At 42.1% G+C, this 72089-nt stretch overlaps 1 long non-coding RNA gene across 2 annotated transcripts; it reads left to right on the top strand.

Annotated features, from left to right (window-relative positions):
- Positions 1-16946: 16946 nt before the first annotated feature.
- Positions 16947-39991, top strand: LOC119002482 (uncharacterized). 2 transcript variants are annotated; one of them, XR_005069745.1, is made up of 3 exons: positions 16947-17087; positions 27080-27291; positions 39854-39991. It is a non-coding gene; the product is annotated as an uncharacterized LOC119002482 (long non-coding RNA). The 2 variants fall into 2 exon arrangements; XR_005069744.1 differs by lacking the exon at positions 16947-17087 and adding an exon at positions 23441-23677.
- Positions 39992-72089: the final 32098 nt, after the last annotated feature.

Here is a 72089-nt window from a genome sequence, read left to right as displayed (position 1 = left end):
AGTTTCATTCTGACTGTCTTCCAGGACTTGGCTTCATCAGCAAGGACTCAGGATGCCTTCCCGGATCTCCCTCACTAATTCGGTTTTGCTAGGACACTTTCCCTTTGAACCTCTTCTCACAGGGCTGTGGGAAGTACAAATAAAACAATGCGCAGCAAGTGCCCATTTAGTGCTGGATGCAAGGGACATGCTCAGCAAATACTAGTCGTTCTTATTTCCGTAGTAGAGGCGCCCCACCCAGATAAAGAATCTGAGCAATAGTGAATTTCACGAACACTGACCTTTGGGCCTAAGAATCCAGGAAAAATTGTAAATACATGAAAGAATTCCAAGGTCACAAGCAGGCCGAGATGGGTACTGTGGATGGTCTGCAATGTAAGTACGGAATAGGGCAGGAGAAGTTGTTCAGAACCGGGTCTGGGAAAGAGGAGAAGAGATTGCTGTGCGTCTGTTGTCATTCAAGGCTACTTGAGTGGCAATTGAAAGCATTTGTGCAAGATCTTCTGTTAATTATTTGATAATTGGGCAAGGTAATGCCTAAACCCCAGTGGCAAACACAAGGCCCGCAGGCCAAATTCAACCCTCCACCTTGTTTTATCTGGCCCGGCACCTTGTTTCTACCTGACGGCAGCACCGAGCTCTTGCTTAACTGTGATGGAGCAGTTACATTTATACAGTCCTAACATTACATTCGGCCCCTTGAAGGCAACTAAAAGGCTGATGTGGCCCCCAGTGAAAATGAGTTTGATACCCCTGACCTAAACCATCGAGACATTTGTCCGTGTTACCTTTTAGTCCTTGTCCATAGACTCAATTAAGCGTTTTACATATTTGGAAGGATATTTTGCTGTGCATTTTATTAACTTGTGTATTTTCACCTTTAACAGTATTTCCCCCTTATTTTCTCATGATCTGTCTTACTTTAAAGTAGCCAAGTTTTGTATGTAGCCCTTCACATCTTCTCTATGCTCTCTCTCTCTCTCTCTCACACACACACACACACATTTACAGTTTTTCGAGTGTTTATTTTTACAAAAATTGTGTTATGCTACATACATTTATTTGCGACTTGCCTTTCACATGTCACCCATATCTGACATCTGCTTGGATTGCTCACAGAACCCCTGAGATCTGTGCTACATATGGTGTCTGCTTTTATTACTGATTTAAAACAAGCCAGTTTTCTGTTTTGGGAAGAAGGGTAGGTAAGAGAGTCTGACCCTCTTAGTAGAACCCTTGAACGCAGGATGAAATTTTTAAAAATCCTAAAATGCATTAATGAGCTGTTCCAAGGAAAGAGAATCAAAGAGGTAAAGAGATGGCTAAAGGTACTTTCCTTTTGAGGACACTTGCCGAAACCCCAAAGAAGCTGAATTTTCATTGTAATGACCTCTTCTATATGGAAAAAGGGGTAAAACTAGATTCCGCACAAAGTGGGGAACATAAGGGAGACCCCGAGTGTGGCTGGGACCCCACAAATCCATACAGGCTGAGGGTGTAGGGGTAAACTAAACCAAGCTGGGAACAGCAATGAAAATGGTCTTCCTCGAACCTCGGTATTAGATAAAGAGAGAAAAACATCAATGGATGGATTTTAATTGTATGTTAGATGTAATAAATGAGAGAATTGATGAATTGAGAGTAGCCCGAAGAAAATATCCAGAATGAAGCACAAATAAACAAAGAAATAAAAACACGTAAGAAAGGATAAGAAACATGAGGCTAGAATGAGATGGGCTAACATTTGGAATTTCAGAAGAAGAGAAGGGATACACGAGGGAGAAGAAATGTTTGAAGACTCGATGGCTAAGTATTTTCTAGGACCAATGGAAAGCACCAGTCCTCATGTTTTGAAACTAATCCATCCCCATCAAGTATTAATAAATAAAAAATACAGACTTTGAAACTTCACAAAGCTTATAATCCTCGAAGAAAGGTATTGTCTTAAAAGGAGGCTGAGAAAAATAGAGACTATCTATAAAAAATGGCAATTGAATAGAACTGACTTCTGAATATCAACGATGTAGGCCAGAATAAAATAGATTTTGTGATTGTGCAGAGAAAATAACTGTCAACCTAGAGTTGCTCAGCAAAAAAAAAAATTCTAATAAGTAAAATAAAGGCATTGTAAGGAAAACTAAACCCCAAGAAAGTATGCTATCGGCAGAATCTTACTACTGAGAATTCTTGGAGGATATACTTGAGTAATAAAAGTGTTTCCAAATGGAATGTTCTTACATGCAAGAAGAAATGATTAGCGAAAACTTGTAAATGTACAGACAGGTCTAAAACAAGCATCGATTGTATAAAACATTTATGATGATAAGACAAAATGCATTACACAGAACAATAACAGCATGAAAACTGACAAATGGCTGATTAAATTAAAGTGTTTTAAGGCCTTTGTATTCCATGGGAAGAGATAAATAAATGATTAATTTTAGACTTTAATAACAAATATGCATGCTAGCATTTATATAGGAATCTAAAGAATAATAAAAATGAGACTATAAATCCTAAATTGATAGAAAAGACAATGGAATAAGAGAAAAAATTCAAAAGAAGGCAATAAAGGAAGAAAAATTAAACACAAAAGGCGATACAAGCCAAAAATACAAACTCAGGCAATAGAAGTAAAGCCAAATGCGTTTGTGGTTGCAAAAAATTACATGGTCAATATTCTTGTTAGAAGATAAAGATTGTTAGAGTGGGTTTTCAAATATATGCCACATGCTATTTAGAAAATACATGTTAAGCCCTGGCTGGTGTAGCTCAGTGGATTGAGCACAAGCCTGCGAACCAGAGGATTGCAGTTCGATTCCCAGTCAGGGCACATGCTTGGGTTGCAGGCTAGGTCCCCGAAGGGGGCACAGGATACATTGTGTGTCCCTGGCAGAGGCAACCATACATTGATATTGCTCTCCCTCTCCCCTTCTCTTCCCCTCTAAAGATAAATAAATAAATAAATAAATAAATAATAAAAATAAAGAAAGCAGTAGGATAGCTTATTTAAAAAAATACATGTTAAAAATATTAGCATATAGAAAAATACAAGTATAAAAAATTAGATAGCAGGAAAATGCTAATCTTAAGTAAGCTTATGTAGTAATATGAATAACTTTAGATTGTAAGGCAAATAGCCCAATGGAAAATAATGAAAGTTACTATTGTGTGTAATGATACAAAGTTTAATTCATGAGAAAGATATAAAAATTCTTACTGTGTACTTGCCTGGAAACATACCCTCAAAATGCATAGAACCAAAATTACCTGCACAGAATAAGTGGCAAATGCAACATCATACCATGGTGATTTTAATATACCTTTCCTGGTGCTTGATAGATCAAGTAGACAAAAGTGTCAGTAATAACATGAAAAAATTAAAAAGTGCAAATAATATGCACAATCTGATGCTTAATAAAGTATGAAGTGACAAACTGAGTCTCAGAAGATTTAGCCTGTCACCTTTTATTAAAATGAATAAAAGTTAACTTTAGTACATATGTACGCAAATGCACCCTAAGAGTATATTTTATAAAGCAAAAGTGTGACGAAGACAAGACTCAGTGTGATGACCGTGTCAGACAGGGAGAGTCAGGGGACAGAGCTGGGGAAGCACAATCACAGATGCACTTGTCAGTGTCCTTGCTGGTATATTGGATGTGGGTAGAGAGGTGATTTGTCCTTATTAAAATAAGACATAAACAAGAACCAAGGATAATGTTAATGCAGTTCTGTGCCGCTGGGTACGACCTACACCCGTATGCGTCTGTGCATCTAGATCTACCTGGAGGTGGACTGCCCAGGTTAAAATTTTGGCTCCGCACTCCACCTCTCTGTACCTCAGCTCCCTCCTTTGTACTACGGAGGCAATGATACCTTTGCTGTATCTTATCACATCGTGGCGACCGATTAAACGAGCTAATACATTTCAAATCTTTAGATCATTGATTTGTAGTAGGGGGGGTCAATAAATGTTAGCCATGATTATTACTATTGCTTCTGAGAGAGAACAAATTTGGGGATGTACTCTAATGTATTCATATTCATCCTTGATTTCCTCTCTTCTGATGGAGTTAGGGAAGGATTCCTTCACCCCTTTAAGGCTCATTTCCTCACTCAAACTCTGAGGCCCCTCCTGATCGCCATCACCTTCGTGTGTAGGGGACCAGTTTGTTTTGGTCTGGCAACTGTGACTCAGCTCTGTATGGAAAACCGATAGATAGGAGCGAAGTGGTGGGTAGAAGCCAGACCCCCAAATTGGGTTTTCCCATGGGAATCAGGCCTAGAAAATGCATCCAGACAGTTACGGCTCACTCTTGCTAAAACTCCCTCACCCTGGTCTGAAACAGTAGATGTTTATTGCCTACCTTCAAGGTCATTTCCAAAGTCTGTGCGAATTTTCCCAAGGACAGAGCTCATCAGCTCACCACCTTTCCCTTCTGCATTTACTATTTTCATTTCTTTGAGTGTACCTAAAATGTAGACAACAGTATTCTATGTGATAGTTAATAAATTCTTCTTTGATGTAAGACCTGAGAAAAACAATAAAAGCCCATCCGGGCAAGGGTTGGGGCGCTCTCTCCTTGAGCGAGTGGCCAAGGTGCTCTCCCCTTGAGCAAAGTGGCCGCAGGACGCTCATCTTAAGAGAGTACTAAAACTTCACTTTCTCCCCCTCCCCAGGACTGCTGTAGTTTGTGCATTTGTTTTCATCTTCAGCCACAACTCTGCTGGCCTGAGTCTGCCACATTCATGTCCTCATCCCACACACTGTCCCGCTCTGTCTTGCTTCTCCCATCTCCCAAACACAAATGTATTTGTGTCTTGCTTTTCCCATCTCCCATCTCCCAAATGTATCAGCACATTTGGGTCAGGAAAACAGAAACCATGTTAGGTATTTCAAGCAATGAAGGATATATTAGAGGGAATTGGAAGCTCACAAAACCATTGAAAAGGCGGAGCATGGGTCCTTAATACATTTTTGTTGATTGAGTCGAAGAATTAAATTCACTGAGTTCCCACTATATGCTCAAGGACAGGACTAAACACTTATACATTTCATTTAATTTGCACAATAACCCTGTGAAATAGGTGCTAGATCAGCCCCATTTTGCTGACAAGGGAACTGACAGAAATGAGGACAGTTTAGAGAAATGAAGGCTTGTCTCTGGCTGCGCTGCTAGTAAGTGCTGGGCTGGCGTCCAGACCTAGGCAGTGACTCCGCACAGAGCAGCTCTCTGCCCATAAGGTGCCAGGTTTCAGGGTTATCATTCGTTGAAAAGGAAGGTGGTGGAATATTAACCTGTGTTCTGCATTATCAGTGGATCAGGATCTGATCCTATGATTTGAAAATCTGTAGCTTGGCAAGGATTGTGTGCTTGAAAATCAAATGGCTGATCTTTGAAACTTTTGGCCCCACAAAATGTCAGTTTCACATTTTCAACCCCAACTATGTGCTGTGTATGAGCCTCAGCTCAGCAACGCTGCTTTCAAAAAGTAGTTTCAGCCCTGGCTGGTGTAGCTTAGTGGATGGAGCACGGGCCTGCGAGCCACACGATTGCGGTTCGATTCCCAGTCAGGGCACATGCCTGGGTGGCAGGCCAGTTCCCAACAGGGGACTCATGAGAAGCAGCCATACATTGATATTTCTCTCTTTCTCTCCTTCCCTTCCCCTCTAAAGATAAATAAAATCTTTATAAAAAAGTAGTTCCAAAGGGTGCACCTTGGCTCCTCGAATTATGCCTGGACCCCAGTTTTACTCTGTGCTTAGGCCCTGAGGTCATCCAACGGATTTCTTCATGGAAGATAGGGAGAGGCAGTTTCTTAACTAAAATCCCTAAGGACCAAAAGCAGAGCGGAAAAGAACAACAAGAAAAGACCACAGCAGCTGCAGAAGACGCTGAACTGGTGAACATCAGATTAGCCAGGGGCCTTCTGGGATATTATGAATATCAAACTTTATACTGTCAGAATAAATTCCTGACTAGAAAGCTGAAGGGACAATTTAAGAAAAGTCAAGTTCCCCAAAATGAATTTGCTGTTTTCAGCAATGACAAATCGCCACAGTATTTAATCAGTCCAGTAATTACTGAGTTAGAGGACATAACCAGCATTGTGGCCCAAAGTTAATCTTCCAGGCTAAATATTCATTTACATCATTATGTTATGAAATGCAGCCAGAAAATATCCAGGAGCTCACTGTGTTGACCGAGTCAGTCTGAAAGGAGTCACATCCTGTCAGGGGCTCAACTGAAGGCCGAGCTTTTGTGTGATTGGCAGTGGTTCCAGTCATGCCGGCAGACACACAATTCCCCGTTGTCCCTGTGATCCGCACTTCACCTTGCCTGTGGGGCAAGAGCGGTTTGATGTGACCTCTTTGAAGACTCGATGCCATGTCTCGCCCGCTGTTAGAGGGGCTGGCAAGCCGAGATACTGCAGTAATGGCTGTGGCAGTGGTCCGCATTTCTCTGCTTCTGTCACAGTTAGTAGGTCACATATCCTAATGATAATTTAATAAGCATATCATTCAAATGGCAGATGACAATGTTTGCTTTTGCCGTGGAGGTCAGAGCTCTATCTGAAAGTCCAGAGCATTCCATGTCGCTGTGTCAGGAGATCGTAGAGAGTTAAATAGAATAAAATAGAGTTGTTTTCCTTTGTTATTACATTTTCTTTCATTTAGAACATTACTTGTCAAAAAGGACTGCCAAGCAAATGTTCTATATTTTTAAGGTCAAAATACTATTTTGCAATTTATTGTATGAAATGTTTTGAATACAAAGGAATCATCGAGAAAGTGAAAATTTCAACATTCTTTGACAATCGCATTGATTATTTTTGTAACTGTTTTTGATCTAGGCATATAAATGAATCCATTTATGACACAAATTATTGTCATGCTATACACACTTTTGGTATTCGGCATTTTCCTACTTCAGACATTGCAAACATTTTCTCATCGTAACTAATATTCTGCTTTTCCCTGTCCTTTCTTGGGGTTGTATGGAATTCCACGATGTAGATGCATGTGAAAATCAGTGGCGCTTTTTATTCACAGAGTGGAACGTCTCCGAATGTCGGATTGGAAGATGCAGCTTTGAACCTTAGCTCTTTTGAGGGCCTCCCTTTCCGCTACTATAAAATGGGAATACTAACATTTGTTTGGCTGCCTTGTTATCATGAAAGTTGAGTTTCTGTGATGCTTAGAATAGGATATACCAGAAAGGAATTCTTTTTAATTTTTAAAAAATGTATGTATTTAAGCCCTGGCTGGTGTAGCTCAGTGGATTGAGCACTGGCCTGCGACTCAGACGATCGCGGTTTGATTCTCAGTCAGGGCACATGCCTGGGTTGCAGGCCAGTTCCCTGCAGGCCAATTCCCAGCAGGGGACGCATGAAAGGCAACCATACATTGTTGTTTCTCTCCCTCTCTCCTTCCCTTCCCCTCTAAAGATAAATAAATAAAATCTTTAAAAAAATGTATGTATTTAAAAATTTTTTCAATTACAGTTGACATACAATATTTTATTAGCTTTAGGTGTACAACAGAGTGATTAGTGATTATACAACTTACAAAGTGATCACCCAATAGGTCCAGCATCCATCTGACTCCTGTTCAAGGTGCGTTAATGAGACATGTGGGTAATGCGTCGCAGATAGGCCATAACACTGGGGTCTGCCCTAATCGTCTTGTCTTAAAAATGGAAAAACCAACCAACCAAACATCACAACCCAAGTTATGGCAAAACTTTAAACCCACAATGCCTCACAATACAGCTCTTCAAGTTGAAGTTAGAACAAAACTTTGAAAGAACCAGCATGATCTTTTAGAGATTCTCCTTTCCACGAAGAAGGGACGGTCCCATTTGCAGATATAGCTAGGGTTTCAATCTTCAAACAAAATTGCCCATCGGCTTTGATATTGGGAGGGAATTCAGGGAAGCCTCTCGGGTTCCAGGAATTGATATTTTGATGAAGGCTAGTTGTCAACAGTCCTCGGGTTAATATTCTTTTACCTAAAATACGAACTTGCCACTCAAGCCACTAAAATCATGAGCTGGGAGAAAATCCAGGGTTCCCACGACTTCCAGTCCTGAAACCTAACTCTTTGCTTTCCTATGACAAGAGAAACCCCAGTTTTGACCAACTGTACCCCTTGGTGAGCAGCCTTTGTCTTATTGTTTCAGGTGGCCCTTGTGGGTTAGTTAGCCTTATGTTCTCAGGACAGGGCAGGGCTGGCAAGAAATGGCGCTGTCCTTCCCACAAGGTGCAAAATTTTAGGTCCTGTGTTGCTCGCAAGCTGGACGAGGCAGGGCTTATTTAAAAAAGAATAGTGATAATCATAATTTAAAACCTTTACATTGCTGTCCAGATTAAAAGTAAGCCAGTGTCCCATTTTCAATGACAGCCAGAAACTCTCTTGTCAGGAATAGGCAGATGTTAATTTTTGTTGCAGGGAAAGACAATTTTAGGAATAGGTTACAAATCTTTCAGCCAGGAGGCGGGGAACCTGAAGGGTTCTGCCTCATTATTGTGACAGTGATTTTTACCCCTTTTCTTTTCGAAATAAGTCCCCTGGCATCGCTCGGCGATGTGGGAAAATATTGTGACAAACACGCCTGTTTACGCTTGCGGTGGGGGCCCCGGTCTTGTGTGCGTAGCTTGCTGCCTCTGCCCCTCCTTTGCATGGTTGGCGGGCCCCCCACGACAGCTCAGATTCCTCCGCTGACATCTGTTATAATGAGAGCCCAGACGGGAATAGATTTGCAAAATGATGGACTCACAATAGGACGGGAACTGTTCCCCAAACTTCCCTTGAGATAAGCAGATGGGGTCTGAAAAATAGAGCATTTGAACTGATTAGGTCGAGGTGAACGCATTTATTCAGCGCACACTGAAGGGCTATTCTGCCCCGACCCGCACCCCACCCCAACTTCTCTCCCTCCCCCTTCACCCCTCACCTCCCCCAGTGCAGAAATAGGAAGGTTTCCGATGGCTTCCTTTGCTGGCCTCCGGAACACTGGCCTGGAGACAGGCCTCCCCAGTTCCTAAAGCAGAAGCATGCTGGGTACTTACCTTGTGCCAACTGTCTGAACAACAGAGAAAAACCACCCCTCATGCTTCATAAAGAGAAGCTGAGGCAACACATGGGGCTTTCCCACTCGTCACAAATGACGGCTGTTTGTGCTAGTTAACCTCTTCCAAGCCTGGGTCAGCGCCTGCTGGGAGGCAGGGCACTCCGCAGAGAGTGAAAGGCCTGCAGGCCGCAGAGTCGCCAGCACGCCGCCGCGGCCCCCCCAACACAGGCCACTGCCTTTGCAGAATACCAAACGACCCCGTCTGCTCCTCAAAAGTCAGCCCGGCTCCATGTGCCGGTGACAGTTCAGATTCCAGAGGAGAAGGGCTTCGGCCTCCAGGAAAACTCCACAAACACACCCCCAAGACTTGGATGTCCTGGGGTGGCTCGCTTGCTCTTTTCAGAGACTTCTTTGAACAAGGATTTAATCGAATTTTTTTCCATTTTGGGATTTATTATTTTCAGCCTCTCCACTGGTTCCATTAGTATAAAGACAAGACATGTTTGTGTTTTTGAGGCCTCGATCAAGTCAGTAAAACATATTTTAATAACTTGTGCCTTAAGCCTGTTGATTGAAGCGACACTGGGGGCAGTTGTACGAAATACATTCCTAAGAGCTGTTCTGTGGCTCTCTGGGGACAGTTTGACAGTGTCAGAGGGGTACTGCTATCTCAGGAGTGGGATGAAGAAGGGTGGCCCCAAAGGGCAAGTTTGAAAACAACTTTTTCAGAGGAGGAAAAACAAGAAGCTTAAAAAAGTTGGGAGTTCAATGCCCAAGTGAAGGGTTGGTTTCGCCTCACCATTGGAATAGCCACACATCATAAAAGGAATTAGATTTCTGCCAATTGCAGACTGAAAAGATCAGTGGAAATGCTTTTATTGCAGCTGCCAGGATTCTGAAGAACAGAACTCACACCCTCTAGTTCGTGCCAGAGAAACCCAATGTCCGTAGGGCTCAGATTCTCAAATCCACTCCTCCCTGGCTATCTCCCGCTGCCAGCCCAGACCTGTGGGTTTTGTGCGAACTCAGCACAGTCTGCTTATGAGGTAGTATTGTTCAAAATTGGGTGTTTGCCTGGCAACCAAGATCCTGAGAATGGAGAAGGCGCTCTGGCACCGTGGAAATAGTTCATGAAGCATGAAAACAGTTAGCAGTGAGGCGCTCCGACCCTGGGCTACCGCAGCATAACATCTCTGCTCTTACGTTCTGAAGAAATCTACCTTGGGGTTATACCCTGGTTTACCAGAAGAAATCACAGGGCATCCACTAGAACTTAACACTTGTGGCTATTAATAGTGGTAAAGAGAAGAGTGACATACTGAGTACAGAGATTGGAATCTCGAGTTACTTTTCATTGGGATTATTGGAATATTTGAACAAGATGTATGTAAGGGACAGGAGTCATCTGTTGAGATGTGTTCTTCATGGAAACTCTTAGGTGCTTGGAGGAGAGACATTTATTTGTCTCTATAAGATCACGGGGCAAAATATTAAATTCAGTTTGCATTGGTGCTCTTTCAAAGGTATTTACTCTCATAATCTTTTGAAAATATTAAATGGTAGAAAAAAGATTTAAGCCTAAAATTTTTGAACTTTGGCTTTACCACTCATTGTCTGTGTAGCTTTGAACACGTTTCCTAGTTACTCTGAGTTTTAGTGCTGTGCACTGAATGTTGTATTCCCATAAAATTCACCTGTTAAAGACCTGACCCCCAGTGTGATGGTACCAGGAGATGGAGCCTTTGGATGGTAACTGGGTCATGGGGTGGAGCCCGTATGAATGGGCTTAGTGCCATTATAAGGAGAGACGTGAGAGAGAGGATCTCTCCTCCCACCGTGTGGAGATACAGCGAGAAGGCGCCTATTGTAGGCCAGGAAGCCAGAGTGGCTTAAATATGTTTTTTTTTAAGCAACCCTGTTTTATTCTGCCTGAAAATTGTGTGTTTTTTTTCTCAAAGGTAGCTTGGTAATTTTGTGGAAGATTAAAAGACATACTACCATGGAAAGTTCTGCATCATTGAGAGACAAAACACACTAGGGTGGCTGGTTTCTTGTAGGTGGCACAGTTGCTTAGGAGAGCAGTGTCTGACACCGGACTCCAGGGCCACACTCCTGTTCTGCCTCTTACTGGCTGTGTAATTTTGAGAAATTATTTAATTACTTCATGTTTGTTTTTCTCATTTGTAAAGTGGTGACACTCACAGCATTTATCTGATAGGGTTGCTGTGAAGTGAAACTGAGTTCATATACACAGAGTCCATAGGCCAGTGCGCTAAGCTTGACCTGTCATCCACATCACCATCGTCATCGTCATTATCACCATCATCACACTGTGTTGAATGACGTTGATCCCAAAATCGTGGCATGCATTAAGGTGAATTCCTAGAGGAGCTGAGTCGCTGAGTTAAAGAGCATTTGCCACACTGCTTATGACTTGAGAATTCCACCTAAAGGGTCTAATAGTTAATTTTGCAGCTGGGCCAGGTGTATTTTGTGATTAGCATCCCTTGGACTCTAGAGAAGGCAATTCTGGTCAAAATCAGATCCAGATCCCATGATGCTGAGCTTCCCTTGAAACCGCGACATCCCAGGTATTCCTGAAAATATTTCCTGGAGATGTCCTGTTGACTGTCTTCACACCGTGTTCACCCACATCCTGTCTTAGATGGATCTGGAAACGGTACTTCTGTTCTTTCTGCCTCTGAACAGCCATTTATCACGAGACACCCTTTCAGGGAAGAGCCAGGGCCATTGTGGCAGATAAAGCTACTTAGCAAATCATACAGTTCAAATAAATCAAAACTGATGCGGTCCAGCCTTTCTCTGTTATTGGGCTGACAGTCATTCTGATAAGTGGCAAGGTGGATGGCTGCCTGGGTTTTCTGGGCTTGTTCACGGGTGGCATTTTAAGGGAGAGGTTGCCCTGGCTTAGCAGTCACTTAGTGGGAATGGGTGATGGAAGCACGCCTCCCCGCTTTTGAAACCAAAAGGGCACATCTGGAAAAGGCAGCTACTTACTTCTTGCTTGACCCCACTTGGTGCCTAGGAAGCATGATGGGGCCCTGGTTTTGATTCTTCCCTGTTGACCTAAGCTCTTCTCCCAGGCGAAAGGAAGGAATTGGGGTGGGAGGAGAGACTCAAGTCACTGGGCTTAGTTCTTCTTTCATCTTTCTTTGTAGCTGTGCAAAAAAAAGGGCAGGAAACAAACAGATGATCAAAGAGCAAGAAATCCTTGAAAAAGGATAGGCAGGATGGGTCTTAGGGGCTGTGAAAAAATAAGTTAAGAGAGAAGGTCAGATTCTGTTACACTTTAAACCTGCTTGAGCTGAACAGAAAGACAGAATAATTGAATTAATTTGGCAGAGGGAAAATGGTTGGAGGAGCAGGGGTTAGGCCAGGACTGTGTTCACCCAAAGTGTACAACACACGCCATGTCCCCAAACATGCCTGTTCAGTGACTGGATGAATGAATGAATGATGGTGACAATAAGGTCTCATAGGCCTGGGTTTCGATCTTAGCTTTGTTACTTATTATTTCTGTGGCCTTCAGCAAGTCCCTGACCCATTCTGAATCTGTTTCCTTACCTTTAAAATGAGACAAATAATACTTTCTTGCAGATTATGAAGAGGTTTAGGATAATACATATAGGCACTCAATGTAGAGAAGTGACTATTTTATATTAACATCACTTAAAACACTGAGTTGTCAAACTCTTGGAATATGGACATCCCTTTAGGATGTTAAAGTAGTTTGTAGATAACCATCCTGGTAGGATATGTATTATTAGCTGAGAAAAATATATACTGGCTGAAATCAGTAACATTCTTGAACAGATTTTTATTACAGTAATCACAACACATCTACATACCCAGGTAGCCATATGAGGCATCTGTTCTCTCTGCAGACAAGGCACAGGGCTTATATAAATTATTATGGGCTCTTGCAAAAGCCACACAGACCTCCAGGTGGTGGGGAGCCACAATCTGAAAGGACTGAGCTCTAACTCTAAGTGGGCCATCTTTAGAAGAGGGGATTCATTTACCTTGCTACGGATGGCCTCCCTGAACAAAGATGGTCTTTCAGGCTAACGTCTTACAAAATTGGTACTGTCGTCCTCTCTGGGACTAATAGGTTTGTGTTTTTCTAGCCACAAGAACCTGCAAGGTGCTGTCTCCTTTCATAATCTTCCTAACAATGAAACTAGTTGGGAGTCCAGGCTGACCTGTTGAAGCTAGAAGAGTAATCTTTATGGACATGTTGTTTCCTTCTGAGCTTTCCATTGAAAACCATTGTGAACTTGAATCTTATCAGAGGCTGAGAAGAGGGCTTGTGTGTTTTGAGAAGTAATTTCAAGGTGTGTATGGTGCAGTGGCTAAACAGAATGGAACTGGGGAGGAGTGAAAGCCAGTTGAAGGGTATATATTAGCTGGTTACTGATTTCAGCAACTGGAATGCAATCCCCTAGGGGACCTTTTAAAATTGGCCCCCTGATACATGAGAGAGTGGTCAAGGGTTGTCCCATGGTGTGTTTACTTCCTTTTCCTTCTGAGTGTGAACCTGTGTTGGGATGGCTGGGTGGGGCTGTGTTGGAGAAATGTGGGAAATGTGAATACAATTGAGGTACAAGATTGCCAGGTAATTCCTGGGCATAGCTGGTGCCATAGCAAGGGTTGGGCCAACAAGGTGAGCCAAGAAAATGGGAAGCGGAAGGCAAGAGGTGCCCAAATAGTGAGATGAAGCACAACCAAGGGGGAAATAGAACCAAGGTCACTGTTGGACACTTCATCAACATTTGGCGAGCCCAGTCTGTGTACCATGCATTGTGTTGGCTGCTGAGCTAGAAGGTTTAGTGGAGCACTGTGCATGTCATAGCCTACAACCTACAGCACCGAGAGAAGCATGACCAGACAAAAGAGGATTTTACTGCCTAGTAGGGAAGACAGGTGAACACTGTAGTAGATGGAAGCACAAAAGCTTCTCACTGGGGAGCGACTTATCCTGTTTGTAGTCCTAGGAGGAAGGATTCACAGAGAAGGCAATCAGTAAGTAAGTTGGGTCTTGAAGGATGACTAGGAATCTAGCAGGTAATGACAGGGATGAAGAGCATGGACACAATACAGAGAAAAGTAGAAAAGTATTTGTGGTTGAGCACACCAATGAAGTCTTGGCATTTCCATTCTTTCTCTCAAGGGTACCTAGCTCAGGTATTTTCCTGAGATTTTTTGGTTTGTTTCGCTTTTGATCATAAGAAATAGAGTTATTCTTGAGAAGGGTTCATTGTATGGTACTATGTAGGAAATCAGGGATGACACATAGCAGGGATCTTTCATAGGCCTGAGATGATGGACTCAGTCCTCTGCACCTGAGGTCCAAAGAGAGTGAAATCTCCTCTGTGTCCCCACATCCCCTACCTGGCACAGCCTGTGCCCAGGATTTGTGGGTATTTTGTTCCTCTTGTAAGGTGATACGGCCCCATCAGACATCAAGGTTTTCCAGTCTCCTGTGGTCCTTCTCCTGGGTCATGCAGCTCATTTATATTCACTGCTCACTCACCACATTGGTCAGATGGAGCTTGTTGCTCGTCGCTTTGAGCAACGTCTGGCCGCTTCAGCAGCCGCCTCATCCCTCCTTACCTTCAGGGTCAGCCTTCTTGGTACCCATCTCCTGCCACCACCAGACCGTCCAGTGCCCTTTGCCTTCTTTGCTCCTCTTCTGTAAATCTGCTCTCAGAATGGGACCTCATAATCATCACTTTTCCCTCATCGTGGGTTGTTCAATCCATGATCCTGTCAGCTTCATTTATTTTAGATGGGTCCTGCCATCTCCTGACTTCAGTCATCAGTGGGCAGGAGTGTGTGTGTGTGTGTGTGTGTGTGTGTGTGTGTGTGTGTGTTCCAGGTTGGCTGAAGGCTGGGAGGGCTTCCTGAGACCTTAGGAATCACACAGCTAGGAAGCCACTTACTCTATTAAAACATAAGGCCTGATCCTATGCTCCTTTCTTTATGTGTGGACCGATATTAATTGTGTGTCTATTCTAGTCCAGGTTTGCACCTCATTTCCAAAAATGCCGTCACATCAACTCTGTGAGATACTCATCATTCCCACTTTGTGGATGAAGAAATAGACTCTTAAGTAAGTAATTTGCCCAATATTACATAAGTTCTAACTGGCTTAACCAAGACCCCATTCGAAGCATTAAAAACATAACTGTTGAGCCCTGGCCAGGTAGCTCAGTTGGTTAGAGCATCATCCCAATATGCCAAGGTTATGGGTTTGATCCAGGGTCAGGGCACATACAAGAAACAACCAATTAATGTATAAATAAATGGAACAACAAATCAACGTTTCTCTCTCTCCCCTCTTCTCTTTCTCTAAAAAAAATCAATTAAAAAACTGTAACTGTTGAAATGAATTAAATGACTATCTTAGTTCATGGTACTAAGTACCTAAAACAGTGAACTTGGTGCTTGGAGACAGGGTGAAAGATAAACTTTAAATCTCCTCTCAACACATGCTTGAGACGTAGATTCTGGATCTCAAGGCAGTGTTGGGTTCAAATTCAGATTTTTTACTTAGTAGTTGTGTGATCTTGAGTAAGCTCCTATACCAGGTCTCATATTGCAGAGTTGGAATATAGGATGTACAGAAAAAATAAAGAGATTGAGCTGCTTAGAATGGAGGGTTTGGGGAAAGGAAATATGGATAAAAGAGGGGGATTGGGGTTCATCTTGGCCTTTTGTCTTTTGTGGCTACTCACCATCTTTGAACATCTTCTCTATTTTGATGGTTTCTCATTGTATAAGTTCTTTTCAAGTTGGAAGGTAAAAACCTCACGTCTCTGGACTCTCCTGCACATGGGATAGCCATGTGTGACAGTTTTTCCAGTGGGACCTGCCCGTATGAGACTTGAGTTAGAAAACAGCACTGGGAGCAGTTGGCCCCACGCAGGGGAGAGTCAGACTTCTGGGTGTGGCGGGACAGTCACGTCCACTCCATCTGGGGCAGCAGTGGCCATTTCTGGTGTCTAGTCCGAAGCAGGGGCTGCTGAGCAGGGGTGCCAGGGACATTTTCCTTTAAAATCCCATGGGGTGGCTAGAATTCCTAGACAGATGCCCTTCAAGTCTAGCTTCTCCTCCCCTTCTAAGATTCTATGAGCTACCTTATTTAATTTTAATAAATTCCTATTCTGCTTGAACTGGGTAAAGTAGATTCTATTATTTGCCACCAAGGACTCTGACTGATACAGCGTCAGCTTGTGGAGGGTCTGTGAGCCAATTTATGGCTTAGAGTTCAAAGTAAAATCTGTGCATCTTTCTCATGATTTACAATTTCTTTAACCCTTATATCCTGACAGAAGTGTTTCCATTTCTTCTGAGCCTTCAATGGCATTAAAGTCTTTCTACTGCCTTTTCAATGCTGCTCAAAAATTTTTCTTGCTTTCTGACTCGTGATAAATAAACAAAGGGAAAAATATAAAGGTATGATCCACAAATATGCCAATAATTTACATCCTCTTTCAGAAGAAACGATCTAAAGTTGTTTTCAATGATTTTTTTTCAAATCTTAAAGATGTCCTCTTTGAATCTATTCTTTCCTGTAAGCAGGGCTTTGCTCAAGTCTGTCTTTAAAAGCTAAATGCCTGGTATAAGAGAAACATAAGAATCATATAATCCAGTTTGAGAGAAAAGACATTCTTATTAAAAATTAATAATCCAAAGCATAGCTCAAGGTGTGCCCAAAGGCCAGCCTCTCTTGTGCCACTGGGCTGTCTTGTGGGTATTTTTAATGAGAAAGTGTCAGAAAAGAAGTTTCAGTTCATGAAACTCTCCAACCACTCAACCGAAATTGTCTATTTGATTTGTGGGTCATCCATCGGCTGGATCACACCACTCTTGAACTTTAAGCGGGCAGAGTACATTTCATGTTTGGCACCTGCAAAAACATCCCAAAGTCCTCCTTCCCACCTGCTCTCAGTGCTATGGCATTGACTACTTCTACCAAAATCTTGGGTGAGCCATCCCTGCTGCAGGCTGCAAACTTCCCAATCCATAGTTTTGTGGGTGGCAGGGTGTTTGCTTGCAGGGAGTGTGGGGCGACGTGGATATGCAATTTCATGATCCGTTACAATGGTTAGACCAGGGCCAGCAGAAAAAGCTTTTTGCTTGTCTCACCCAGAAAGTTCTCAGGCAGATGGACTTCGATGCGTGTACATTTACAATGGAAAAGAGAAATATCTGTCACCAACCGGGCTTGTCCAAATGTTTTCCTTCCATTATTGTGTCATCACTGTGTGGGAAATGGACTGATTAGATGCCTTGGTCTGTGCAGCCTCGTCTGACTGCTGTCTTGGTCTTCCCTGGTGGTCCTTCTAATAGACCTGTGGCTGGCTGGTTTTCTCCCAAGGTGTTACTGCACCATGGACTGTGCCTTCAGTCAAGGCTAAGCAAGAACCTCCCCTCTCTATTAAATCTGCAGCTATCAGTTGGTGTTAAACTGATAAGTATGTTTCCTCGTTGCTTTTGTCATTTGTAGAGCCCTATTTTTCTTCACATGATCAAAGCCTATCTATTTACAAAAATGCTACTGGAACTTGAACAGAACTTTGAGGATCAATTTTGCTCCCCATCAAACTTACCTCCTAAATTCTTTGTACGTGGATTTGCTTTTAGCCCCTCTTTGCGAAAATGCCAATTTCATAGAAACAAAAAAATTTTCATCTCTTCTAACTTTCTGTTTGTTCTTAAACATCAAGAGAAAAACATCAAATGATGATGGCTTCTTTGAATGATTGCCTATTCACAGGCTGGTTAGGTTCTATCTTTTAATTATAATGATAAAATATTAAATAGTCCATCAAGTTATGAATTTATCATGGTTTCTGGTCCTCTATTAAGATTTTGTTGCAGATTTTGAAAAGAATTTCTCCATAGGGGGTGGAGGGGTTGAGCAAAAAAGAAAGAGGACTCGTGGGCATGGACCACTGGGTGGTGATTGCTGGGGGAGGGGATATGAGACTAAATGGTAATGGGAAAAATATAATAAAGATTATATACTAAAAAGAGAATTTTTCCAATTTTTGTTAAAACAAGTTTTCAAGAAGTAACTGTAACATATTGTCGCTCTATAACCAAGCAGAGAGCTCAGTCCAACACACATATACACTGCCACATATTTTCATTATACGTCGTGTTAACTGGAGCACCAATACAACATGCCGTTTACTCTTTCTCTAAATGAAATCATCAGTGAGCTAGAAATCCAGAAAACATTTTTATTTTCCAGATAAAATGAAAATAGCTCTCTTCTTAAAAAAAACAATATCATTCCATTGTGCATAAAATGCTGCATGATAGTTTACTTTCTTGTTCCAAGGGAACATTTCTTTTTATGAAATACAGTTTGCATATACAACTTCGCATATCATTAGAAAGCAGGCAGTTTGAAAACATAATATTTGTAGTTCACACTTTTTTTTGGAACTACCCCTCCTGCAGCAGTGGAGGCCTGGATTTGCACTTCACTGATGAGGGGCCAACGCACTGAGGGATTTAGCTTTTCAAGCTCCGATTCAACGCCAACGTGCTGGAATGGAACACAGAGGGCAGCTCTGCATTCATTATCACTTCATTACGCAAGGAGCTGGGTTTTCAAAGGCATTTTCCTCCCCAAAGCAAGATCCGTGCCAGGTACTTCTGTTTCCCTGGAAGGACATTTTCGTATTTAAAAAAACTGAAGTCTTGTTCTTGTTGCAAATTTAGGAATAGTCTTATGTCACTTTCCCTCTAATGATCTATTAGAGAGCATAGGCCACTTTTGATTTTAATTTTTTCAAGAAGTTGTTTTTAAATGTAAAGAGTAACTCCAGTCTTTGCCTTTCAAATAAGTTAGCCAAAGAGGAAAATAGTCAAACTCAGATTGTACTTCTCGGATTTTGTATTTATTGCAAATTTGAGAGTCACTGACAGAGAAACTGAGAGCAACGAATGTTGACATTCTCTAGACGAGGGTTTCTCGGCCTCGGCACTGTGGATATCTGAGGCTGCATAGCTCTTTGTTGTGGGCTGGCTGTCTTGCGCATTATAGATGTTTCGTAGCCTCCTTGGCCTCCATCCACAGATGTCTGTAGCAGTTTCTTTCCTTTCTCTCCGCCCCTGCCACTTGTGACAATCAAAAAGTTCTCCAGACATTGCCAGATGTGTCTGGGGGCGGGGGGCGCAAAATGGCCATGATTAAGGACCACTGATCTAGAACTATGAGGGTCAAAAAGAATTATTTATGTGCTACGGTTTTGAACTCTTTACTTCTAGGTACCTTTGGGAATTATTTTTCAATACTCAGTTTTTCACTTCAGAGCAATATAGCAGGCTTTTAACAGACCATTTGGATTCAGAGGTTTTACATTATCTGCATCTAAAGGCATGTATATAGCTGCCTAGGGACACTATCTCTCAGCTTCTGTTTGTTGCCCCAATTTCTACCTATTTTCTATGCAGCAACTAGAGCGAACCTTTAAGTGACATTGGATCACATCTCTCTTCTTTTCAAACATCCTTCAGTGGCTGCCCCCTCACTCAGAGTCAATGTAAAGTTCTCAAAGTTCCCAGTGGGCCCTGTATGGTCTAGCCTCCTTTTTAACCCAGACTTTGCCGCACTTTGTCCCAGCTGCACTAGCCTCCTGGCTGTTCCTTGGCCCTGCTCTGCACCTGCCCACCTGGAACATTTGCTCACACAGAGCTTTTGCTCTGTGTTCTGCCGGGAGCACCTTTCCCTCAGAGCTGCTCACCCTGCAGCAGCTCTCACACCCTCTCCTCGTTCCTGCTCAGATAAGAGGTCTCTCCTGTCAACACATCCTCCACTCTCTATGCTCCTCACCCAACTTTGCTTTCCTCCAAAACATATGTCACCATGTAACACAGCACTTGTTGATTTTTGGCTTTCCTCCACGGGGCCGTGAGCATCTGGAGGCAGACAATGCCTCTTGTTCAGAGTGTTGTCCCAGTGCCTGGCACACTGATTTCTCCAGCATGCATTGGTGGTCAATAAATACCTGCTGAAGGATTCAATACTCTTTCTGTTAACAAATTCAGTTCAAAGGGGTCTTAATTTTCTTCCTGATTAGAGTGTTCCAGATCCAGGGATGCACCATAACCATCCTTAGAGAAAGACCCCATTGCCTAATCTCAGAGTAAAATTTTTTTGTTATTGTGATTGAGGGGAAGGCTGATTGTGGAACCTGCTTTCATAAATCTGGACTTTTTCAGTTGCAAAAAGCAGAAAACCCACCTCAGGTGGGCTTAAGCAAAGAGGAAGAGGTGCCTGCGCACGTAACTGAAATTCAGGGGCGTATCTACCTTAGGCATGGCTACACTAAGTTACGAAGTCATGTTCTCAGGAGTCTTTTTTGGCCCTGTCTTCACCCCTGTGGCTCCATTCTCTTCTCACGTGATGGCAAGAAATGGAGCTATAGTTTCCCTTCTACCAGCTTAACAAACCTCATGGAAAAAGACTTCCCTTTTCCTTTGGGTTCATGCAACATCCTGACTCCTGGCCTGGCCATGTCCTTCTCTGAACCAGTTCCTGTGCCAGTTCTGGGACGCATGCCCCGTTGGCCACATGAACTGAGAGCGGAGGATGGGCACTTTCCCAAAGGAATATCAGCAAACTCTCACCTGCAGCAGCAGGAATGAATGCTGGGCAGACAGAGCAACAGGCATCTGCTATGCTGTTTAGATCAGCTCCACTTTTGCCTCCTCCAACAACCCTTTCAGAGTCCTGAGGTCTTATTGGAAGAGGGCAGGCCAACTGGGCTGTTTGCTATAAAGTCCGTGAAAGAAACCAAAACCTTCCTGAAAATAAAACGAGAAGGAGGAAACCAAATATACCAGTGCTTCTCAGGAAAGCACAGAAGGGCTAGGAATGAAAATCGAGCTAATCCACGTGGGAAGGTCCCACACGTACAGGAAGCCAGGGGTGTTCTTCTCCACCCCAACCCCATCCCCCAACCCCAGGGGTGGGGGGAACATGGACATTTAAAATATATATTTATGTATTTAAAACTTACAGTAAATAAGAGTGAGAGAATTTCAAAAACTTAAAGAGTAGCCATTGGAAAAATCATCAACGCATAACTGTACCAGGAGTATGACATTATTGGCCAACTTGGAAGCCAAGGAACATCTCTGCCTGTTCCTGCTTCTTGTTAGACTAAGTTTTTGCAGATGCACTAACATGCCAGTGGCTGTTTCGAGTAACTGGTAACTGAATGCATCTATCTACACCTCTAGAGAGGGTGATGATGAAGTTAGGAGAAAGAAGAAAATGGGATTGATCAATGGAGTGATCAACCCAACTTGGGATTCCTTACACTCCCCACCTGCCATTTGAGGGTTAGAGAGTATTTTTATAGTGTGGCAATCTTTGTTACATCTCAATTATATGTATATATACATAAAATGTAAGTGTATATGAGGTCTGTCCAGAAAAAGTCCAGCCATTTTTAATATAAAAAGAATGGTTTGCACAACATTGATATAACCTGGCAGCCAAGCAGAGTGGACTGAAGTGCACTTGCAAGAACAATGAAGACTTCACTGTACTAGTCAGTGGGGACAGTAGACGCTACTGAGTGAGCATGTGTACTGTGTGGCTGTTGCATTCAAAGTGACTGAGTGAGTAGAGCAATGAATCCGCAACAAATTTTGTGTTAAGCTTGAACGTTCCTCTGTGGAAACTATTCATATGATTCAGAAGGCTGCAGATATGGGCAACTGGTGACTGGCAGCTTCATCATGACAGCACGCCTGCTCATAGATCATGTCTCTTGATGAAACATCAGATCACCCAGGTGACTCAGCCCTCTGACAGCACAGATTTGGTGTCCTGTGACTTCTGGCTTTTTCCAAAACTAAAATCACCTTTGGAAGGAAAGAAATTTCACACCATTAATGAAATTCAGAAGAATATGAGGGGAAGCTGATGGAGATTGGGAGAACGTGTGAGGTCTCAAGGTGCCTCGTTTGAAGGGGACTGAGGTGTCATTGTCCTACATACAATGTTTCTTATATCGTGTATCTTCTTCAATACATGTCTATTTTTCAGATTGCATGGCTGGATACCTTCTGGACAGACCTCATATACATACAAATTATGTAATTAATTTCATTACATGTATTTTATAATACATATACAACATAAATTATATAAATGTATATTAATATATTATACATTATACAAAATATCTCATTAAATATATATAACATTTGTTTGGGTTCATTTTTACTTCTTTTTTTAAAGCTTTTATTTATTGATTTTTAGAGATAGGGAAAGGAGAGAGAAAGAGAGGGAGAGAAACATCAGTATAAGACAGAAACACTTATTGATTGCCTCTAGCATGCAATCAATAAATGTTTGATTTATTGCAGTCCCCCACCTAGGGACTGGGCCCTCAGTGAAGGCAGGTGCCCTGACTGGGAATCCAACTGGTGGCCTTTTGCTTTCAGGGATGACACTCAGCCAAGTGAGCCACACCAGTAAGGCTCTGTCTACTTTTTTTGGCTTTCCAAACATCGCTGGGATCCAATCTAAAATCATAATGAGACCAGAATTTGGGTAAATGGAATTCCATTCTCTTCTCAAAGATGTTTCTATCTTCCCCTTCATTTCTTCCAAGGGGCTTTAAAACATAGAGCGTTCCCTGTGAGCCTTTTGAAAGGTAAGAATCTTAGTCCTGTCCCCGGTCTTCACGGAGGAGAAACTACAAAGTAACTGAATAATGTCTTTCACTGTCTAGCTGGGGGCACCCAACAGCGAGCAGTCTCTTGGTAGAAGAGGGGACTGGGCCTGACTGTGTAAACAGGATACAAGAGAGAACTGCAGTGTGTGCGGGTGGGGTTAAGGATGGGCCAAGAACCAAATTGCAACCATTAAAGAAGCAGCAAAATAAAGTATTATTGATTTTTTGAATATAAAGTATTGAGTCTACAGCATAAAATAAAGGAACCCAGGGTGGGAGTGTCATACTGTAATCTTATCACAAACAAAATGATTACTTCAGGGGGATTTAAGAAAATTATATCTTTATGTCAGAACCCCCGTGTTCAGAGTTGAAGGGTCTAAGACAGAGCGGGAGGTGGAAATCGTTATTATGTGTTTAGGAGAAAAAAGAGAAAGTCTTTCTGGTGGGATTTGTTATATTCCATGTATGGGTGCGACCTCTGAAAGCTAGCTGGGTTGCTCTGCTCGAGAATGAGAATTTACTCATGAGAATGAGAATGGGACTTCATTCGGGTCAGTGTAGCTATATGCCTCATATCCGGTACCTGCTCTGCTGGGAATTGATGCTAAATTTGTTCACGTTTGGAAACTCACTTTGATGTACCATTCTCTCTTTTTTTCTGGCAGCATCCTCAGTATTTAATACAAGGACACTTTTCTGGTTGTGGTTTAAATTACACTCTCAAGGCTGTGTACACGTGTTCAAGTCTGACTCCGGTGCTGAGATGGATTTTCATTTCCTTTGAAGATGGCAGGTTTGGAGCTGTTCCAGGAAAAGAGTTTTTCCTTGAGGCTGTCAGTTGGGTGGTGATTAACTTCGGAAGAAGTAAGATACTTTACAGAGTATGCTTGTTTACCCCCTTCCCAATTTTTCAGGAAAAATGCACTGCGTGATTGGAGCATAGGTAGTTGGGAGTTGAAACTGCCGGATGGCGCAGATGGGAAGACGGCATGAGGACTCCCTGGTATGAAAAGATCGCCGCAGGTGTACAGCTGCTGTGCTGAGTGCTTTGCGGCCATGGTCTCATTCTGACATCAGATGGGCTCCGTTTGAGGGCCATCCCCTGAGAAAGACACTCAATATCCTTATGCCTCCATTTGCCTAATCTATAAAATAGGAGAAATAACAGTAGCCACCTCAAAAGGTTCCTGTGAACGTTGACTAAAATATTTAGAACACTGAGTTCCTACCTGGCATGTAAGCATTTATAAATATTACCTATTATTATTTCTTAAGTGATTACCTTTTCATAGATGGGGAAATTGACTCCTAGAGGGTCAAATAATTTATACAAGGCCATGCAGTTGGCAACTGGCCAAGGCGGGACTTGAACCCAGCTGTCCCTGCCTCCAGTGCTTAGGTTATTGACTCGTCTGAATTGTGTTGCCCTATAAAAATAAAGTGCAGAACGGAAGATACAGATTTTTGTAAGTAATTGTAATTTCCAGTAAAAGATAAGAAAGAAAGGTCCTAGCAGAGGTTCTTTTTAGAGACACGAAGGCCATTTTAGAGGAGAGTGGCATTTATTTCTTCTTGGTGGTGTTGTGGATTATTGTGATATTGCCAGTCTTGTATTGACTGAATTGCACTTCCAGTTATTGGATGTGGGCTTTCAAATTTGACTTGGGACATTTGTTTCCTATTTAAGTATGAAATTTGGAAACATACCATGGAAATGACATGATTTTTGGCTTCAATTTTGTTAAGACAAACTCAAAAGTTTGCAAAGCTGCTGGGAAATAATTTCTTCATGATTCCTATGTTCACCCTGGCAGGAAAACAATCCTTCCACTTACAGAATTTATTCAACTTTGCTGATCTATGGCAACTTTTCCTTTAGTCTTCATTTTACACAAGGATTAAGATTTTATTTAACCTTATAATTCTTTATGACATTAGATATTCCCAATGATTCCTAAATACCCACAGATTTTCCAGCTTTCTTTGTAACTTGTGTCTGTATTTTTTCCATCCTATTAGTTGTTGAGTGCACCTCTGAGTGTCCACCCTTTACTTTATCTTTTCACTGGTATAATTGTAACTGTTCTTCAAAGGCATTGGGGGAGCTTTGGTTTTGTTTCTAACAGGTTTTCTGGAATTTTGTATATTGAGACTTTGGGAATCACTAATAAGCAGGAAAAGGAATAATAGGGAACTTATTGCTGCAAAATTATGCTGAGAATTTATTTATGCAAAATTATACTGATGTGTGATATCCTGCCATCACTGAGATTCTGAACTACAAAAACTCAGAAGGAACAAAACAGTAACCATAAATCACTCCTTAACATGCATGATATTCAATCCTCACCCACTATCTTACACTCTAGGCTTTCCCAAATTAGTACACTTCAGAATCATCAAGGGTAGCTCAACGAAAGGACAGGTTGACCCATCCTGCCACCAGGAATTCCGGGTCGGAGGTCTGGTGGGGTTATCTGGAGTCTTTGATGAAGAGTCACAGGGATGTGACGGAGAGTAGCAGAAGGGAGGCTTGCGGAGGGGATGGCTGTTACTTCATGTAGACGGCCAGGGAGGGGCTCTCTGAGGATGTGCAACTGGTTTGTGCTGAGACCTGAATGATACAAAGATAGGTGCTCTATGAAGAAGACCTGGGAAGAACATTCCAGGTAGAGGATCAGAAAGAGCACAAGTATGGTGAGTTTGTGAAGGAGAAAGGGAGACTGTGACTGAAGAATGAGGAGAGGGTCCCAATCACATAGGCTTTTAAAGGCCACTTTCAGGAGTCTGGGCATCCTTATAATTGTATTGCGCTTCACACTCTGAGCGCTCTATGGTGCATGGCACAGGTAGGGGCAGGTTGAAGGCTATTAGGGAGTCCTGTTGTGAGCTGATGGTGGAGATTGTGTCTAAGTTGGAATAGAAAGATGAGAAGGAGTTGGCCAGATGAAGAGGGTGGAGAGTGGAGTGTTCTAGGGATAAGAATGGCACATGCAAAACCCTGAGGTGGAAAGACAGTTCCAGCAACTGAGAGAAGGTGAGCGAGGAGCTGCCAGGGAAGATAAAGTTCAGATGACATGGATTCCAGGATATCACGATAAAAATGGCAAGTATAAAATATCAAATATCAGCCAGGGTGAGCTGACGGTACTGACATCTTTTGAACGACTGCCTTGTGGTAGGTGTAGACGCTTTCCATATGTGACTAATGCAGCCTGCTCTGATTTTTTCTGAGAGAATCGAGAAATTTGGATTTTGATGTCCTTACTTCTAAATGCTGACAAACTAGTTTTTAAAAAGCAAACACTCTTTTAACCCAGTGTGAGCTGAAGAAAAGATGTCTGTTGGCTGATTTTGGCTTGTGACTTCCTGTATGTGGTCTTGGAGGAGCATGACAAGCAAATGATGCTTTTGCGCACATCTGGGGAAGGTCGCCTTCTCTGTAGACCTCACAGCCGTCTGAGAGAACAGTCATGTGTGCATACCCATGACAACTTTGATGAGTATGCACAACTAGAGTTGTGCAAAGTAGAGTTTGCACAAGTTGGCAGACTTCCTTTGGACAAGAATACAGAGTGGGGAGCAGTGACAGGAAAGTATGAATGAACTAGACAAGGCCAGTGACATTCTGGGGCTAACGTGCTCTGGCTCACTGGAGTAGATCGTGCCCATCTTTTCCCAGCTCTGCACTCACTGCTGTCGTATTGGAAGCGTCAGATCAATCTCACTGGAGTGTTTACACAAGGGAAACGGGCAACTGCTACAAAACACGGGCCTCATTCTCCCAGAGAGCCTGTTGTTAAACATTTACTAGGGCACTGCGGACAAGAACATATCACGGAGGCCTTGAACAATGTCCAATGACCTGGATTTTAGACTGTAGGCAAGAGAGAGGTGAGAGTGTAACCTAATCAGGACTGCTCTACATTTCTGGCCTCTTCGTTCAAAGGTCCCTCCACTTCTGACCTAACTAAAATGCTGCATTTCTTTAAAGAGATAACTTCTTTTGCTCCCTCCTGGAGTGGAAGATGTTAATTCTCTCTCATCCAGCCTAGGCACAGAGGGAAAAAAGGAACAGCATATTTTTGTTTCCCTGTGACTCTTTCCACCATTGCTTCCTTGATTTCCAATAAGCCCCTTTCCTCCGACATTCTCGGTATGTTGCATGAATGAATATCCTTTGCCCAAACATTGAATAGATTTATTGCTGAATTCCCCTAATTAGAGCTTTGGCGCCTCCCTCCCAGCCTTCCTTTTTGTTCCAAGGGTCATCAGCTTCCTGGGAGACTCAGTGCTCACATGGACGACCTGTTAAGCATCCTAATCTCATGACTTTGTAACTTCACCAATGTTGGGCACGTTCTCATCTCTGCTCCACGTCAGACACACCCACAGCCACACCCTGTGCTGCAAAGCCAACTTTGGAACTGCTGCATCTTTGAATGTGGTTATGATGACACTTTTTCCGTAGGTCTGAGGTAAGGAATAAGTGACATGGTGTATGGAAAGTGTTTAGTAAATGCCTGGCATATAATAGGTGTCCAACAAATATTTCGTCTTGTCTTGACTTTTAAAAACAGAAACACAGTTTTGAACCCTGGCATTCATTCCCCCTCATATCGAAGTATCATTTGAATTGGACATACATGGCTGAGGCTTATGTAGTAAACTTTCTGCTGGGTGACATTCTTAAGAACCTTTCCAGCACTCGGGAGCTGCTGGCATCCAATATTATTGGTGGCAATTGTGCTAAAATGCACAACACAATACCTACTCTTTTAATTACAGAACACTCTTGCAGTAAAGTGACACTGATTCTCATCTGATTAATATTTATAGTTTTCCCTTTTGGCTAAATGCCAACTATCTTCATCATGTGAATTTCCTCAGCTTCCCAGCTCGCCTTTGCTGCCTCCATCTATTAGCCTGTCTTGTGTGAGCAGGTATCCGTGTTTTACCCAGTCCAGAAGGGTCGCTGATTTCTTAAATCACAAGCTCTTTACCTATGAGGGGATTTTAGGGGGTAATTGTATCTAAATGTGAGTGAGCAATGATGAATTTTATATGCCTTTTCAGTAAATGCGTGCATCCTTACATTTGAGGAGGTGAGGAGAAGGGTCACTGTTCACCATAATTTTGATTATTGCCCCCGGAATTGGTTCACCTGGGAAGTTAAAGAAGTATTAGATACCTCTCATCTGTGCCCTCCTTTTACTTATCTTTCTAAATCTTTTATTTGCTCATCTTAGGATCCTAAAATCTGCATTTTGACACATGAACCATCTTTTAAAAATACAAAGGAATTTGTATTTTTTGGCAAACTGTGGCAGGTGTGAGAAAGTGTTGGCCATAGTAACAGTTATGATGCACGATTTGTTGTATATTATCATTTTAAAATTTTTTATTAAAAGATTTTATTTATTTATTTATTTTTAGACAGAGGGGTAGGGAGGGAGAAAGAGAAGGAAACATTAATGGGTGGTTGCCTCTCACACGCCCCCTACTGGGGACCTGACCTGCAACCCAGGCATGTGCCCTGACTGGGAATGAAACTAGTGACCCCTTGGTTCACAGGTCAGCACTCAATCCACTGAGCTACACCAGCCAGGGTTATTATCATTTTAAAATACCCAAATTTAGCCCTGGCTGGTGTAGCTCAGTGGATTGAGCATGGGCCTGTGAACAAGAGGATCGAGGTTCGATTTCCAGTCAGGGCACATGCCTGGGTTGCAGGCCAGTTCCCAGCAGGGGACCCATGAGAGGCAACCATACATTGATATTCTCTCCCTCTCTCCTTCCCTTCCGCTCTAAAAATAAATAAATAAAATCTTTAAAAATATCCAAATTTAGATATACCAGAGGGGAAGTTATCTTCTATGAAGCAGAAAGACCATACACATTAAGGATTTCATCTTCAAAATCTATCTTCTGTTTCACTCTCTGATTTCAGTCACTCATCTAGTTTAAGTCCCAATTACTTTGTGCTTGGGCAATTTTGATAGCATTCCAACTGCTCCTGACTTCTTCCCACCCAAACTCAACATTCTCTAATAATATTCAATGATGACCCATTGCCCACGGTTTTCAAGCAGTGTTCCAAGGGACACACCAAGGTTCTCACCCCCGCCCCCCGCCCCCCGTCCTTAGATGGCAAGGCTGTTGCCAGGGGGCAGGGTGTCAGGTCCTATCCCTGTTTTGACTAGGGCAGTCTACTTTGGTCGACTTTGTTACATTTGGATTACTCACAAGATTCTGTCTAAAACAAGTTTTCTGCTGTTAAAAAAATTACTGGTCCTGAAGATGAAGTCTACATTCTTGGCATGGTTTTCAAATCCCTTCTCCACGTGCCTCCACACCAGCCTGCCGTCTTCCTCTTTCTCCTTGTATTGTTTTGCTCACTGTGAATTTCTCACTCATCATTCCTTAAACAATATGTCCTGGAGCCTTGTTTTATACGGCAATATCTTTCTTTACCTGAAATACCTTCCCTTTGTCTACTTGGAAAATACATCACTCATTCCTTTAGCAACTATCTAGAGAGCATCTGTTATGTGCCCCATTGTTGGGGCCGGAGAACCCTACTTTATGGCCCAGTGTATGACGTCTCTACAGCATTATCCAGGCAAAATGATCTGGTGTTTCCTCTACACTTCCGTGATACTTTTCCACACTGATATTATTTTCTAATTAATTACAATATGCTGTGTTTATGTATGTGTTTTCTCTTTTTTTCAGGGATGTACTCATATCTCATTTACATTAATGTTTCCTTCTTACCATAGTAGTTGATTAGGTGCTCAAGAAACATTTGTTGGGCAAATAGTTTTTTTAATCTATATATCTCTATTAAACAGTGAGCTCCAGAGGCGGGAATTTTTGTCTAGCTTGCCTGACAAGTGGTGGGTATTTGATGATTGTTTGTGGAATTGGTGAAGAGTTCTTATTATCCCTGCTGTGAGACCAGTGGCTGTAGGAATAGAGTGGACAAAGGGCATCTCGAGGTGTTCTTATGTGAAAAGCTAGTCCTCTGGCAGGTTAGTGGGGCTGAAAGTGCCCTGCACACCCCCAGCTACTGTCTGTAGCTGGTCACTTATCTTTCTGTTACAATGACCTTGTCTGTAGATGGGATGGTTGGACTCATACTCATCCTTCTTTAAGTGGAAAGGCTGTGGCCAGGGAGCAGGGTGTCAGGTCCTACCCTTCCATCCTTCCTCAAGATACCGTGATTCTATTTGGAAGTACCCTGTGAATCAAACAGCATGCCTTTTTAGAATTCTCACCTTTAACTTATAAAAGTCACAATTGAAAGCAGTTGTAGATGAGTAGAATTTTCTTTATCTTTTGAGCAAGTTTCTACATTACACACTCGCTTTTTCCCCTTCATCTCTTATGTCAAAGCACACAGATATAGTTGACTTCTTCCATTTCCACATAAATGATAGATAAAGCCAACAAATGAGGTAACCGTAAAATTTAAAAAGTTCTCTTTAGTCATAAAATTAATCTAAGTCATGTTTTTATATTTAGAAATCAGGAAAGTATGAGAGAAATTGCATTTAGCAATGAGATTTTAGTTGGAGAAGATACATAGGGTCAATGTCACAAATTTGTATTTGGTGTAACTTTTCAGGAGAATTTTTGAGATGGTTAGCAGACAATTTAATAATACCTTCAACACAAGGGGTTCATTTGAAAGGGGGCCAGTTTCTCTGTTTCTTCAGAAAAGAGAACTGTAGGAAATGGGTATGTTACTAATCAAAGAAAGACTGTTGGTTTCTCAAGAGTCACCAGGCCCTGGAATGAGACCTAATGACAAAGATTTGGAACTTTCTTGACCTAGAGATTTTTTGGAAACAAGCTGGTATTTTACCTGGCTGGGAACATTTTAGATGTTGCTCTGGGGTTGGGAGATCCAGCCTGGGACTCTGTGAATCTGAATTTTCTGCTGCTTCTGTTATTCTATAGAAGAATACAGTAATTAGGCCCTGGCTGGTGTAGCTCAGTGGATTGAGCACAAGCCTGCAAACCAGAGGATCAAGGGTCGATTCCCAGTCAGGGCACATGCCTGGGTTGCAGGCCAGTTCCCAGCAGGGGACGCACAAAAAGCAACCATACATTGATGTTTCTCTCCCTCTCCCCTTCCCCTCTAAAGGTAAGTAAATAAGTAAATTTTTTTTAAAAAGGTCCTTAAAAAGAAGAATACAGTAATTAGCCAGCTCAGAAAGAAAAGAAAAAGACATATTATAAGTTGTGATTAAAGCTTAAGGAGTTAGTTAACTCCTTGGTTCCCTGTAGTCTATGGAAAGCTCTGGCGGGGGAGGGGGGAGGGCGGGGGCACAGGTAACTGGTTCCTCTTTGTTTAGAGCATGGAACCCTCCAGCATATATGACTAACCTTTATTAATGCAACTAGCGTTCTCGACCAGTTGGGGGTGGAGATGGAGAAAGGCAGAGGGCAGAAAATCCTGGAAGTTTCTAAACCAGAGAGCAAGCATGACTTTGGAGCAAATGTTACCACAAAGTAGACCCTGTCCCCATCCACGGCCTGGCTCTGCCCCCTGTTGGCGAGTCACTCATTGCACTTCTCTTGCACGAGGAAGAATTTCAGGATTTCTGGAGAAAATCAACAAGTTTTGATAAACCTCAGGACCCTCCCCGCTCCCAAAAGACAGGTGTCACTCATATTCTGGGGTGGAAGGCCTCCCCCAGTCTGGACATCAGGCGGCAGCCCAGAATGTCAGATGAGCGGTGGTGTGGAAGTTATCTGTGACTCGGGTGGCTGGAGCCAGGCAAGTTCTACCCGAGGTGCCGACTCCATTGTGGTTGCCCGGCGACTGCGGGGTGCTCAGAACCATGCTGCTCCGTGCCCCCAGGGACCAGGCTGGCCTGGCCAGTTCCTCTGGAGGTGGCTGCCAGCGGCGCACCTGGGACGTGGCCCAGGCAGCTGCAGGTAGACAGGGGGTTGCAGTTCTTCCTCTCTGGGTGGGTTCGCAGAGCCACATCTTTTGCTCTCTGCTCCCCCAGCTCTGGACTCCAGCTTCCTCCTGGAGTGGAGGCAGCTCGGGTGCCTTTGCAAAGGTCAGCGGCAAGTGGCGGAGCCTGCGAAGGTGTCCCTGACCCCCTCCGCTGGGCAGGCTAGTCTTCAGGCTCTCGGTGGCGCCCGCCCCGCCGCTGCAGCCCGAGCGGAGACTGGAGATGCACACGCTCCTTAATCCGCACCCCCCCTCGCCGCCCCCCGTTGCCCCGGTGACGGCCCAGACGAGCAGGTGATGCATTGACAGCGAGCAGATGGTCCCCTGCGGAGGCGAGCGCGGCCCACAATGCGCCTGGCGCTTGGATCCCACTGCCTCCCTCCCCCGCCCGGCTGGCCCTCTGCGCCCGCCTGCTAATACCGGGGGTTGGGGGCGGAGGGAGACGGACAGTGCCGCAGGGGCGGGGCCAAGGGGGCGACGGAGGGCACGCCCCGCCTTGCTCTTTGCTGCCTGCTCACCTCGTTTTACTGAATGTCCGCAAATCCTCGCATCCGCAGAGTTCCTCTCTTTAGATACACTGAGACACTTTCCACGCTCCGCCCCTCCCAACCCGCTCCAGCTCTCTCTTAATTCTCCCCAAGTGGTTAATTTCCATTGAGACAAACGCTTAACCCGCTCTGTCTGTGCCTTCACGCTCCCCCCACCCCCGCTCTGCAGCCCCTGCCCACATCTGCTCCCTGCTGGCATTTAATATTCTGTCTTGGAAGAGCAGAAGAATGGATTTACCACTGCCCTCCCACCTGGCTCCCCGACCCCTGCAGACCCGTCCTGGCTTCGAGACTTGGCGCTGACACTTGCTAAATGTGTACGGACATATTTATCTCACATCCCTCCACCCCATGCTCCGGGATCTTTTACGCAGCTTCTCTTGGCCTTTCTTTGGGGAATTTCAAAAATAAATCACTCTTCTCCCCTGACTACCACGCTGCTCCCTCCAGGGAAGCCCTCCCATTCACACACCCTCCTCCTCCCATTCATTTGACATTCTCCCCTCACCCCCCAGCGCCTTACCCTATTCACCGCTGTGTGGCAAATTGAGGTGATCTTATAGTAAGGCCATGAAAACTGCTAGGCACTATTCACAATTTTAATACTAACTTCATAGCTGTCACATAAATTCACTCTCGGGCTTACTCTATAATGGCCAAGAAGGAACTTTGAGGGAAAAAGAAAAAAAAAATCTAAAGGCACTGCTATGGTGTCTTTCTTTGCTTTGCAGGTGTTTTTTGAAACCATTACTACAGTAACTGCAGATAGCTTTTTTCTTTTTTCGCTGCCACATAGAGCGCTTAAAAAAACCCATCCTCTTGCTTTTTATTTTACAGTAGATAAAAAAATGCCAATAAAGGCTTAAAAAAGAGTGGAGAAAGAAAGAGAAAAAGAGACTAGTGAATAAAGTTGAGACAATACAGGGTCACGGAGCTGTCGAAACCCATGTCATAGTGGGCAGGAGTACAGAAAACTTCTTGGTTTTTTTTTTTCTTTATTTTTATGGAGATTTGGTCTAAGGCCTGGAGCACTCTCTGAACAGGTTTAGAACAAGCGGCAAAGAAAGAACTCTTCACAATAAACTCCCTTCTGATGGGCTTTATGCCCACAAACACCTGTGGTTTACAAAGAGGCGTTGCTGAGGGCAAAGGCGGGCGAGAGGGCCAGGCTATTGTGGGGAAATGACGCCTCATGTACCCATGGCTGTAGGAGAGGGTTGTTTCATTTTGACACTTGTCTTGGGTGCTTGCTCTGCAAACTTACAACGAGGGAAAAAAGCATTAGACTCTCCTAGTGGCTCGTAGTGACTTTTTCAAAGGCTCCCAACTCATTTTGAGCCTTTTGGTAAGTTCCCAAACTAGAGGATTACTGTCGTCAGCAGAATTCAAGAAAAACCAACATGCCTAAATTCTGAAAGCAGGAAAGGTAGAAATCATTATATATGACTTAGAAATAAGTGATTAGTATGTTTACTTGAGGGGTATACACCGTTTATTAAAATTTTTTATAAACTTTTTTTCAATAAGTTTAATGATTTCATGCCTTTTTAAAAAGTGCCTTGCCTTTTCTTCCTTTTTCTTATCTTTTGAAGTTTTCCTTTCATCTCTTTTTGGCTTTTGAGTTTTTCCTCTGTTCTTTGTAGTTTCTTTCCTAATAATTCAGGGAGACAAAAATATGAAAGCATGAGGCAATAAAATAAAGAATTATGGGGAATGCTGTTTGGGTAGAATTCTGTTTGGTTAAGAAAAGGCTTTCAGAGAATACTGCACATCTAAAGTGATCGAAGAAACAGAGAGCGGAGAGGAAGCAAGCCACGGTGTGTGCAGGGGCCCTGAGGTAGAGGAGAGCTTCAAGGGTCCCGGGTCACTTGAAAGAAGCCAGTATGGCTAGAATATTGAGTGGGGGAGTGAATTGGGAGAAGAGATGGAGAGAGATTACCCAGGATCAGATCATGGAGAGTCCTGTCAGGCATGGGAAAAGACTGGCTTTTATTCTATGAAAAATAGGGAACTACTGGAGGGATTTTGCATGTGGGAGCTCTATGACCGAGTTTGTATCTTCAGATTATTACTGCTGTTGTGTGGAGTATGGACTGAATGATGAAAGGAACTGGCAGTGCAGCGAGTAGTTAGGAAGCGTTAGGAGACTGTTGTAATGATCCGGTTAAGAAATAACAGTGACCTGGATTAAGGTGAAGTTAATGGAAATGAAGAGAACGGGTGACTTTGGGAAGAATGGAGGAGACTTGATGAGTGGTAGTGTGGGAATGAGGTGATGAGAGAAAGGGAGGAACCAAGAAGAGCACATAGGTCCAAATGACAGGTCAGATTGCCGTGCAGGCTGTGGAGATGGGGAAGAGAACAGAGATGTGAGGAAAGGCTTCCGTTCTGGTTTGACGTGTTAATTTTGAGCTGTTGCTGAGGTGGCCAGAAGGAGATGGTGGGCTTAGGGGCAGACACTTGACCCGCCCTAGGCTGGCCACTCCCTGGGCTGTTTGGGATCTGTGATGTGGCTTAGTGTGAAGGCGTGAGCTGGTGTAGTAAGATTATCTACCTCCTGGATCTGAACTGGAAACACTAAGACAAGCCAGCAGTTAGCATCAGAAGAGGAGCTGATGAGTTATGTGCTGGAGAAAGAACCATTCAGGATCATGGTCAGTGGAGGGCATGAAGAAGCAGAAGCCGTGGAACAGTCGAAAGGGAGGAAACTATTTGTTAGAGGAAAGAAGAGTTGACAGAGAGAAGTTCACGTAAAGAAACTGCCACGTGACCGGAGTACCATCAGCGTGAAGACATTAAAGCTGCGCAGTTGAAGTCTTTGCAGCTGCTTTTGGCCCAGGCTGACTCTCTTGTTTTTGACTGTGAAATGAGGACGAGAGAATTGCCGGAATGTCAGTTTGAAGAAGATAAACCACAAATGCATAACATTGAGAATGAGAAGAGATCTCTAATAAGTTAAGAGCTTGTGTTCAGGAAGTGACTGATTCCTCCTTCCCCTTCAGAGACCTGCTGCATAAAGACCTGTTTTGTATCAGTTTCTCAGCTGTACTGGTTTGGCCAAATGCCTCAACAAGGCAAGGGCTCCCCGAGAACGTGGATTGGGATTGAGGCTGGATCTTTAAGCCAGAGTGAGTCTCCCACTCTCTCCAGTGTGAACTGACCGAAGATAACTCACGAGTCACAGTGGAGGAGCTGAGCTGATGAACACTGACTGGCGGGCCTACCTGCCAAGGTCTGTGAGGTCCACCTGCTAAATAGAAACCAGGAGCTTTGCATGGAGAAACCAGGCCTGCTGCGTCTGGGCACAAGAAAGCAGAGGAGAAAGCAGGATGAAAACACAGAGTGAGAGATACACCCTCATTACTTTTTTAATAGCATAACTCCTGGTGAACTGGGCCCAGTCAATAATATAAGCCTTTCTCCAATCTCACCAATTATCCCTTCAGGGGAGGGGCGTTTGTTTCTATATTTTCTCTTAAGGAGTAGAACAGAAGCGACTATGCCTAGAATTCCAAGGAAATGGAGTAGATGAACCAGTGTCCTCATGCCATAGTAGTTATAGAGACTCAAAGTACAAGAAATCACCATGTAGAATTTTGTGGTGATATATTTTAAAGCCTTGACAAAATTATCATGTTAATGGGCAAACACAATTCAAATGAACTCAAAGAGAGATAGAAGGCCTAATTAGAATAGTAGTCAATGCTTTTGAATTAACCCCAAACACGGCTCTGAGCTGTGATGTTTTTACAAGTGAATTTTGTGTGTGTTTTTATGAAACCCAAGTTCTACATTATAGAAATTATTATAGGACATAAAAACTGGTGAAATTTTTCTAACACATTTGATAGCTAAACTGGACAAAGGTAACATAATTTAAAAGTCAACAAACTATTTTACTCAGAAATATAAATGCAAATGTATTAAAAATCTCATGAACACATTGAAGTCTTTAGTGTACATGGAATATATCATCTTTTATAAACATGCAAATAATGTAAATATGTTATATTTTATGTCCCTAGCAAATATTATTTCAGGATAGTTTAAACTTAGGAATTATAAAAAACAAATATTTCACAATAGTTGGATGAACAGAATAATCATATGAGAATGTAATTAAATGGCAAATATTTTGATAATGTACAATGACTATTTCTTATAATTTTTTAATAAATTAGAAACAGATAGATACTTATTTCATATAATAGAGAATCTATCTTAGTGTAAGAGCCATTATTATATTAATGAAAGGCACTGAATGACTTTCACACTACAAATTAGACAAGGATAAATACAGTGTCACCTTTATTTAGATTATTTTGAAAATTTCAGGAAATTAAATAAGATGATGCAAAGATAAATAGTATAGCCAGGTAAAAAGGAAAGAAGAAAAAGATTACTAATAAAGTCTGAGAAAATCAATTAAAAAATGATCGTGTCGATTAAGCTAACTGGATGCCTACTAAAAGAGCGTGATTTAATAATTAAAAAATATTAGTCTATTTCTAAGGGAGTTGCAGACTAATTATCCCATGTGACTCTCTAAATTGGCAAAATAGATGCTGGATAAAAAATTTTAAAAATGGAGTATCAATCAGTTAAGAACAGCAGAATAAACTCCCAAACTATATAAGAAAATCAATATTTAAAAAAGTAATAAAACTAATAAATAATAAAATAGGCACATAAAGTGATCAACAAAATTAAAAGTTTGTTCTTTGAAATGACTAATAAAATTGATAAGCCCCTGGCAAAATTTATCAAAAAGAGAGAAATGCAATAATATAAATAATATTAACAATTAGAGCCCTGGCTAGTGTAGCTCAGTGGATTGAGCGCGGGCTTGTGAACCACACGATCACAGTTTGATTCCCAGTCAGGGCACATGCCTGGATTGCAGGCCAGTTCCCTGCAGGGGACTCACAAGAGGCAACCATACATTGATATTTCTCTCCCTTTCTCCTTCCCTTCCCTTCTAAGGATAAATAAATAAAATCTTAAAAAAAAACAATTAGAACAGGAATGTATACTCATACAGAATAGATTAAAAACATAAGTGGATACTATATATGCTTTAATGTCAACCTTGTAAACCAGGAAAATAAAATAATAATTCTCTAGAAAAACACAATGTACCAAAAGTGACTCAAAAGAAACAGAAAGTATAAATAGTCCTATAACTATTAAATAAATTGAATCAGTAGTTTAAAATTTTCCTGTTAAGAAAACTTCAGAATAAGGAGTTTTTACCAATCCAGTCATTCAGACATGTAAGGAGATTTCGATATTGAAACTCTGGAGAAAAAGAGAATACTCTCCAAGGCATTTTACGAGGCTTCAAACTTGGTACCAAACCAAGCCAAGGACATTATGGCGGGGGGGGGGGGGGGGGGGGGAGTCATTTCACCCATGATCATTGAAAAAATAAAATCAAACTAAACATAATATTAAAGAACAAAACTGAACAATATACTAAAAAGTGAATGCAAGTTGTTCTCCTGCCATGAATGCCCCGTTGGTTTAGTACTGAAAATTTGATTAATGTAACATCACTTTAATGGAATAAAGGAAAAAATACGATCATCTTAATGGATGCAGAGAAGACAGTCAATAGACTTTACCATCTCTTCCTAATGAAAACAAACAAAAACCTTTGCAAACTAGCAATAGGAGGGAACTTGTTTAACTGGACAAAGCAGTCTACAAAGAATAAATAAGTGAATGACTAAACAATAAATAAAAATTCAGCAAACGTTGTACTTGATGAGAGAGATGTTATATAAATTCCTGTTAGCATCAGGAACAACAAGCATATGCAATTTTTGTGAAGGCTGAAAACTTACACTATTTGGGGTGTTCCACCCCATGAGTACTAGCATCTTGTGATTTGTTATCACCTCTTGTTTCGTGGAACTCTATGCCTCTCCCTTTCCAACACCTTTGTAAGCACCTTCCTGTGTCAACTTCCCTTTGACTTGAAATATATTATAACTCAAGCGTCAATTTTATAATTAAAATTTATCTACTAAAATGAGTGCAAAAAGAAAACACACACACAAATCGAAGACTTAGAGATTTAGGTCATTTTAGTCTGGAACTTTTCTTTAAACACAATTGTTTAGAATGAATGTAGATCTATAATAAAACTAAGAGTAGGTACAGAGATACCCCTTACCTCCCCACCCCCACACATACATAGACTTCCACATTATCAATATCCCCCACGAAGGTGGTACTTTGGTTTGAATCGATGAACCTACAGTGTCATATCACTATCACACAAAGTCCATAGTTCACATTAGAGCTTACTGTAGTGTTGTACATTCTATGGCTTTGGACAAATATATAAAGTCATGTGTTCATTATTATGTATCGTATAGAGTATTTTCACTGTCCCCCAAATTCTCTGTGCTTTGCCTATCCACCCCTTCTTCCTCACCCTGCCAATCCCTGGGAATCACTGATTTGTTTACTGTCTTCAGAGTAGTTCTTTTTTCAGGATGTACATATGTAGTACATACAGTTGGAATCATACAGTATGTAGCTTTTTCTTTCACTCAGTAATATGTGTTTAAGGTTCTTTCATGTTTTTTCCTGGCTTGGTACTTTATTGCTGAATGACATTTTATAGTCTGGATATACCATAGACTGTCCATTCACCTAAAAAAGGACATCTTGGTCACTTCTAAGTTTTGGCAATTATGAATACAGTTGCTACAAACATCCTTCCATGTGCAGGTTTTTGTATAGATGTGAATTTTCAACTCCTTTAGGTAAATACCAAGGACAACAATTTCTAGATCGCATAATAAGGATATGCTTAGTTTTGTCATTCAGAGACTTTTTAAAACAATTTATCATTAAGTGCTTCTCAATTTTACTAGGCTTCCCCCTTCCACCTAGAATACTCTGAAAATCTTAATAATCTCCAGAACTCACAGAGGCCTATGCAAGTTAGCTTTATTTGCTTCAGTAAATAAGCAATAAATCTGTTTGGGGGGAAAAAACAAAAACTGATGCCTGCTACCACCACAACTTTTTTAGAGATGTAAGCTAGTGCAACAAGACAAGAAACTTAAAGCATAAAAGGTGGGAAGAAACAAAGCTATCACTATTAGCAGGTGATACAATTGTTCATATCAAAACCCGAAATGATCTACAGACATATATTTCAGAATTAATATTAGAGTTAAGCTAGCTCACTATTTTAAAACAATGCATACAACTGAATCATTTCTATACCCTAAACATGTTATTTAAAAGATACCATTAATTTTCATTATAAATGAAATCCAAGCAACCAACTGACAACCAACCAACCAAATACAACAGTAGCTAGGATTATATCCTTTAAAAAGATGGTTAAGCATTTTATGTAGAAAAGTATAAAGTTTTATTGACAATCCTGGGGAAGAAGTATGTTCATAGTTAGGATGACTCAGTATCTTAAAAATGTCAATTATTCCTACTGTTGCATTATTGTAAACCTTCTCTTCTCTTTCCATCCATTGTTTATAGGGAGTTGAACTCACCAAATATATGTCTAAAGTTGCATAGTATGGAGCAATGGATAAGAAGGATTCTCACCGACTGCAAACCAGACCCTTTGCAATCAGCATACAGGTAGTATAGGAAATATTATATCTTCTCACATTTTTTTAGGCCAGTAGGTTTGCTTTATTTCAGGTAATAATCTTGATTATTGTTTCAGTGGCTAGTGGTTTTTAGTTTGGAACATTCTCTTAGTTTCCATATTTATCACGTGATTGTAAATTATAGAATCATTGTGTACATCTTCATACTTTTTTACCACCCCAGGGACGTGTTACATCTCTGGTAGAAAAATCTGGAGACACAGCCTGTGTTTCCTTTGCTTTGCTTTCTTTCGTATATTTATAAGGTGACTCTAGACCATTAGGGTGGGGCATGTGTACTCACTTGAAAGCAATTAGTGCTGTTCCTCAGATGGTACATGAGTCAAAGCTTTCAACAAAAGAAAGAAACTTTTCACTGACGTGTAAGGCAACTAAGAATCATCTGGTGATGTTAACAATGGTACTGTGTTAGTTTTCTATGGCTGCTGTAACAACTTACCACAAACTTAGTGGCTTAAAACAACACAAAGTTGTTATCTTACAGTTCCACAGGTCATCAGTCTGACATGGATCTCAGTGGGTTAAAATCAAGCTGTTGGCTGGGTTGCATTCCTTTCTGGACACTTCAGGGAGATTCTATTTCCTTCCCTTTTCTAGCTACTGGAGGCTGTTGGCGTTCCTTGGCTCATGTTACCTTTACTCCACCTTCAAAGCCTGAAACAGCAGGTTGAGTCTTTCTTATATTGCGTCGCTCTGACCGCCTCCTCTGCCTCCCTCTTCAAGCTTTAAGGGCCCATGTGATTACATTGGCCCCACTTGGATAATGTAGGATAATGCCCCCATCTCCAGGTCCTTCACATAATCATGTCTGCAAAGCCCCTTTTGCCGTGTAAGGTAACGTATTCCCAGGCTCCAGGCATGAGGACCTGAGCCTCTTGGCGTGGGGGTGGGCAGGCTAGCATCCCTTTCATCTCCATCTCTGCCCACTGTGCTCCGTGTGTCATATTGCCACACTCCACACTCAGCACCCACCATTCCCCTGTGTGGAATGCTGTCCCCCACAGATGGTCATCGCTGTCTCCTTCATTTTGTTCTTATCTCTGCCATGTGTCCCTTCTTAGAGGGCCTGCGTGTATCTAAAATCCATTCTGTACTTTCTAACCACTTCCATGCAGCGTTTTTTTCTCCCTAGCTCTTCTCACTAGTCTCTAGCTCTCCTTCTAGAAACTAAGCCCTTGAGGGCAGAGACTCAGTCACTTTTGTCTCTCATGTCACCAGCGTCTAGCTCAGTGCCTGGCACATAGGAACTCAAGTAAATGGACAAGTCAACCTTAATTTCACTCTTTAGCAAAATATTTTCTTCAGTGAGCTGCAGCAAACCAAAATCTCTATAATTTGAATTGCAAGCTGAATTCAACTTCAAGGACAGAAAGTAAGATTGCTGTACTTAGTCATTTCACTGAGAGTGCTGGTTGTGTATAATCTTAGCAGCCAGAGGTGAAACTCACATCAGTAAGTGATGAACTCAATGGGAAACATGAAGTATCTTTCTGCAAATTCCCCTGCTATTGGTTGTATCTTTGGAGACTAGAAACTGATGATAATAATAATAATAAATAATAGTAGCAGTTATCATTATCTTTGCTACCATCTGTGGGATACTTATTATCTGCCAGTTACTTAGTTTTTTACATTATTTGATGTAATTTCTCACTCTATGCAGTCATAGAGCATGCTTTTACTGTTTTGCCCACCCCAGAAAAGTATTCCCCCCACTCAACACTTCCTTTGGGAAGCTGCTCCTCACCCCTTGCACTAAAGTGGTTCAGGAAATAGCCCAGCCACAGCACCTCAGCTATGAATAGGCACGTGATGCAGTCTGGACCAATCACAGTCCCCATAGCAGGAGTCTAGGGGTCGACACATACCTCAATCAAGCCAGTCAGAATTGTTTCTCTCAATTTCTGAATTCAAGCTGGGACGAGAGGGTTCCTTTCTCTCTTGGGTAGAAGAAAATGCAAGGAGTTGGCCTAAAGCTACCTGTGGTCTGTGGAGAAGCCGAGGAAATGGAGCAGGAAGATGCATTGAAAAGTGCCGACATGCATTTATACAGTCCCACTTTCTCCAATTTACAGATGAAGTAACATCTGTAAACCACTTCCCGGAGGTGATGTACCTAGTAAATAGGGAGTGGGCATTGGACCCCGAGTCAGGCTGACTTTAATATTCATGCATTCTCTCACATGGTTATACTCCTGGCCTCCCAGATTCACAGTCACCCACTCCCTGATGGAAATGCATGCTCTGTATTACTCGCAGTGATTGTTGTGAACAGTTATTAATCATCTATATATCTTATATTCTGATGAGTTTGTTCACTTGACCAGGGCTCAAGGACTGGAATGACAAACAAGCTCCACCTTTTGTGTCAATTCCAGTGGATTGGAAATGCCTATCTAGAGCTTTGTGTCGAGAAGGATTCTGAGGCTTCATCTGCACCAGCAGAAAAGGAGAAATTGGAGTGAGGACCCAGGCTACTACATTTGCTCAGAATGTTTGATAATTCAGATCACACTTTGGCACTAGGGACCTTTACATTTTAGCATTCAGGGAGCATGAATCAAAGACTGATTTTTTAGCTCAGAGAATGTTTTAGTTGTTAGCCAGGGCGTCACCTATGTGCCCAGCCAAATCCAATAGTCCCTTCTTTAACCTGATGATGGCGACTTATATCAAATGCCTTCCTCTACAAAATGTCCAGACTGTCTTACCCCACAGTGGTGGAAAGAGCCACATGACCTGACTTTAGATTCTAGAGCTGAATGTCATTTATTGGGACCACTCTTTTCTGGCGAGGGATGCTAAANAGGGACCTTTACATTTTAGCATTCAGGGAGCATGAATCAAAGACTGATTTTTTAGCTCAGATAATGTTTTAGTTGTTAGCCAGGGCCTCACCTATGTGCCCAGCCAAATCCAATAGTCCCTTCTTTAACCCGATGATGGCGACTTATATCAAATGCCTTCCTCTACAAAATGTCCAGACTGTCTTACCCCACAGTGGTGGAAAGAGCCACATGACCTGACTTTAGATTCTAGAGCTGAATGTCATTTATTGGGACCACTCTTTTCTGGCGAGGGATGCTAAATCACAGCCACCCTGAAATGCACTGTATTGTTGTCCATTTTCTAACAATCAAATTGGGCCTCACATTTTGTTGGTTGGACGTTCCATTTCTTCATCTTCGGCCCAAGTTACTTAGCAATGGCCAATCAAACTATGCACCCACCATATTGTTTTGCATGTTTGACTAGAACATTGACAGATTAATAGGAAGGGTAAATAGCAGAGCGCAACTGCAGGGGCCCAGTGTGCGGCGGCAGGATTGACTGCTCCGGACTTTGTTGTGTTTGCTCAGAGGAAGCCGCAGCAAAAGCCTGCTGGGACGAGGTGACCCGGGTCATGGGCATTTGTTTCTTGTCTCTATAGAAAACAATGGTCTTCTCAAAGGAAGATGGCTTTTTCTGAATCTACATGGTTCCACCAACAAAAAAGCGTTTGCCATTCCAGGATGCTCGCTAAAACACACACACACCAATAAAAGGGCCACACAAAAGTTCAAACTTACTGTATTGCCCAGAGACTCTTTTGATGGAGGTTAACCAGGAAAGAAGCCTAACTTTGGAAAGTTTATCTTGAGGGTCGCTGAACCTTCACCTATTCATGGCGAACTCCCAACATTTGATGTGTTTAAAGTTTTCATGAAGTTTCAAAATGATCCAGCCACGTCCCCCTCCCCGCAAGATTCATGAGGGTGAAATCCATTAACATTGAGCACTACTGACTTTGCAAACTCTGGCTTGGGTGGAAAGCTGTTTTGATCTTAGAACTGCTCTACTCTGAATTTATATAAATGATATATATTAGTAATGAAGAAAAGTCCACTTTGGGCAAGGTTAAGCCAATCAACAGTGATGGTTTTATTTGAAAGCAAGAACTGTGCTTCTGGTTGATAGATTTCTTTGAACATACATGGCCGATTTTACATTTGCAAAGTTATTGGCGTTCTTTAGAATTCTTTATTTCTCATAAAAGACTCCAACGTGTTCACCTTTGTGTTCTTAACATAAGTGAGCCACAGATGACTCAAATGTAAAAGTGGGGAGGAGTCCTTTACCTGTGATTTTAGATTGTCGTTTGAGGTATCCTTAGAGGGGAATAACTTCCTCATGACACTTTGCTCTGGTGAATTCTGAAACGACTTCACATGTGTGACTCCTCTCCTCCAAAAGGACCCTTTCCAGAGGCAGAAGGTGGCGGTGGAGGAACTGCTGGGGGACAGAGCGCCAGCCTGGCACCACTGTGCTGCGTAGGCATGAAAACTAGCAGAGAATACGTTTCTTTATCGAAGAAGTTAAAAGTCTCCTCCATTTTTCTGTTCTTTCCAGATTTTAAAGTAGGATCTATTTTACTAAAAATCTCTACTTAGGAGCACTGGGATGGGAATTAGAAAATTTTTCAGGTGTTAGTCCTTAATTCATCCATGAAACGTCACATAATACCGGGCAAATCACTGCACTTTGGGTCTTGTATGCTCTCTGAGGTCACTTTCAGTTTCCAATGACTGATTTTATGGATTTCCAAATTATGGACCAAATTTGCTAATCTTATTAGCAAACCAAACTATGATGCATTTTGCCTCTATAAACTAAAAAAAAAAAAGTGACTTTCAGTCTGGGGTTTTACCTGTCAAATTAGCACAGATTAAAAACACAGCGTTGGTGAAAGTACATTGATATGAACTCTCCTATTCTGATGCTGAACATACTGTCTAATTGCTGGAGTCCTTCTGGAAAGCAAGTTCACTTGATTTTATGTATCTAGTTATGTTGAACCGTCCATAGCTGTTGATACAATTCATTCCTGCTGAGAATCTATCTTAAAAATAATTTTTTTAAAAAAGAGAATAGCCCTGGCTGACACAACTAAGTGGATTGAGCTCGGGTCTGTGAACCTAAGGATTGTGGTTTGATTCCCAGTCAGGGCACAGGCCTGGGTTGCAGGCCAGTTCCCAGCAGGGGACTCATGAGGGACAACCATACATTGATATTTTTCTCCCTCCCTCCTTCCCTTCCCCTCTAAAGATAAATACATAAAATCTTAAAAAAAAAGAAAATAAAATGTGAGGCCAAGTTTCTGCACAAGGATAGTCACTACAGTGTGATTTATTGTTATGCAAAAATAGAAGCCACCTATGTTGTCCAAGAACAGGAACACTCTAGAACTTACAGTGCACACAGGCAATGATATTATATCACTATCAGAATCATATTTACAAAAAAAGTATTCATATGCAATAAAGTTGCATGAAGTAATTAAAATCTACCTAGAAAAAATTGGAAGGACCTGAATCTAGGTGTCTATATAGAATTATTGATGATCTTGTCCCTTTTTGAATCTTTTTAAAAATATATATTTTATTGATTATACCATTACAGTTGTTCTATTCCCCCCTTCATTCCCCTCTACCCGCACACTCCCTCCCCCACCATTCTCCCCCCTTAGTTTATAACCATGTGTCTCAAGTTCTTTAGATTCTATATTTCCCCCACTATTCTTGCCCTCCCCCCTATCTATTTTCTACCTACTGTCTATGCTATTTTCTGTACCTTCTCCCCCCTTCTCCTCCTCCCACTCCCCTGTTGCTAACCCTCCATGTGTTCTTCATTTCTATGGTTCCACTCCTGATCTAGCTGTCCTCTTGGTTTGCTTTTGTTTTAGGTGTGGTTGTTAATAACTGTGAGTTTGCTGTCCTTTCACTGTTCATATTTTTCATCTTCTTTTTCTTATATAAGTCCCTTTAGCATTTCATATAATAAGGGCTTGGTGATGATGAACTCCTTGAACTTGACCTTATCTGAGAAGCACTTTATCTGTCCTTCCATTCTAAATGAAAGTTTTGCTGGATAAAGCAATCTTGGCTGTAGGTCTTTGGATTTCATGACTTGGAATACTTCTTTCCAGCCCCTTCTTGCCTGTAAGGTCTCTTTTGAGAAATCCGCTGACAGTCTGATGGGTACTCCTTTGTAGGTGATTCTCCCATTATCTCTTGCTGCTTCTAGGATTCTCTCCTTCATTTTGGTCTTGGCTAATGTAATTATGATGTGCCTTGGTGTGTTCCTTCTTGGGTCCAACTTCTTTGGGACTCTCTGAGCTTCCTGGATTTCCTGGAAGTCTACTTCCTTTGCCAGACTGGAGAAGTTCTACTTTATTATTTGTTCAAATAAGTTTTCCACTCGTGGCTGTTTCTTTCCCCCTTCTGGTACCCCTATAATCCAGATGTTGGAACGTTTAAAGATGTCCTGGAGGTTTCTAAGCCTCTCCTCATTTTTTTGAATTCTCATTTCTTCATTCTTTTCTGGTTGGATGTTTCGTTCTTCCTTCTGGTCCATTCCATTGATTTGAGTCCCAGTTTTCTTTCCATCGCTATTGGTTTCCTGGACATCTCCCTTCATTTCAATTAGTTTAGCCTTCATATGTTCCTCTAATTTGTGACTATAATCAACCAGTTCTGTGAACATCCTGATGACCAGTGTTTTGAACTGTGCATCTGAGAGACTGGCAATCTCTTGGTCGCTTAGAGTTATTGGCTCTAGGACTTTGAGTTCTTCTTGTGCCACCTTTTGGGCTGTTCGTGCCTGTTACGTATCAGGATCGGAGCCCTAGGTGTTCACCAGAGCAGGGCAATTCAGTCGCTGGGTTGTGACGCTGTATGTGGGGGCGGGGTCAACGAGGAGCAATGGTGTCCTGTCTGCCGCCTCCCGCCGCGGCCCCCACAGGTGCTGCAGCTGCCACTGTTACCGGGCCCACGCATTTCGTCCCACTGCACGCGAGTGTGCCACCGCCATCAGCCCTCGCCCCCTGGGGCCTGCGTGGTCCGTCTCACTGTGCGCGAATGTGCGACTGTGGTCAGTCTGCCCCACACCCTGACTGGGTCCGGGCCGCCTGTGCACCTAGGTCGGGGGATCTGTCCTGCCTGACCCTGCTCCGCTGCTGGCTCCGCCCCTCTTACCATCCTGGTTGAACGGTTCGTTGTTGTCGGACTTCCGTATAATTCAATTTTCTGTCCTTTGGCTGTGTCTTTGTTCTCCAAACCTTTGTTGTATTCAAACTTGGTTGTGGGAGAAGGCACAGTGTTTCCACCTATGCCTTCATCTTGGCAGAAGTCCCTTTTTGAATCTTATCAATGATACACATTGGGGGAAAATACTTTCTACCATCATTTTAAGCAATATGTAACAAACTATTGACAACAGTACATATTTATTTTGCTTAGATGTTTGAAGGGTCAGCTAATGTGGTCTCATCCTGGCTGATTTCAGCATGGCTCGCTCTCTGGTCTGTGGTCAATGGCAAGTCTGGTAGGCTGCCCTATTGATTTTGGCTGGGGGTGTTGGTTGGTTGTTGGCTGATGTCGACTGGGCTTGACTGGGAAGACTGGGGTTACTTGGCTCTGCCCTATATGTCTTTTAGCTTCCAGGAGGCTAGTGTGGACATAGTCTTGTGATAACGACAGAAGGTAAGAGCAAGCAGGTCCAGTAGAGCAACCCCTTAAAGCCTACGCTTGGTTTTGCATTTGCTGCATCTCATTGGCCAAAGCAAACCACATGGCTGAGCCCAGATTCAGAATGGGAGGTGCTACAAATCCACGTGGCGCAGAAGCACAGATGTAGGGAGAGATTCGACCATTAATGTGGCCTACTCCATGGGATAATATTTTGAAATGTTGTATAATGTAGTTTATATTTTTGAGATTTCTTGCTTTTCTACATCCTCTACCCATTGAGACTGAGTTAGAATTTAAAATAATACTTCAGAAACAATGGCATGGGAAGTCAGCTTTCAATGGTAAGAGTCAGGTATCTGAAAAAGGAAAGGATTTTTTGAATTCCAAAGGGTTTCCTAGAAATAAGCTTGGCAAATTGATCAGAACTTTGTCATTGGAGAGTAGAGTAAATCCCGGAAAAGACTGTCTAGCATCTTCCTTCTGAATGGAGAGGAGATGGAATGTCTTTCTACACTAGGTAGAGTGGGGGATCCTGCTAACAAATGGAAGGGAATATCCAGTAAATGGGAGACAGGGAGAGAGACAGAGACAGAGACTGAACCAAGATGGAAGCCTCAGTCTCTCTTTTTAAAACCTAATCTTGGAGGTGCTAACAGATCATTTCTGCATTCACTTAATAGAAGTGAGTTGCTCATGTGGGCAGATACTGCACTGGGGGTAAATACTAGAAATGAAGGATGGATCATTAGCGGGTATTTTCGTGGCTGCCCACTGCAAAGGTCTCTAGAAGATTCTGATGCTGCAGAATCTACCCTAGGGTCCAGACTAAGTAAACATGCAAAAGATGGACATTATGAATGTGGTTAGATGGACATTATGAATGTGATTATTTTTCATGGAAACAATTTCTATTTGTGTAGCATTTTGAAATTTCTAAAGCTTTTTTCCATATGCTTTTAAAAAAAATTCTTAAAATAGTCCTGGGATAAAAAGGGATAGTTCATTTTATAAACATTTTTTCTGTTTTTGGAACAGGAACTAAGATAATTTAAAGATATCATATAGAATCGTGGAGGTGGACAAAATCATTTAATCCAAGTCTCAGTTTTACAAAGGAGGGAACCAAAGCCTAGAGAAGTTGGGTGACTTGTTAAAGGTCACGCAGCTAGTAAATGCAGACCTGAGTCAAGAATTCAAGTTTATGGACTCCTGTGTCATAGTTCTTTCTACTCTGGTATCTTTGATCCAGTTCCATGAGGGGAAATGCAGATGTGACAAATACATCATTTATGTCCACATATCTGTGTTATGGAAATATTTTATAAATGCAAAGTCCATCTGGAAGGCAATTTATGCATATTCTCTCTAATCAGGAATCTATTGTTCAAGTTCTTAGCAGACCTAAAATTTCCTGACTTTAATTTATAAGCCCACAATATTGTCTGTCTTCTAAAATGGACAATGCACTGCAGAATTTTATTGTTAGGAGATTATGAAGAGCTGTTTATCATTTTCAAAGGAAGAGGAACCTCTGAAATAGCTTTAAAAAAGATACTGTTGTTCATTGTCTAGGCTAAGTGACCAGACTGCCCACAGTCTTTGCATTCTCTCCAAGCACATGTTTGAAATGGCCTATTTGCATTGCTATAAGAATATAAAAGAAAATGTCACCACAATGCAATAAATGGAGTTCAAATTTTTATTCTCATAAAACATGTTTCTTCGTTGCAAGTTAATGAAAGACAGCATTTTTAGTCAGTCTGTGCTGTCCCCAAAACCATAGAAATAAAGATCAACTCAATGGTCTTTACAAAAGACTATATATTACCGATAGTCACATGTGACTATGCCTCTAATCCACTTACCCCAATAATAAGAATTTAAGCTTGTTGGAGGATGACGGACAATTGCCAGTTACCTTATACCCCATTGCTAATTGTCTTATATCTGAAGTACATTTAACTTATGTACTTATACCACATGTGTATGCTCAACTCCCAATTTACAGATGGATTTTTTTCTTTTTTTATACTTTTTTATTGTTGTTCAAGTACAGTTGTCTCCATTTGCCCCCCACCACTCACCCCACCCCAGCCATCCCAACTACCCTCCTTGATCTTATCTCACTTTGGCTTTGTCCATGGGTCCTTATACATGTTTCTGACAACCCTTCCCTCTTTTCTCCACGTTATTCCCACCAGCCTCCCCTCTGGTTACTGAAATCTGTTTCTAAACAGGTTTGTTTATCACTCAAAACACATTTTTTCATAGAGGTTTACCACTTGCAAACTTACTAACTCTCTGATGCTGAGGCCACAAGCAGTGTATAGTCTTGTGATTTTTTTAGGCTCTGAAATCAACCTCAAACCTTTTAAAGAAAGGTTGCACAGATAGATAGTAACTCAGCTAGCTTGAGTCCCCAGCTTTCAGGCACCAGCCCGGGACCCTACATAGCAGAGATAGATATGTGCTCACCAAATCTTTTTGTTCTGGAGTTCATAGCTAGACTACCGTTTCCCAGCCTTATGGAAGGCTTGGATATGACCCTGAAATTTTTTTTGTCAACAAATATGAATGACAATGATAGATTCCATATCTAGTCTTGACCCATGACAACCTCCCCCAGGAATTCCTACACTCTTTTCTGTCCACTGGCTGGAAGAGAAAGTCCCCAAGTCCCTTAGGGATTGACAAGCAGAGGTCCCTGACTCCTTGTGTTGAAGGCTGCCTGCGACATACCTACATGAATTGTTGGATATACAAAAAATAAGTTTCTCTTGTGTGAAATCACTGAGCTTTGGGGATTTACTTGTCTCATCAGTAAGTATTCATTAATACGCCTGGTGAGTCCTCTGCCCTTGGAGATAAGTCACTGTGTTCTGAGCTCTTCGGGGAGATGGGATGGCAGCGAGGGTGCGAAACCTGGGAGGAGGCTGCTCAGGGTACAGGTCACAGGTACAGGTCACTCTAAGGTCACTGAGGAGGAAGGCTCCTGGCATCGGAGATCTGGAGAAAGGCAGGGGCATAGGGTCCTCTGTGGTGGGCGTTGGCTCAGCCACGAAAGAGTGTCCTCTAGCTGTGACAATGGCTCCAGGCAGAGCAAGTACAATGTCATAGCAACTCCTTTTGTGCCTAGCTTGCTTCACAGAAAGACATAATTAATTAAGGATTGGCTTTATATAGCTAAGTGTTTCTTTTTGAAACATCTACATTTTAGTTCAAGGTTGTGTTTACAACAGGAAAAAAATGACACCTAATTAGGAAGCTGTGGCAGCCCTGAGAATTTATCTCTCAGCTCTGTCTGGAGGCCAAGTGGAGAGGGCATACTGAGGCCCATCCTGGGAGACCAGGGACCCCTTTAATGGCCGATCTCAGCTTGAGAAGTCCCTGAAGTTCCAGATGTGCTTTCTTTGCATCGCACCCACTCTTCCTCCTTTCCTTCTCTCTCGTCTTCCCCCAGGCTCAGGGCTGTCCTTCCCCATTTTCTCCTAATAAGTTTCCTCCAAGTTTAATCTGTCTTGACATTTGCATCTCAGAGGATCGGAACCAACCCAGCAGATCATTCTAATTTTTATATTTGGAAGTGTAAAAAGGGACCTGTTCTTTTAAAGTATGAGGGATCCTGTGTTTATTCCATCCAGTTCTCAGACCAGGTGAGATTCCATAGCTAACCAGGTGAGTGTTTGCCCGTGAGCTGTTCTGGCCTCCAGGGTAAGTTGCGCTTGAGGAGACACCAGGGTTCACCCAGGAAATGGGGCGATCACACTGCAAAAGCCACTAAGAGAGTTTCTGGCTTTGAAACTCGGGGATTCCTGATGGAGATGGAAAAACAAAAAACATGAACACTTACTAAAACCTTCCTAAGTTGGTTGGGTTTTTTTTTTTTTAATAAGAAATCTCATTGGATGGTTAAGTGAAAATCCATTTCAGGTAGATATTTTTATCCTGAAGAAGGTTCAGAGAGGGTAAGTGATGTGTCCAATGTCACATATTTGATAAGAGGTAGAGCTGGTGCCTTCCCTATTCTACAGCCCATCATATGCTTTCTCCTTCGCAGCACATGCCTTTCCAGAGAGCAATTCTGCAGTGAGTTTGTGGAAAGGAGTCGTCTGTTTTCTTTCTTACAAGCTGGTGCTGGAAACTTACCCGCGTTAGAGCCCATGGAGAACGAGAGGCCTCCTCTCATGGTTTGTGAGGTTCCCCCGGCCCCCCGCCCCAGGTCTACTTTATGTGAAATGTCTCATAATTAAAAAGTACAGATTCTATACAGACACAGAGGCCTTTCAGTATAGACCACATTTCCAATAGTGGTTATTATGCATGGATGTGCTTGGAGAATTAGATTTCTGTGGTCTTGACTTTAATTGCCCTGTCTAGATATGTGATTAAGCTTTTGTCCTTTGTTTCAAGATGTCCAGTAAATGGACTTGTGTAGTTTTAATTTTATCTGAAGTGTAGTCGGAGCATAGGCAACAGAGCTCAGTGCCCTTTCCCTTCTTCTTCTCAGTTACTTTGACTATTGTTTCAATATTTTCAGATCTTATTAAACACCAAGAGGGATATGAGATCTGATGTTATGGCTAAATTTTTGCATGCAATGTGGAGTCTTTACAAAGGAGGAATGAAGACTGAACTTTGCTTGGGGAGAGACTCTGGCACCCTTCCCCCAAGACAAAGCCTATAAATGTGAAGCTTGTGGGAAGTTGAGGAAAATATAATTTAATATAAAGTTGTAGGTCCTTGCCTTTGAACATCTGTTACCATGGCAACTGATTTACAAGTTTGAAGGAACAAGCTTTTTCTAGGCAATTTAACTAGATGTTTTTGAAAGTATGGGAACTAAACATATTTTGCACACAGACACACGTAGACCCCACTTGGCTGGCCTGGCTGACACAGCAGTAAGACATCTCCGTGACAACCGGACGGATTGTACAAAGGAATGTCGTGAGGGCAACGGCCTCGGCTGGGAGATGGTCCGCTGGATGGGGCTCCCAGCACCCCTGCTCCCCAGACACGAGGGCACCAAGAGCTGCTTTTCTGCACCTTTGGAGAAAAGTGGATTTCCTATGAGAAACACAGTATCCACCCCACCAGGGGCTTCTTTTACTAATGATATCAAAAGTGATTTTTTTTTTGAAGGTGGGGAACTGATGTAGAAACTCAGTCTTACGTACATGTTCATTTGGAATTGCCAATTCCCAGAAATGCCCCCTTCCCATCGTATACATTATGTTCAAAGTAGAAAATAAGTAACCAAAACTTTCCAGTGACTTAAAAGCAGCAAGGCTGAAGTTCTATGGACATAGTTTTGTACAAATTTGTGAATGAGTTAATTGAGGAAAGGACAAAAGAGGGAGAAGAAACATGGGGCTCAGGGGTTTGTTACCTCTGTGTTATGTGGGAACTATTGTATGCTTCTTAGAAATTGCATTTTCAGGACTATAGTTGAACCTGACCGTCTGTTTCTTTGAGAAGGCTTTTCGTCATCCTGGTGAATTTTTCAAAGCAGATTATATAATTTTAAAAATCAGAGAAACCGTAAGTAATGAATAACTGCATAAAGGATTTTTCTAGAGTGTTAATCTATTTGAGAATGTAATAAAAAATGAACATCTTTGAATTTGTGAGAAATGTCTAAGTGAAAGAATGCAGATGGGATCAGATTGAAGAGGGAAACCACAGCCCAGTTACAAAAGTCTACTGATAAACCTCAACCTTTAAGGATTTTTTAAGTTGATTTTTAATTCGATTTTTATGGAAATGTGTGCTATACCACGTCCCCAAGCAGACATCGGAGGAAATACCCACCGTTAATTTCCACATGCTTACTTGAATGTTTTGCTATTGGTTCTTTTCTCACATGGGCTCTCTGCTATTTGCATAAGAATGGGGGTACCAAATCAAAAGTCTCCTTATCCTGACACATTAAATAGTTCTAAAACTGCAAAGCTTTGAGCCTGAACGTTTTTTACTGAGAAAGTTGGGGAGACTCCTTTTGTTTCCAGAAAATGCCCTGTAAATGTCAAAAGCCTTCATATCTAAAGGGGCTCTGTCCTAGGGGCATCAGCGACACCAGCATCAAACAGAGAAAGAAGCACATGCGCATCTGGGGTTCTTTGTAGACAAAGTTTGTTCTGGGTCATGTAAAAATGCATCTTGTAGGAGTAGATACTTTCCATAGAAAACAAGTTGCTGCTCTAAATGCCTCAACTTATAAATCCTTATTCTAAGTTTGGTAGGGTAAAAATTCACCTGTAGGGTCACATCTTTCTTTTCCTTCTCTCTAAAGACACAAAAAGACAAAAAGATGCAGGGGTTAAGAGAAAAATCAAGGAAAGTAGAAGAGGACCCTCACACCTTAAGGGATTTGTGGTAGAGAGATGAGCCTTCTCAGTGTTGAGGGGGGCGGAGAGGAAATGGCAGCCCGGGGTGGTGGCATGAGACCAGGATGGCGAAGATGGGGATTTATTTGAGGGAGATGCCTAAAAGACTCCTAGAGATCAGGAAAGACAGGGAAATTTCAATAAACATTGTTTTGGGCCACAGTTTTGAGCCCTGTTAAAACTGGGAGAGGGTTATAAAGATAAATAGTTCTGCCTACACCACCCTTCTTTAAAGTCTATATGTGTCTTATAATCAATGTCAAATTAACTGTTCCTTATCTGTGTGCTGTGTCTCCTTTTTTCTTTATCACATATGACAAAGGTTCATTTTTCTGTTCTTTAGAAAGACTTGATTTTTGGTGTTATGGTTCAACCTTACTTGTTTTTCATTTGTTTCTCATTTCAGAAATTTGTACTTTTTTCTTCACGAACTGTAATCGCTATGGTTGACTTTGCTATTCATTTGCTAGCTTTTGAAGTTGAAAGCTTGATTCTTTTTTTTAGTGTTTTGTTTTTCAATACAATGCCATATAAAGCTATACATTTTCCCCTGGGCCTCACCTGGGTGATCTTCACAAGGTTTTGATGTGAAGGGCTCTCAGTCATTATCACTTAAATCATAACTTCCAAATTAAAAACTTAGAACAAAATTTGAAGCATTTTCTAAATTTTTACTGCGTAATTCTTTGTCATCGAGTGGCCTCTTAGGATATTAAATTGTGAAATTTGTTGAGTGTTCCTTTGTACTTAATACATAAGTACATAGCTGATTTTTATAAGTTTCCTAAATGTATTTTAAAATGGTGTGTACGTTGTATTTATATGTGTACACAAACACAGATATGTAGGTGTATACTTATCAGTTGTGTTCCTTATATCCTCCATGGTCATATTAATTTTTGTCTACTTGACTCATTTATTTCTGTCTTGAAGATTAATCTATATTTTGTATTGGCCGACTTCTTCTTTTGGGCATTTTCATTACACAAATAAGCAAGTTCTTTTCTTCCCCATTTGTGTTGCTGTATTATCATTATTAATCCACTTTGTTTAATGTAGTAATGCGCCAGGGCTGCCATAACAAAATGTCGCAGACGGGGGGTGGCTGAAACAACAGAAATGTATGCTTTCACAGTTCTGGATGATAGAAGTCCAAGATCAAGGTGTCAGCAGGGTTGGTTTCTTCTGCGCCCTCTCTCCATGGCTTATAGATGGCTGTCTTTTCCCTGTGTCCGCAAATGGTCTTCCGCAGGTGTGTGTCTGGGTCCCAATCTCTTCTTTATAAGGATACTGCCCAGATGAGATTAGAACTCACTCATGTGACCTCATTTAACCTTAATTACCCCTTTAAAGGCCCTATCTCCAAATACAGATACATTCTGAGGTACTGGGGATTAGGACTTCAACATATGAATTTAGGGGACACAGTTTAGCCCATAGAATATAATAAGGCTGCATATTTATATATCTTCCCTCTTACTAGCTACAAGCCTTTTTAGGGAGCAAGGGCCTTCTATTATACCTCATGGACTTCTAACACGGTTCTATAAGTTTCTAAAAAGTTAAATCCTGATAGGAAACATGTGTTGAATGCTTGTGTGAAAGAGAGGCTAATTTTTTCTTGAGCACTTATTTATGGACCAGGCTAAGTTTTTATATATATATACATACCTACACACACATTGTTATTTCATCTTCAAAATGCCCCTCAAATTTGGCTATTGTTTTTACTGGTATTATCACTTTCCCTTTGAGGGTGAGGAACTTTCGAGGTAAGAAACTAAGAAGGGTGGACCTGTCTGGGCTGCCAACACAAATAAGTACATGATGCAGGATTTGAACCCAGAGTTCCTGGTCATACCACAATATTATGTTGCCCATGATATTTAGGACAATGTTTATAAATAATAGATCTCCATAAAAGGTTAGGTATTAATGTAGCTTGGTAGAACCAGCATGAACTCTAGAGTCAAAATGGTCTCTTTAATTTTCAACTTTATCACTCCTAGCTCACTCATTCCTCTGAGCTACAGTTTCTCAATCTAGAAAATGGAAATAATGATACCTATCTTGATAGATGGTTGTGAGCCTTTGAGAGACTGGGCAGGGAGACCCTAGCACAATGTCTGAAAGGTTAGATTTGAGTACAATGCTAACTACTATTACAGTCTTCTTACAGTTCCGTGACATGTTTTTGTACCCAGGGATTTTTTTTTCTCATTCGAGGCCAGGAAGTAACCACAAAGTAATGAAGACAAGGGGTAGTATTAACATGTTACGTTGTTGTGTCTGACCCCAGAGATACAGATCCACTGTGGAGACTTATCAGCACTCCCCATGGTACTTGCTGTGTGCCCACAGGGTGTGAGGAGTGGGGGGAGACCTTGTGTTCAAGGCAGGCTTGGGGAGAGTCACTTTAAAGGGCTTCTGATTGGTGTGGATGCATGTCCAGTAAGTTAAGCAGGACTGCTTTCCATGCATCCATTTGCCAAAGCGGGTCTATCACACAATTCATGAAATTATAATAAAAACATAAATGGAACAAGCCACATATGTCATGCATGTACTTTTAAATTCAACTTTTGGTAATAGAGTTCAGTGAATTTTTACACTAAGCAAATAAAAATTTATTTTATGTATATATATACACACGTATATATACATATACAGGGTGGGGCAAAGTAGATTTACAGTTGTGAGTACACAAAATACAGGGTTTATTCTTGTATTATTGTTTTCCATGCAAACAACTGTAAGCCTACTTTGCCCCACCCTGTGTGTATATATGTCCGTATATATTTATATCCACATATACCTATAATATATTCCAGTAGAATTACCTGAGTACAGGCTTCAACTTGTTATCTTTGCAAGGGATGCTGAGTTTTGACATCATCTGGAATGTTCATTTGCCATAATTCTTTTTGTTTGTTTGTTTTGAAACATTCGATTTGAACTAGATGCACACTCTTTCTGCCCAACTGTGGGGGGGAACATATTTTCAATATTTGTCAGGTCAGTCATTGGAGGCTTTGAAATGCTGATCTGCGGGGGGCGGAGGGGGGACCCTGCACATCACCCCAGGGACATGCAATGGGAGCACAGGGACACTTAGCGGAGCGCCCAAGTCTTCCCAGAAGTTTCCTGGGGCATGCGTCCCGGAAGACTTGATTTGGAAATTTCCCATTTAACCTTAGCGAAGAATTGAGGACAGGGTGGGGAGAGAAAACCCACTTATCTTAAAGATTCATGATTCAAGCGCCTGATAGAATCTGCAGTTTCCATAGCACTGGGCCCTAGATTTCCCTTTAATGTAATTAAGCCTCAAGATTTATGAATACAACAGGCCAGAACTTGATCCGTGTTCATTTTCAATTACTCCAGTGAAAGGGTTCTATCCAGATGTCTCTATTTACAGCATTCAGGCCGGCCGGCCCAGGGGCTGCGGGGGGAGGGCCCGCAAATTGTCACACTTGTTAATTCTTCACAGAGGATACTCAGCCGAGGTCCTGGCTTTGACCCTATGACAAAAGGCTGGGGGCCCCCAGGGCAAGGCATCGATGCTTCCAGGGACAACACGGTGACCCACTGGGGTCACTCCCTCTGCTTTGTAGGTATTTGTGTAATAATGGGGTCCGTTCCTTATTTCTATTTCTGTTACAGTTCTGGGAGCATCCAGGGAAAAGAGCGGCTCTGATGTGAGAGACAAACAGATATAATGAGAGCGTCAACTGTCCCCTGGCAACAGTAACCACGATGAAATGCTACGGGGGGAGATACACAGTATGCAGTGACCCACATAATCAGGCCTATTTTGGGAGCATTGTTTTATTTTTCTTTTGAAGGGTGTTGTGTGCTTTTTTAAAAAAATGTTCCCAGGTCTGCAATTTAGTTTTGTCAAGATTATTGGAACAGAAGTGTCTTTTCTCTTGTTCTAGTTATAGTCCTGCTTGTTTTAGAGCAAGTTTTCAACCACCCAAATACCCACCTGCTAGGGCAGCCTAAAATATCCCATTTTATTCCCTTTATTTTTGCTTTAAAAAAATTTCTGTGCTTTCCACGACCATTCTACAGGTTTCTTAGGCGTGTGCTTAAAGGCTTTCTCACACTAATGTGGACGTTGGCATTGAGGTATCATTTTAAAAGGAAAATCCCTCACAAAAGGCTTAGAAATAAGAGCCCAGCAGGAGACTCAGGACCTCTAATGAAACGTACCGCATCCAGTAAAAAGCCCCAAATCCTACCCACACTTTGCCTCTGTGGCGTGTGTCTAGTCCGTCATTTTATTATCTCAACTCACAAACCCGAGTCATTACCTTATGAAAAAGAATGAATTGGGATATTGCTTTTGTGGAGCAATAATTGGCTGTTATATTAACATGTAAAATGGAATTGTTGGCCAATTCTCTTCCGTCTCAGAAGGTTGTTTCTTGCAAGTACTGCAAATGTCATTAACAACTGTAAGGATCCTTGATTAGCCCCTTTAAATCAATTTTGGGGTTTCTCTTTTTTTGAGTCATGACCTTTTCAGGATTCAAATTCGTTTTAGTGAATTTGAAGGGGTTTGACCAGAACAAGGGGTTGTTCAAAAACAGGGCTCTGGCTCAGATTTATTTTATGCTTGCTCAGATGTACTTTATTTCAGAGCAACGCTTCTTCTCTTCTTCATTTGAGAAATAATTTAATAGTCAATGCCAAAGTTAAACAAGTTCAGTACTTCATTGTACATGAGTGTATCCCTCTGGCTCTGATGAATGTATTTCAGATACAAAGAGCATCTTATTTCCTTCTTTGGAAGATGAGTGTAGCAGGTGTAACGGATCAGAGGCTGGGACTGGGGCATTTGTGATTCATCCCTCCTTCCGGAAAGCCGCTATCTTGACCATTTTGGCGATTGATCTGTACCTTTTGCAGAACCATTCATGTAGATCGATTCCAGGCAATGCTGGATCGATTCCCAAAGGCATTCCCTTGCCTTTGGGAATCGTAGCCCAAAGGCAGGAGGCATTGAAGGGTTGTTTTGAAACAGTATTGAGACAAGGCTGCTGTATTGGAGTATTAGTTTTATCAAGTTTTAATTTGTCCTTCGCTGCTTCTGGTTTATATACCACACTGATATCAGTACATTTTGTCTTCTAAAGTATTTTTAAGTTTACAGTCACTTGGTCTTGCTCTTTTTTGCTTCTTTACCTTTGTTCTGCTTCCCCTTCCCTCTTTTCTCACTTCTTACAAGTCTGTGGGTCCTCCACGCCACGGAACCTCATGTTCATGTTCATGGTGATAATGACCATGCAAACTGTGTGCATATAAAGGACAGTGCAACTTTCCTGCTTTCTGACATTTCTGTTGGCTTCTTAAAATGCAATTTTATATAAAGCATACATATATTTATATAATTTTGTGCAATTAATAACAGTTATGGAAATGTTAGTTGCAGAATGCTTTCTCTGCACGTTCAGTTTTGTGGCAGAAAACCTGTATGAAGCCCTTGCTCAGGGGACCCTGAAGGAAACTGATACCAGGTTTGGGCTCTAGGAAGCAGAGCTATGGCAATGTATTGCCAAAGGGGTCTGGCAAGGAAAGAACCAAAGGGCAATTCCCAGCTAAGTTTCTCCGAAAATGCAGAGGCCAAGCTGACGCAGCCAAGTTCAATTAAAGGAGGGGACACAAACAGGCTGGAAGGACTGGCGTATGCACGAAATAGCCTGGGGGAATATAGGCGTGCAGCCTGGGGACTCAGGCAGGGGACCTTCAGTGAGTCGGGGTCCCTGGGATCCTTACAGTTTGTTAATGACATCGTCCCCTAGGTCCTCACTCTGACTCTAGTCTACTTTATCCCATACAACGTCCACACTGGGGCCAAGGTGACCTTTCTGAAAACATATTTTTGCTTAAATAGTCACACCTTAGCTTAAAACCTTCTAATGCCACTCCAGTGGTCTCCATAGTAAATTTCAAAGTCCTATACCGATTTATAGGGTCCTTTGCCATCCAAACCCTGCCTCCTCTCCAGCTCGAATCTGCCACTCAACTTCCTTTCTTCTCTTCGCCGCCATTGCTCTTGTGGTTCCCTGAATGTGCCATCACCTTTCTCTCTGTCCTATGTGCTGTCTTCCTGCTCATCCTTCCTTCAGGTCTACGTGTGGATGGCACTCAATTTAGAACGTCTTTTGTGATATCCTGGGCCTGGGTTAGTCGGCTCTCCTCTAGTTGACCTACTTAATTCTCCGTCTCACTGATGGGCTCAGAGAACCAGAGCACGCGTGGAAAAAACTCCAGATTTCTGTCAGCAGCAGAGACAATGTGGGTAAGCTGTATACTGTGGCTACAAAAAAACGAAACAAAATAAAACAACAACAACAATAACAAAAACTTAATGGAATGCTGTGCGCAGAAAATGACTTCTTAAAATTATCTTAAAACGGTTTTCCTTCACCCTGCTTAAAAGATGGCTGTAAACTGTTAATTTTTGCTGTAGTAAATACACTGGTCTGGGCCAGAAACCCTGTGTCCCAGTAACTCGTAATCTGCCTTGTGCTGGAGATCAGATTATCTCGGTAGCATTTTCTGTTATGTAAGAGTCTCCAGGCTGTAAGCGAAGGCAGCAAATTCTTACCCAAGAAGAGCACAAGCCAGCTGGTGTCTGGCTTTTACCTCCTTTGTTCTGAAATCTCAGAGACTGGTATCTGGATGTGGATGGTGCCAGAAACCTGAATTTTTCAGAAGTTATAATTATTGTATTGGGAAAACAATATATTTTTTCCAAGTCAGTGAGAGGAGGATTTGTTTAGGTAGTATTTTAGAAATAGAACTGGGCTGAGATTCATTTAAATCTCATTCCCAAGCTAGCTATAGAAACGATCAACTATTCCACAGAGCTCTTGGCTGTAGAACAGAATAGCGAAGTCATCTTCTAACAGTGTCTTTGCGAACAAAGGTTAGACCAGAGTTTGACGGATGTTCTTTACCCGAAAGTTCTTAGTGTCAACTGACTATTAGATGTTGTTTCTTTTAACTTAAATCTCATGAAAGAAGATATACTTTATTAGTTTATTCATTAAACCAGTGAATCATCCATCCATTTATCCACTTGTCTGCTCATTCATCATCTTCCCACTCACCCATGAATTCAACCTTTTCTTCTGCTCATCTCTGCGTTCGTCCCTTTATCTATCTGGTCAATACTGTGCAAGAATCTCCCCAATATGAGGCATTCTTAGTTACTGAGTAGATTCAAAAATAAGCGACAGTCTCTCTTCTCAAAGTGCTTAAAGGTTACTTACTGATGGCCTCTTAGATCATTAAAATTGGGACCTGGACACAGGTAAGGAGTGAAAAGGCAGACGACCGACTATGAATGCTGCCGGGCAGCTAGAAGGGTATGAAGCACGGTGGGAACAGCACAGTGCGTGTCAGGGGGAGCTGAGACTGTGTCCAGGGGAGAGTCGTAGCTATGGCTTCGACGGTGGTTTAAGTAAAGGGGCGGAAGGTCTTAAATGCCAAACAAAGGAGTGGGGAGAACCCTTGGTGATTTCTGAGCAGACCATAACATGAAGGTTAACTATTCTTTAGGAAGATCAATCCAGGTCAATCTGGAAGATGGACTGGAGGGGAGGATAAGAGGAAGATAAGAGGCAGAGAGACTGGTTAGTGTCTCCATATAATTACATTTACCCTGATTTGGGTGACCTACCACACATGGACTGTGCCACCATTAAGTTAGGGGACTCTTCCCTTACAACTGCCCGGAAACTAATCATATTTCAGGGGTAGAAGAGAGAAGTTATGTTTATGTTATATTTTTTTGGTTTATGTTCAATATTGCCTTTCTCCTAAATATTGAGAGGGGTGATTTGTAAATTCATAAGAACTCCTCCTGAGCTGGGACATCAATACAGCTTTAATTGTAGTGACATATGAAGGCTTAAGTGTGGGGGAAGGAGAGGCCCTTTTCTCTTAGTGAAATAACATCAGCATTAGCAACCAGTTCTTTGTCTTTGCACACACCAGTTGTAATATCTTTTGTGTAACTGCTGTGAAAACAAATATTTGACTCATTAGTGGTGTGGCTTGCTTTGAAACACTATGCTCGGGGTATGGAAGGCTAGCAGAAGTGTAGAATCCTAATTTGATTCTCAAGGTCACCGATTTGAAAGGAAACAAAATCAAAATCATGCAAAGTACAAAACAGTGGATTCTTTTTATAGAGTAGACAGAGTGTTTGTAAAGTTGTTCCTTCAGGGGAAAAATATCTTTGCTTGATCTTCGAAGCCAACTCTGCTTTAACTCCCTGTGTATAAGAGGAGCAGGCTACCTTAAAGCTTTTTTTTCAGTCTCAAGAGAGTGTCTTACCTCCACAAATGTGTCATTCCTGTGTAGCCTAGCTGAAAGTAACCAGCCTAAAACTCCACTGCATAAACGTGTTCTGGCCAATACAGAAGTTCCAGCCTCCCTAGAAAATGTGCCTGTTTCCTCAGTGGTTTGAACTCTGCCCAGCAATGCCTGCCATCCACTCCACTTTGGCCCACCCCATTCCCTGTCAAACACTGAACCTTTTGGTTCGAAGAATGGGGTCTCAGATTTTGAGGGTATCACCAGCTCTTCAGATCTGCTGAGAAACTGTGGGAGTAAAACCTTTTTCCTAGAATGTTTTTATATCAACTCTGTATTATTTTATATAAATGTGCATGCCCTGTTGGATAACATACATTTTGATTATAATAAAGCCCAGCAACCCAATGACATCCCACCACCCACACGCACACACGTTTGGTTACAAAAAGCCAATAAGAAACAGTTGGAAACAGAGAGTGGTCGTCACCGCTGAATCATGGGGGGGCCCATCTGAGAAGAACAAGGAGACCTACAGAAAAAGTCCAAAGGGTTTTCTTTTCCCGGAAAAAGGGGAGGGATGAATAAAACTTGGCACATCCTCAGAGTAGCAGCTGTGCTGGTCTCCATGAGAAAACGCCATCCAGCAATTCGTGAACTCATGTTAAATAATTGCTCTTCACGTAAGGTGACTGACTATTATTGTGCTCTTTCCCTTGTTATAAATATCCGGTGGTCTGGTTTTTAGCACATTAACTTCTGTTCGCAACCAAATTAAATTCTGAAAGCATATGTTACTGTAAAGCCTGCGTCACAGACTGTCATGATATTTGGCAGATGATTCGGCAGCTGTCTTAGAAATAAAACAGCAAAGAGCTACATCAACTCAATGTTTCTTATTTGTCAGAGGCTTTATGAGAGGATTTCTGGCCCGTGTAAGAGGAGTGTGGTGGGAGAGGCCCCGCGCCCAGGGGTCTGGGATGAGAACGCAAGGCATCGCCTCTTACAGGATATGAGAGCTGAGCTGGCCCTGCTAGAGGACACGCTCCACTGTCTCACAGTGAAGCGGGGGTGTCCAGCCTTTTGGCATCTCTAGGTCCCACTAGAAGAAAAAGAGCTGTCTCAGGCCACGCATTAAATACCCTACCACTACTAAAAACTGATGAGCAAAAAAGAAGGTTTTTAAATCAATTGACGATTTTGTGTTGGGCCGCATTCATAGCCGTCCTGAGCTGCTGTGGCCTGCGGGCTGCAGGCTGGACACCCCTGGTAGAGAGCGCAGAAATGGCTCCGCGGGAGAGGCCTTCTTGGGGGTCGTGGGGGAACTAGGTTCCTGAGCGCAGTCCCGGGAGAAGGGCAGGCCATCAAGCACAGGCTGCTCAGTGGCTCTGGAAACTCAGTCTGTGGCTTTCTCCCAGTCGCAGGGCTGAGTGGTTGGAGGAACAGGGGAAGCGATGTGGGTGTGTAGTTACACATAATGTATTAATCTCATCGACTGGACCAGAATCCACAAGAAAAGAAAGAGGTCTCCAACACCCAGGCGTTTTCAGACGTGCATGCTTAAATTTACGATTGAAACAAATTACTCCCCTCTATATATTTATTTTCTTTCTTGCTCCTTCTGATTCCCCTGAGGTCCGCCCCACCCTCCTGGGGAGTCCCACAGGACTGCCTAACTCTTTGACCAAATGAGGCATCCTCAGTGCCGCCTTTAGGACCACGCCAGCATGGGGCCCTCGGCCATCTTCACTGGGGGCCATGCCATCCTCTCTTAGCTGTAACCAGGCACAGACAGCTCTGTTACGCTTCCATGGCTGAAGTCATGCAACAGTCATTTGCTTAATTCCACTATATCTTATAGACCTAGTTGGTGTTAAACTGACATTCACAGCTTTCCACTGTCCTCATATATTTGGTTCCAATGTTTGGTGAAGGCTGGCTTTTCCTCGGGTTGTGAAAAAGGTTTATTTTAAGAATATAACTTTAACTTGATCGTGTTTATATATACCATTGCAAGTTTTACGTACCACTTGAATTCTCTATAGTATCTACTACTATAGACTGTGATTAAAAGGGTTCTTAACTCAGGAGCCTCAAAATTAAGGCTCCTTTTCCTGTGGGTTTCCAACGTTGGATTATGAAAGAAGTCTCTCCCTAGAAGTGGGTGACTACAGGAAACAGTGAGTCTGAAGTCTTTGCGGAATTACTTGACTGCAGACCGGATGGCGGGGGAAGAGCGGTGAGGAGGGGTTATTCAGATGTCGGCTGGGATGTTAGATTCATGGTTTTCAAGATGTTTTCTGGGTCTGAGATTCTGAGATACTCCTTACAATGTCACTTAAGACTGCAATTTCCTAAACATGAAATGTCTCAGGAAGTAAGTTCCACGTCTGGGGCTCCTTCGTAATTAACATTCAAGACCCTAAATAACATTTGGATTCATTAACTTTTGTCTGGCTTCATGAAACACATTTAGTATTTCTGACCATGTTACTACATTGGCTCATTATAAGGTTGTTAGTAGACTTGTGAAAATTATGCAGTTTGGAAAATAAGGGTCCCTAAACAAAGGGACCTTGACTATTTTTAAAGTCAAGAAGCTCCCAAATGTATAACTAGATGACATATCTTTTTTGGGGGGATAGGGAAAATTTTATTCATGAGACTATCCTTTTTAAAAAAACCTATGTGGAAGTTGAAAATTTAAGATAGCTCCAGCCACAAAATTTCCAACATGCACATCTGTCCATTTCTGACAACAATGACTGCTAAGTTGATCTTCAGGCTTCTTTATGGGCATCAGAGTGATGTTCTTATTGAACCTTAAAGTCCATAGTGAGAGCCTCTCTTGTCTCCTATCTTCCCCATGCAACGCTGTAAATCTAACTTCTGCCTGTCCTATTGTTCGGAAAAAAGCAACCATATTGTGCTGATTGCTATTAAATTAAAGCATAAAGGACGAGACACAAATGTGGAAGTCCATCTTACCAGCAGGGATACCACTATCTTTTATTTGTCGTTTTGGGAGGGTCAGAAAGTCATGACAGGCATCTGACCTCTGATAACCTCTCTGGTGCTTCTGTGTGCAGTTTTGGGGGGAAGAACTTAATTAAATACAATTGAATTTCCCTGCTAACATTGCCCCTGAAAGGCCTCCTTTTAGATGGCTTGGTGTTTGCTGGTGAGGAACAAACAAAGATGCTTCTTTTGTTCCTCAAAGAAAAGTTAGCATATGTTAGTTAAGGATTTGTGATTTCTTTTGACTAGACTGCCGAGTTCCTAAAAATTCAATGAGTCTTTTGAAATAATAACCACAAAAGAAAATGAAATATGCAACTAACTAAAACCCTAACTCTTCTTATTCCTAAGAATTATTGTTAAAGTTAATGTTTTTAAGAGTTGACTCTATTTATTTACGATAAAAGATTACGATCGTAGCTTTATAATGAAGTTAGTAGTAGTTGCCCACACAATATAGAACTTGTCCACCTCCTGGGTTCTCTAGGTGCCAGAGAAAGAGAAGAACTCCCAGCAGATTCATTTATAGTACATGTTAGGATATTGTTACAAGTGTTGACAAAGAATATACAGCTTTGGGTTATAAATAATATATTATGAATATTAATTATTGATAAGCTCATCTATAAGTTTCAACTTCAATACAGAGCAATAATGACATAAATAGGAGGCAAAGAAATCCATCTCCCCATCATTATTCTTGGGCTTCTGAAATCAGTGGCTGACAACTAGAACTTGAGGAATCAATTTTATAATCATGCCACATAGAAATACTATGTTATTTCATTCAAGGGAGAGTCTTAGTGCTTATTTTAGGAGGGATCAGGTTTATAGTTTCTTAGAGTCAAGGAATCTTCTAATCCTAGATGATTTTGTTTTCCTTGAAGAAAGGGTTAGAATAAGGAATTGATGCTTTTGAATTCCAAGTTGCCTCTTGTGTATGCTCAGCCTGCTTCCTCACCTCCATACCCCTTTCCTCTGTTTCCAAGCTTTCCCAGGTCTAGTTATTTAGAGTGGAAAAAAGTCAACACTTGACCTCACTACCCTGTCTGGCTTCTGTCCCATCTATTGTCTTCTGTTCATGGGTTAAACTCTTGAAAGTGTGCACTAGACCCATAGTTTTTATGTTCATGTTGCCGTCTTTCCAGAATAGTTTTCATGTTCACTTCTGTGCTCTGTACTGTGTACCCTGGCTGAAGTTACCACATCAGGACCACCATGCATGACCGGGACAGTGTACCCTACGTGAGGGCTCCGAGCTAAGGGGATAGTGGAGGCTGACACCCAGGTGCATTTGCTGGCCACACCATGTCTTGTCTTGGGGCTGGGGCTGAATCTGTCCAGAGGTGCTGGGTTTTATTTTTCTTTCTTTTCTTTTCTTCTTCTTCTTCTTCTTTTTTTTTTTTTTTTGTATTTTGCCTGAAGGTTTCATAGGCCTAGCTGTGGATTTGTCAATAATTCCCTTTGCTCCAATCCCAGCATTTACTGTCTGATCTTACTCTTTAAAATCTAGAACTTTTAACAAATAATAAATAAACACATGATCAGGAGTAAAATCATTACTTTTTTCAGGGTCCCTAATTCTTTGTCAACCAGAGTCTGAACAGGGTTGTTAAAATCTTAAATTACCATGGGATTGGAATGAATTATTTTTCTGTTTATTTTGCAAAATACTAGTTGAGGAAAGAAAAGATTCAAGGCTGGAATCCATATGGAAAAGGCGATGCTAATCTCTTATCAGACCACTCCCTGCTTCCCATCCCACAGCCTTGCTTATCAGAGACCCCAGAACAAAGTGAACAAACATAGGCTTTATACCCAGGCAGATTCATGTTGGAGTCTTAACTCCACCACTCAGTGATTTTGTACTGGGTTGTTGTTAAATTCTCTGGGCTTCAGATTTCTCATCTACAAAAGAATGATATAAATAGCTGCCTGTCAATAAACAGTCCTTTGGTGGAGCATTTAGGCTCATTATCACAGGGAAACATCTACTGGTTTGCTTGGGGTCAGCATGTTCTCCCAGTCTTGACTTTTCCCCACACTAATCCACTGCTAATGATACTCTTACTTTCTTTTCTTTACCTAGATTACTTTTACTTCTGCCTCAATATTTGGCTCAGCTGACCTGTCCTCCAAGAAGTGTTTCCTGATCCCTGTAACTTGTCTAAACATTCTTCACCTTGGCTCTGGGTTAGGAGCACCCCCCGGTACCTTACGCATCCTTTTATCACCATTTTTATCCTCCTGGGTTTAATTGTGCTGGGGTGGGGGAGCACTATGGGGGTTATGCCTGATTTATTTTTACGTTCTCAGGGCTAGATACAGGGCATGACATATCAATAACTAAATTGACTCTCTGGATTTCAACAACAGGAGACGTGGACAGAAAGCCACGGCAGCAAGGAATCCGATATTAAAGAATCATGGTGACTAAACCACTTCCCTTGTATATTTCATTTCTGATGGGTAATTTATTCCCCTATTGCTTAACTTCTGGTCCACTGCACTTTCCACGTTTCTTCTTGGAGGGGAACTGATCTGGCCCTAATCTTACAACCTTTTGAAACCAGCTACTTACTACAAGGATCAGTAGCTCAGTGTCACACTGTAGGGAAATCAACATTGCCTACGAGCTTGTTGTAAGAGCAGAATCTCAGGTCCCACTCTAGACCTCCTAAATCAGGACCCGTGTTTTAACTAGTTTATTTGCTCTAACATGTAAGAAGCACTGGATCAGAAGCAGGTGCTTTCACGAATAGCGTAGGCCCTGGCTGGATAGCTCAGTGGTCATCACCCCAACACACCAAAGTTGTGGGTTGATCCCCAGTCAGGGCATGTACAAGAATCAACTGATGAATGCATAAGTAAGTGTAACAACAAATTGATGTTTTTCTCTCTCTTTTCCTCTCTCTCTAAAAATGAATATTAAAAAAAGAATAGTGTATTCCCTGACTTTCCTGATGTATAGATGTATCCATCTATGAGATGGAAAAGGTACAGGAAAAGGTATTGGGACTGAAGCAAAGAGAATGAGATATTGATGAGGTCTGAGATATTGATGAGGTCTGGAACAATGCCAGGAAGGAATTTTCTGATCAAGAAAATCTCTAATGAAACACTTTAAATGAGATTAGGACCTGGTAGGTTATCTAAATATTTAAAATGATTTCAAGTAAGTGAGAAGTCAGTTTTTCAACTTAATGTCTTGATCCTCTGCCTGGAAATAAAATGTTTGTCTTTTTAGAGAGAGACTGTGTCTCTGGAAAGCCAGGCACACAACCCATCATGGCAAACACATTTGTTATTTGGTAACAGTTCAATGACCCGAGTGAGGGTTTCTAAAGCTATCTCCTGGTTTCCGTGTTCTATTCCAGACCGGAGGCAAAGCAAGTGTTTGTTTTTAGCGTAGTTAATACCCAAGCCCCTCGCAATTGTTTCCACAGAGCCAGCTGCCCTTTGCAGATCCCCCTGGGAGGCTTTCTTTTGGTTCCTAACCCTCCAGCGCCTACAACCCCTATTTGCAAAGACATTTGTCATATGGGAAGGGCTCGTGAACCTTCCCATCTTTTGGAGGAAGATGCTCAAGGCCCTAATTCGGAAAACTTTGCCCCTTGGCTCAGACCTCTGGGCTCTAGGAAGACCAGCTCCTCCTGCCTAACCACCCGTTGCAGTCCCAGGAAAGCAAAGATAAGTGGACAAACCCAAACAGCACCTGTGCAATATTTCTTAGCTGACTATTGTAGGATTGAAAATTCTGAGAAAATCCCTCTGTTGTCTTGAAAGCTTCATAAGATTTTGGATGTATTTTCTGCAGCAAAGTTTCTGTTTATGAATGTGTGGCCACATGACATTTTGTGTTTATCACCGTTGCTTTCTTGTCAGTTCAGCAATGATTTTTCCCCGGGGGTCTTCTTCCTTTTAGTTACCACCACCCTTCATTCTTTCCTCTGTAAAAGGGAGTCCCTGAATGCAATTGATGAGTGATCTTTAATACCGGGTGCTAAGTGGGGGGGGGAATAAAGAAGTCAAGCCTTCATTTGGAAAATCAAGTTACAAAATTGTCAGCGGCAGACACTTGGTAACCACTGAGAGGGAGTGGCCATCCCAGGACCTGACTGGGGATTCGGTTTCTACTCTTCACACGGTTGCTTGTTCAAGTATGTAGATGTGTGCACACATGCCTGCACATGCATATGCATGCCCATGTGCACATGTGTGTGCATGCCTGTGTGCTCCCCCAAACAAAACCTTGAACTTCTCAGGACAAACCACCTGTTTTCACATCATCGTGGTGACAAAAGGGCTTTTTTCTTCTTTTTAATTTTAATTAGCTGAGCTGCCCTATTTTCCAGGAACTCGCCTCTTCTCTAACCTATGGGCTGTACCTGTCTTTCTTTTCATTAGACCTGGGCCCTTTTTTGTCATTTATACCATACTTTTGCCTTTTCTCTTTCCTTTTGAAAGAAAGAGGTTTTTCTATTATTTTAGAGCAAAGGACCTCTGGTTTATGTGGCGACTCCTGTGGCTTTATAAATGCACTTGATTTAGCTTTCAATGTGTAATTACTGCCAAACAAGTTAATTGCTTTATAAGTGTCCAAAATTCCCTGTTGTAATTTTGCTTTCATTTACCAACCTTCATTATACTTCCACTGTTCAACATAAACACAAATGATAGTTAATGAACGCCTAATGCCATATTCATTAGAAAAATCAGGTTAATGACTGGCAGTGAATATCCCAGCTTTATTCTTTCAAGCCTTTTTATTTTATTTGTTGATTACAATAGCTTTTTTTTTTTGTTTACAAAGAAATTCTACCTGCGTCTTAGGCTTGCTCCAAAGTTCAAAATAAAGCTTTTCTAAGGAATCAGATAACCCCAGTCTCTGAATCTTCTTTCCTCGTTCTCTTTAGCAAGAGTCACCTATTAAGTGAAACTCAGAGTGTATTTGATTTCCATGGACTATTGGCCATCACGAAGGCTTACTCTTTGGAGGTCAGAAATCCCAGGACTGCTGTGTACAGATGTTCAGGTGGTGCATTGGATGGTCTTAGGAAGCCTTGTTTGCATTCTCTTCTGTGAATGATGCCAGACAGTTGTGACATATCCGTAACCTGCATAGCTTTGAGTAGGGCACTTACTCAAATCTCAGCTGAAATAAGAAACACGTATGGCAGTGTGGTTTGGGGACAGAGTTCTGTGCTCTGTTTTGATCACCCTGGGCAAGTGTTGTCTACACAGAAGACAGCCGATGTTTGAAGGTGCATGGCTGGAGTGAGTGGCAGGAAGTCCACCGAGGAGAAAGACTGAGATGCACATCATGGGGTGGGGGTGGGGTGGGGGCTGACTCTCCACCTGGTAATTCTCGCTTTGTCAGAGACCACTTCCCTTTTCTGTAGACAGGGGTTACTTTTCCAATCAAACCTGACAGCTGGATTCTAAAGACCACGGGTATGCTGATTATGGGTGGAACATGGAGTCCAGACCCTGAGATTTGATCGCGGGCTTGTCACATCATGCTTGTGTGATCTTAGGCAGTTTCCTCATCTATCAAATGAGAATATTGATGATTTAGGATTCCTGCTAGTTCTTGTGACCTGTGACTCCTTTGGGGATCATGGGAGAATCCACCTGCATTCTTTAAGCCCATTAACTAGATGCTTATTATACACCCCGTGTGGAGCTGATGTCAGGGACACTATGAGATGACACATTTCTTGATTGATGGGAAGGTGCTACGTTTGTGGCACACTCACAGTATCATATGACTACAGTGTCTGAACTCCTTTTAGGCTCCCCAGCGCTTTCCTCTGGAGTTTACCTGGAACCTCCTTTGTGCCTTGTCAGGTTCCTTCCGTCCTGTTGCCGAAGTGCATGACCCAAGAGATGCTGTTGCTTCCAGTTTTGTCTCCCTCTGGGGTCCTCCTGTTTGTCAGACCACAATCTATACTTCCATGTACATCTGCACCCCATGTGTCTCTCCTTCATAATGGTTAGTATCGTTGAAATTTTGCCTTCATTTGTATAATTCTTTGGTTACTCTCTCTTTCTCTAGACGAATAAATCAAGGAAAGGACATGGTGCACTCACCATTGTTTTTCTCGTATCTAGATGTTTGCTCCTGTCCTGGGGGCAGGCCTGTTGGGGGTCCCTCCTTCACGACCCCAGGTTCCTCGGGCCCATCAAAGACTGAGAGGTGATTGTAGCAAATAGTGTGGACAAAAGAAAGTCAAGGACCCCAAGAATTGTGGCTAACCAAACAAATAAAAAGTGCCAAATTGAAAAGCACAAGTATATAAATAAATCCTGTTATTATCTTGCTGAAGTTTGATATTTTAAGTAACATTACAAGGCTCCCGGTCATTGTCGGAAGCTCAGGGGTGTTTTTTCTGGCCTCCCTGAATAGACCTGTTGTATGTATTGGATATTTGTGTCAGTCAGGCTTCTGCTTCAATCATTTTACATAAGAAGCGACTCCAAAATTAGTGGCTTTCAACTAACAGCATTTGTTTCTTGTTCATGTTCACCGGTCTGTGTGTCGGAGGTAGCTCTGCTGGGGTCAGCTCGTGCTGATTCAAGGCTGTGGGTTAGGTGCAAGTCTATTACTTTGGTCTTCTCCTCGTTCTGGGACCAGTGGCGACGTGGGGCATGTCCCCCCCACCCCCCCAGGCTAAGATAGAAATGCATGTGGCCGAGACAAACCCGACATGTACATTTAAAGCCTATGCTCATGTCATGTGTGCGAATATGTGATTGGCCAAAGCAAGTCACAGACCTACCTCATTGTTGGCGGGACAAGGAAACATACTTCATTTACTCAGGTGGGAAGTATATCCAAGCTACGTGGCAAAGA

The sequence above is a fragment of the Sturnira hondurensis genome, unplaced genomic scaffold, assembly GCF_014824575.4.
Source record: "Sturnira hondurensis isolate 20B ecotype Veracruz unplaced genomic scaffold, ASM1482457v3 Scaffold0017436, whole genome shotgun sequence".
NCBI lineage: Eukaryota > Metazoa > Chordata > Mammalia > Chiroptera > Phyllostomidae > Sturnira > Sturnira hondurensis.
Note: the sequence above shows the minus strand (reverse complement) of the source record. Positions and strands in the feature narration are given on the sequence as shown.